Below are 66,597 nucleotides of genomic sequence, written 5' to 3'. Positions count from 1 at the left end.
TTTAAACCTCTATGTTATACAGTCAAACCTCTATGTTATGCAGTCAAACCTCTATGTTATGCAGTCAAACCTCTATGTTATGCAGTCAAACCTCTATGTTATGCAGTCAAACCTCTATGTTATGCAGTCAAACCTCTATGTTATACAGTCAAACCTCTATGTTATGCAGTCAAACCTCTATGTTATGCAGTCAAACCTCTATGTTATGCAGTCAAACCTCTATGTTATGCAGTCAAACCTCTATGTTATGCAGTCAAACCTCTATGTTATGCAGTCAAACCTCTATGTTAATTATGCAGTCAAACCTCTATGTTATGCAGTCAAACCTGCTAGTAAAACCTTGTTATGCTTATGTTTATGCAGTCCAAACCTCTATGTTATGCAGTCAAACCTCTATGTTATGCAGTCAAACCTCTATGTTATGCAGTCAAACCTCTATGTTATGCAGTCAAAAGTCTAAAGTCAAACTCTATGTTAATTATGCAGTCAAACCTCTATGTTATGCAGTCAAACCTCAGTCAAACCTCTATGTTATGCAGTCAAACCTCTATGTCAGACAGACAGCTTTGTGAGTTTGTATTTAGAGCTGCCTGTCCTACACAGGTAACCTGTCTGTCTTATCAAGTGCTAAAGTCAACAAAAGGAAAAACGACTTTTATTTAGATGTGACGTAATATTACAACACTTAAATGTTTTATTTATTACATAAACATGTACTAGATACATATACAGGATTACACTGATTAAAATACTCGTACAATCACGGATTTATATTACAATAATATAAATCCGTGGTACAATAAATACTAAATATCCATGCATGGATAGAATTAAAACCAGATAGATTTTAGTTAATATGGCACACCGTGCAATTCTTAATCAGTTTTATAGACTAGAGTTGGTCATTTAAATTTTCTTTTCCAAATATCTTTAAGTAAAGCTTTAAAATTATTGTTGTGATGAAACAAATTCTTACTATTATTGCAAACAATAAGTACTAACCTACATATTTGTCAGCTATTGACATCATATAACCTTTAATTGAGTGACAATTGCAATACTGGCACTCTTCTATAATTTTGTAATTTTTATTAGGATTTTTTTAACGTTTCTGATACACATTCAGACAAATACTTCTCATGTTGATGTTATAGCTAATAATCAGATTCAACCATAACTAAATTTTCATTATAGATTCAAGAATTATTGGGATGAAAATATACACAATTTTACACTGACCAATTCAAAAAGTAAGTTTTTTGTTAAGTGAGAATAGAATGTATTGGATTCAGGTAATAAGTGTCTTACATTTCTCTAAAACCATTATCTAAACATTATAAATTCATGTTTGCCCTTTCTAAAGAAGTATTTATTAATTTGTTTCTGAGACATAATGTGCCTTTAAACGACATATAAGATATACAATAATTAAATTGCATGAGAAAAGTTACTTAGAGCTTCTAAAATCATAAATTTATCTTTCAAATTATTATTTTCTATGACTATGACCTTCATGCTTACAAATGGTAGCATTTAGAGTTACGCGCGTCTAAAACTTTGATCCACTCTTGATACGTAACATTTATATCGGCGCAGCGGGGGGGGGGGGGGGGGGTGCTCATTCAACCCCGATCTGCTCTGTACCAGTGAAAACGTACAATATTACTAACCCGGTTACTGTCGGTCTTCAATCACGGCAAAATGTGACTAAAGCCGTGTATAAATACGTTAATGTTTTGAAGGAATAATATAGGTCTATTATTGTTATTTGTATTTTGAAAAAAAAAAAAAAAACACTTGTAATTATTTTCTTTGCAATGTATTTAAACACGTTAAATTAAGAATCTGAAAAAGGTCATCTCTCGGATGCATTTGTCATAAAAAATGAATGAAATTTACAGACTCAGCTTGATTAAAAAATGCAACTTCCCTCACGTTCCCCTTGCTCCGGCTTGAGCGGTACTCAATTTTCAACACTTAAAAGTGCTGGGATGTAAGTTAAGACATATCAGTTACACCGTAACAAATGAATGCACCCTCCATAACTGAGGGTAAATTCAAATTGTTTATATTCCGCAGTTTAATACAAGTTTATTGTATTACTTGTTGCTTCGTTTTCAATACGCTACACGTTGGAGATCAAAAGGACAAAGCAGGCCTGTTAATCGGAGAAGTATTTAAAGTGAAGACAAACTGTTTATATAGTTATGTTATAGAACATTTTATTTCACTTAAACAGAGTCTTAAAAATAATCTATCCTAAACACACTGACTTAAACAACAATGAAATATTTATTTATTTGGCATAAACATATATACATGTACAATGTGCATCCCGATGCATAACTGTATAGCAAATAAACAGAAAAGTATGTTATTACCAAGTATTTAACAACATTAACTTAATAGTAATTACCAAGTAACATCGAATATGATGATATACAATAAGTAACACCAGTCATTTACAAACTATTTCAATTAAGCACTACTTACACACCATATCTGGTAAGAAAAGGAATTCGTTAATAGTACTAAAATATAGGATAGTTTGATTAGGAGGCGTACTCTGTAAGGTAAATCTACAGCACCTTTTCAGCTTAATTTGTTTTGTTTAGATATCAAAATAAAGGGCAACATGATTATTACATATAATTATAAAGTGCGTTAATTACGTGCACTTGATATTCGATATACATACTATAATTAACTTTTAAAGATTGTTTCAATTTGTAAAATTATGAAAACTCGCAAATAAGCGTTAACATCTCTGTTATTTGACTTCGTACGTTTGCTGTACCATTTTCAGGCTCCTTGCACGTGTTATTGTTCCTATTTCAGGAGCCAAACGCTAAATGATTATAAAACGGCTGTTTATAGATTTTTTATTTTAAAGTAAATAAACCTGCTAATGCTGCTGACTGTTCCAATGCGGCATACCTCTGTGTTCCCTTGATGTATGTCTTGTTTGCTGCTTCATACTATTATGGCGACACCTTTGTGTCCCCTCTTGTTGTTGTCTCGTCTACTTTTGCCCCCCCCCCCCTCCCCATTGCCCGACCCTCAAGTCCCTACACCCCTTTACTTTTTTAGGCATATTAATTAATTGTCTTCTTAATTTCCTTGTCGGTTTCTATTATTTCCTATTAATTATGCATAATTAATGTAATCACCACGTCCGTGCTTTGCTTTGTGACATGTCCACTTTTTGTTCGTTGACCTGTTGGGCTTTTCATTGGATAATCCATTATCGTGACGTTTATATAGTTTTATATACGCAGCTGCTGTCTATATATGAAGAAATCTCCTTTTTTTCCTAAAAGAAGGAAGCTTGCTGTAGTGTAAGTTCTCTTGGTAGACACCCATAAGAAGATGTTTCATGCTTAGTATCTAAACTCTAGCTATTTGGTTTTTTTCAAAGAAGATTTTTTAAGTTTTTGCTATACACATATAAGGTAAATCAAAGACCCCCCGGGGCGGGGCCAATTTTGACCACAGGGCTCTTATTTGAACAAATTTGGTAGACACCCATTAGAAGATGTTTCATGCTAAATATCTTAGCTCTAGCTGTTTGGGTTCTTTAAAAGAAGATTTTGTAAGTTTTTACTATATGCATATAGAAAAAATCAATGACCCCCTGGGTCGGGGCCAATTTTGACTCCAGGGCTCTTATTTGAACAAACTTGGTAGACATCCATTAAAAGATGTTTCATGCTAAATATCTTAGCTCGAGCTATTAGGGTTCTTTAAAAGAAGATTTTTTAAGTTTTTGTTATACACATAAATAAAATCAATGACCCCCGGGGCGGGGCCAATTTTGACCCCAAGGTTTTTATTTGAACAAACTTTGTAGACACTCACAAGAAGATGTTTCATGCTAAGTATCTAAACTCTAGCTATTTGGGTTTTTTCAAAGAAGATTTTTAAGTTTTTGCTATATGTATATATAGAAAATCAATGACACCCTGGGTCGGGGCCAATTTTGACCCCAGGGCTCTTATTTGAACAAACTTGGTAGACACCTTTTAGAAGATGTTTCATGCTAAATATCTTAGCTCTAGCTCTTTGGGTTCTTTAAAAGAAGATTTTTTAAGTTTTTACTATATGCATATAGAAAAAATCAATGACACCCTAGGGCGGGGCCAATTTTGACACCAGGGCTTTAATTTGAACAAAATTGGTAGACATCCATTAGAAGATGTTTCATGCTGAATATCTTAGCTCTAGTTCTTTGGGTTCTTTAAAAGAAGTTTTTTAAGTTTTTGCTATACACATATAAGGAAAATCAATGACCCCCGGGGCGGGGTCAATTTTGACCCCAGGGCTTTTATTTGAACAAATTTGGTAGACACCCATTAGAAGATGTTGCATGCTAAATATCTTAGCTCTAGCTCTTTGGGTTCTCTAAAAGAAGATTTTTAAGTTTTTACTATATGCATATAGGAAAATCAATGATCCCCTGGGGCGGGGCCAATTTTGACCCCAGGGCTCTTATTTGAACAAACTTGGTAGACTTTCATTAGAAGATGTTTCATGCTAAATATTTTAGCTCTAGCTCTTTGGGTTCTTTAAGAGAATTTTTTTTAAAGTTTTTACTATATGCATATAGGGAAAATCAATGACACCCTGGGGCGGGGCCAATTTTGACCCCAGGGCTTTTATTTGAACAAACTTGATAGACACTCTCTAGAAGATGTTTCATGCCAAATATTTTAGCTCTACCTCTTTGGGTTTTTTTAAAGAAGATATTTTAAGTTTTTTCTATCGGTTGCCATGGCAACCAGAGTTCTGCGTGGAATTAAATTCCTTGAACAATTTTTAAAGGTGACCACCAAAGGAACATTCCTGTGAAGTTTGGATGAAATTGGCTTAGTGGTTTATGAGGACTCAGAGGAGATGTCATTTAAAATAAAAGTTTACGGACGGACGGACTCCGGACGGACTCCGGACGAAAAGCGATCCCAAAAGCTCACCCTGTCACTTTGTGACAGGTGAGCTAAAAACGTTCATTCAAGCTTACTTTATCCGGAGCAGTCAAAGATTACTCGACTGTTCAAAATAGGCGACATTAAGGTGCCCAAAAAAGACGCCTCTGATTGCATTTATTATCACAAAATAGAGGACCTTTTTCGTCAGTAACATCTGAATGGTGACATTGGTGATAGAGCGTTTAGCACAATGTCAAAATATTAGAGTTCTGACCGAGACACCGTATCTTTCTGGATAAAATAGTATTGCAGGTAATAGCTTATAAAAGACATTGCAAAATTATTCCAACTTTTTATCTATTCAATCGACTTTTTGAAACAATTCATCGTTGACCTAGCACAACACAATTCGCAAAACACCACATATTTCAAAGAAATAGTGTTTACAATAGGTCGTGCCGACCTCAACATGGCTCCTGCATGTCACAAAATCTTGTGCTATAACGACGATATGTTTTTGCTATGAACTGACGAACCTGTATATATAAAATGGCTAATGTAGTTAAAATATCTTCTTGTGAAAAACCACGAGTCCAATTTCAACCAAACTTGGCAGGATTGATCCTTGTGTGAAGGGCTTCGAAAGTTGTTCAAAGAAGTTCATTCCATGCAGAAATCTGGTTGCAATGGCAACCAAAAGGAATTATAAGAGTAAATATCTTCTTGTAAAGTCCCACAAAGCCTAGAGCATAGATATTTTGCATTAGGCGTTGTCTGGTAGACCTTTACCAAGATTGCTCAAATTATAGCCCTGGGGTCAAAATTGGCCCCATCCAGGGGGACATTGATCTTCACTATGTACATATAGTAAAAACTTAAAATATCTTCTTGTCTGAAGGTACAATGCTTAGAGCTTTGATATATGATATCATCTATAGGAACTCTACCAAAGTTGTTCTCTACCAAAGTTTGCCTCTAGTGTACCGGGGGTCATAGTTTTACCTTATATGTACATTGTATATAGTGAAAATATAAAAAAAAACCCATCTTTTCTATATTGACAAAGGCTAGAGCATGAAACATTGTGTAGTGAACCTCTACCAAAATTTTATAATAATCTTGCCATGACCCCGGAGCAAGGCCAATTTTGATACCGGGGCAAAATTTAAACAACTTTGATAGAGGACCCATATATGTATTATATACCAAATAGCAAAGCTCTAAGCCTCGTACCTTCAGACAGGAAGATATTTAAAGTTTTTACTACTGTTTATTTTCATAGTGAAAATCAACGAATCTGGGGGTGCAGCTAATTTTGACCCCAGGACTATAATTTGATTAATCTCGGTAGAGGTCTACCAGATAATGCCTTATAAAAATATCTATGCTCTAGGCCTTGTGGGTCTTTACAAGATTTTTTTTTTAAATTTATCTAATAATTCCTTTTGGTTGTCATAGCAACCAGATTTCTGCATGGATAACAACTTTGGAAGACCTTCACCCAAGGATCAATCCTGCCAAGTTTGGTGACATTGGACAAGTGGTTTTTCACAAGAAGATTAGGCTTGATGGTTTTTGTAGAGGTTTAAAAGGCAATGCTTGATTCCAAAAGAAATTAAGATAAAATATGACAAATGCGTATCTATATGTAAACTTAGTGACCAATTTTTACATTTGGTACTTCAACGGTATCTTATACCACAAATTATTTGCTCACATCATGTGTTTTCTTTCTCTTTTTCCATTCGGACCAGAACTACATGTCAAATACCTAATATTTTGAGCAATTTATGCTAAGACGAGGAGCTATAAAAAGGCATCGAAAATGTTTGAGCAACAAAAATTGAACAGGTTGGTGTTGCCATTTGTTATCAAAGAAACTGTACTTTTCATGTACATACGGTCGTATCAGAGACACATTTGGGGATAAACCTTAGAATGTAGGTATCAGAATAAACAAGAACCGGTTGAACATCCCAGGAAAGGTTTTGGACACTAGAAAGTATAAAAAAAAATCAACAAAGGGCAAAACCCCAAAAGAAGGCAAGGCAGAGTTATGGTTTTTGCATTGCGAGATCTATCTATCTATAAAATGTCGTGATGATATCTCTTATAGTTTCAGAGTTATGTCCCGGGTAAAATTCAAAGTGTAAAATGAACAAAGGGCAATAACTCTAAAATTAGACAAGGCTGTGTTTTGGCTCTTTAGTATTGCACTATCCAATGAGATTTATCTACCTACAAAGTTTCATGTTGATATCTCTAATAGTTTTAGAGTGATGTCCTGGACAAAAGTCAAAAAGCAAAAATAAACAAAGGGTAATAACTTCAAAATGAGGCAAGGCAGAGTTATGGTTTTTAAGCCCTGCACTTCTACCAAATGAGACCTATCTACCTACAAAGTTTAATGTTGATATCTCTTATACTTTCAGAGTTATGTCCCGGACAAAGTTCAAAGTGTAAAAATAAACAAAGGGCAATAATCAAGTATTAGGCAAGGCAGAGTACGGTTCTTGTGCACTGCACATCTACTCAATGAGATCTATCTACCTACAAAGTTTCATGTTGATACCTCTTTTAGTTTTAGAGTTATGTCCCGGACAAAGTTCAATGTAAAAATAAACAAGGACAATAATTCAAAAATTAGGCACGGCAGAGTTACGGTTCTTAAGCACTGCAAACCTACTCAATGAGATCTATGTATTTGAAAAGTTTCATGTTGATAACTCTTATAGTTTCAGAGTTATGTCCCGGAAAAAGTTCAAAGTGTAAAAATAAACAAAGGGCAATAATCAAGTATTAGGCAAGGCAGAGTACGGTTCTTGTGCACTGCACATCTACTCAATGAGATCTATCTACCTACAAAGTTTCATGTTGATACCTCTTTTAGTTTTAGAGTTATGTCCCGGACAAAGTTCAGTGTAAAAATAAACAAAGGGCAATAATTCAAAAATTAGGCAAGGCAGAGTTACGGTTCTTGTACACTTCATCTACTCAATGAGATCTATCTACCTACAAAATTTCATGTTGATACCTCTTGTTTCTAAGTAATGTCCCGGATAAGAAAATCGGACGGACATACGGACAAAGCGGCGACTATTTGCTCTTCCTTCGGGAAGCATAATAAAAAGCAAGTCATCGGAAGATAATAATAACTCGAGAAATTTATTTGTAATATTACAATCATGCAACATCTGACATATTTATCAAACTTTCAAATAATATTAAAAGAGACACAAAACTGATATACAAATTATATAAATATATAAAAAATGTAAAATATAGAGACATAACAATGATGTTAAAAAAGAATAGAACAATGGTGAGTGCTACAATATAAAAACGAGATTGTTGTTTTATATGTTTTCTTCAATAAATAAAATGTCAAATCTGTAAAATTTTATTAAAAATGTAACAGAATCATTGATTTTTGCTCCTTGTATTACAGAATATTTCAGGGGAATTGCAAAAGAAAGTTAGTAATCAACTGAGAAACTTCCTGATGTCAATACTTGTAATATCCTTACATACATGTATATCCTGCTATCCTACTACACTTTCAAGGTTGCTTGAGGACTGGTGACAGGCCCTGGACAATAATGAAAATGTGGGAGCAATTTTGATGAATTTATCGAAGGCATATGCCACATGAAATTATTTTAGAGTAGTTAACAGCATATGGCTTACCAGGTCCTGCCACCAACATTATGAAGTCTTATATGTCAAACAGAAAACCGCAAATAAAAAAAGGCAATATTGTAAGTTCATGGACTAATATATCCAAAGGTGTCCCTCAAGGATCAATCCTGGCCTCTTGTGTTCAATATTTTTATAAATGGCAAACTTTTTCTTTATAAATAAATGTATTTTATATAATTATGCAGATGACAATAACCTTTCTTTACATACTTAACATTTTGATGAACTAATATGTACTCAATAACATGAAAGAAGCTATCTTACAAACTGGTTTCACTTAAGATAAATTTCAAGCTATTTCTCTGAGGAAGAAAACATTCACAAAACCTCTAGCATTCAAAATTAACGCAAGTGAAATAACATGTGACGAAACTCCTTGGCATTGACCAACCATTAAATTTTAATATTCATATGAGCAATTTATGTAAACAAGAGGGCCATGATGGCCCTGAGTCGCTCACCAGAAACAACTGCTTTTCAGTGTTGGAATGTCAATATATTCTCATATTAAACTTGATCATAGAATATGTTTAAACAATATTTTGAAGAAATGCCATGACCTGGGGCATTTAAGCTTTAGCTTAAACAGGGCTAATCAAACTAATATGAGCAAACTTGATAAAAGACTACCTAAGAATGCTACAAAGTTTGGTGACCCTCTATCAATTATTTCAGTAGGAAATGATGTTCAAAGGTTTTTTCTTTTTCCTATTTTTTGCTTTAGTGGCCCCTAAAAGGGGCGAATCAAATTAATATAAGCAAACTTGATAAAAGAGTACCCAAGAATGCTACAGACAAAGTTTGGTGATCATCCATCAATTGGTTCTGAAGTAGGAGATGTTTAAAGGTTTTTCTATTTTTAGCTTTAGCGGCCCCTTAAAGGGGCCAATCAAATTAATGTGAGCAAACTTGATAAAAGATTACCCAAAATTGCTACAGACAAAGTTTGGTGATCATCCATCAATAAGTTCTGTAGAAATAGACATTTTACGGTATTTCTTTTTTTTAGCTTTAGTGGCCCCTAAAAGGGGCCAATCAAATTAATATGAGCAAACTTGATAAAAGACTACCCGAGAATGCTGTCAACAAAATTTGGTGATCATCCATCAATTAGTTCTGTAGGAGAAGATGTTAAAAGGTTTTTCTATTTTAGCCCTAGAGACCCCTTAAAGGGGCCAATCAAAATAATATGAGCAAACTTGATAAAAGACTACCAAACAATGCTACATACAAAGTTTGGTGATCATTCATCCATTAGTTCTCTAGAAAAAGACATTCAACGGTATTTCTATTTTTAGCCATAGAGACCCATAAAGGGGCCAATCAAATTAATATGAGCAAACTTGATAAAAGACTACCCAACAATGCTACAGACAAAGTTTGGTGGTCATCCAGCAATTAGTTCTGTAGGAGAAGATGTTTAAAGGTTTATCTATTTTTAGCCCTAGAGACCCCTTAAAGGGGCCAATCAAAATAATATTAGCAAACTTGATAAAAGACTACCTAAGAATGCTACAGACAAGGTTTGGTGATAATCCATCAATTAGTTCTGTAGAAATAGACGTTAAAAGGTTTTTCTATTTTTAGCTTTAGTGGCCCCTAAAAGGGGCCAATCAAATTCATATGAGCAAACTTGATAAAAGAGTACCCAAGAATGCTACAGACAAAGTTTTGTGATCATCCATCAATTAATTCTGTAGAAGAAGATGTTTAAAGGTTTTTCTATTTTTAGCTCTGCTGACCCCTAAAAGGGGCCAATTGGAATGACATGAGCAAATTCAAGTGTGACTGTCACTAGGATGCTACAGACCAAATTTGAACAAAATCTGCCAAGTAGTTTCAGAGAAGAAGACGATTGTTGACGCATGACGACAGATTACGGAGCATCCCCCTTTGATACTAATAGCTCACCCTGAGCCTTCGGCTCTGGTGAGCTAAAAAGCTGTAAATCAATTAAACACCCTGAAAAGAATGGGTCAAAACTTAAAATAAACAGTCTTTCATACTTTTATATTGTCTAACTTTAATTTTTGTTCTATGTCATGGCATTTTTCTTCAGATAATAATACTAAATAGATGGAAAAACTGCAGAAAAGAGCTCGTAGATTTGTTTATAACGATTTAATTCTAATTTGAAGATATGTTGAAAACACCAACTCTAAAAATAAGGATAAGGGCTATGGCATATCATGATATGTCTCCTGTTTTATCTGATCTTATTGCCAAGAAAACATCTGGTATAAATTTAAAATACTTAATGTATTGCAGATCCTTCAAGTTAGGACTACAACTGCCGGAAATCTTTCGTGTATCCTGCACTTTTTTTATGGAACTCTCGGCCTGATTATTTTAGAAAATGTTCAAATGTTGCTCAGTTCAAAAAATTAATCTCATCCTGGAATGGTAACTTGTGTATTGCTCGCAGCTAATTTCTATTTATCTAATGTTTATTTGTTTTTCTTTCTTTCTGTGTATGATCATTTTATTTTTGATCATTTTATTTTTGCTTACTTATTACTATCTTTTAATTATTATATAAACAATTTGTTTCTTATCACATCTATCCCCTGGACGTAATATCTGGCAATGGGGATATCAAATTGTGATTTAATTGATTAAGAATTCATATAAACATTTGACTAGTTTATGGACGGATGACGAAGTAAACTTAGTAAAACAATGAACAACAAAGTTTTGATCTTAAGGCAAACAAATCAATTTCAGGAACACGATAGGAAAAATTAATTGATCGTCTAGAGTATATTATTCAAGGGAATGTCAGTGGACGATGATGATCAAAAAAGAGCTTTGTTGTAACAATATGCCGGTGAAAAGGTTCCAACATTTATGACTTTGCAGAAAGATACTAAAGAAACGTATGATGCAACAAAGAAAGTGCTTTGGAGCTATTTCTCGCCACAGAAGATCATTCAAAATGGAAATACACAATTTCGGAACATACAAACAGTTGGAACAACAATCCCCTGATGAATACTTAACGGAATTACGGACACTAGCGAAAAACCTGACGTGAACCTGACATAAAATTGATGCTGTATTGACTTTGGGTAGGATGCATGAACAGAGTGACCAACAAGCCAAAGTTGTGGAGAAAAATGACCCAAACTTACTGAGCTTACTGAGAAAGGTATCAAATTACACTCGAAGAGGGCTAGGTGGACTATAACATGAGTGAATGGATAAACGACGTGGATTTTGCTCGCAGAACCATGGAAATTTTCGGAGATATAACAATCCCATCAGCGTGGGAAATATCGTGGTGTGTTGCCAGCTAGCTTATCAATACAGGAATTGTGGAAATAAATTTCCCCATTGAGGCACCCTTGCCCAGCGAAGGGAAAAACCTGTAATATGTGCTCATCAGTAGGCCACTTTTCGCAGTGTTGTCAAAATGAGGCAAATACATGAAGTTAGCCGTGAAGAGGACTCACAATTCAATTCAGAGGAAAAATTCCTCTATAACATAACAGTACAGAGTGTCGGAAAATAATATACAAACAAATATTATCGTGAATCAAAAGAACATAATTAAGCAATTGGCATAGATTCAAATGTAAACATTATAGATTAAAGCGTTTATAATTACGTTGGTAAACGTACAATTCAGAGAAAACAGCTACCGAAACTTTTGCCTTACAGGAAAGGCTATCCAATTCAAGTAAAATGATACATGTTCATGAATATATATATTGAAAAGATGGACAAATAACTATAAGGAAATCTTATCTTGTAAAAGGAAACTATGGAGTTTTGATTGGCTATGACACATCGTGTTAAATGGAATTCGTCAAGTTAACGCAAAATATCACTTAAAAAACAAGGATTGAAAAAAGACCATGGAATAAAGAAAGGAATTGGAAAGCTTAAAAGCAAAAGTGAGACAATTTCTTGAGCGAGAAATCATTTCTCGTCAGATGCCAGGAAAGGCAGATGCCATCAAAAATGAGAAGAAAGAACGCATCTAGAAGTTTGTTTTGAATGATTATTTGAGAAATATTTGTATCAAGTATAGAGATGAGTATCATAATGAGCGCATTCATGCCATCTATCCCCCCAAACTTTTGACAATATTGGTACACGACCTCTAGATGATAATTTATTACAAAATATCAAGCTCTAAGCCTTGTACCTTCAGCCAAGAGGAATTTTAAGTTTTTACTATTTGTACATAATAAAAATCAACAACCCCCCGGGGCGGGGCCAAATTTGATCCCAATGCTATTATTTGAACAATCTTAGAAGAGGTCTAATATCTAGGCATTGTGGGTCATTAGAAGAAGATTTATTCAATGTTGTCTTACAATTTCTTTTGGTTGCTATGGTAACAGCCTGCATGGAGTCAAATTCTTGGAACAACTTTGGAATCCCTTCACCAAAGGAACAATCCAGCTAGAAAAACAGTGATAAATAGGTCATTACAAACAACAAGTTCATCTACCAGTAATCTATCCCACCCTGCTGCAGCCGCACTTGAAGTTGTCGAGGAACAGGACGATACAAACTCATCGGATACAGGTATTGGCAACCCTGGGTATTATGATATGTCTATCACCCTTCATGCTTCAGTAGCATTAAAATTAAAAGAAAAAAATATGGACTGATTTCTTACTATAATAGTAGAATTCAATTAATTAATATATCTACAAATGTATCTTCTACATTGTATTAATTTGCATAATATTTATGTATGTACTATTTTTTGCACATGTATTAGTATTATTTGGTAAAATGATAAATAGAGGCCATACCTTATAGTATGTTATGGCCATTAAACACAATTTGACAGTTTGTTATTCCTCATGTGGCTTTTCATATTTAAATTTATCTGGTAACAGCTGCTTTAAATGAATTTTTTTATAAAAGGTTAATTGTACACTTGTACAGAAAAAAAAACTATTATAATTTTTTACCCCCAGAAAAATAAATCATATGAAAGATTATCATAAGAGCAGCATGAGAAGGACAAAGTTGGTCAATGTTGACAGTGTTACCAAGGGTAATGTTGGTCAATGAGGACAGTGTTACCAAGGATAATGTTGGTCAATGTGGACAGTGTTACCAAGGATAATGTTGGTCAATGTGGACAGTGTTATCAAGGATATGTCGACAGTGTTACCAAGGATAATGCTGGTCAATGTCGACAGTGTTACCAAGAATAATGCTGGTCAATGTGGAAAAAAAACTATTATAATTTTTTACCACCAGAAAAATAAATCATCTGAAAGATTATCATAAGAGCAGCATGAGAAGGACAAAGTTGGTCAATGTTGACAGTGTTACAAGGATAATGTTGGTCAATATGGACAGTGTTACCAAGGATAATGTTGGTCAATGTCGACAGTGTTACCAAGGACAATTTTTGGTCAATGTCGACAGTGTTATCAAGGATATGTGGACAGTGTTACCAAGAATAATGCTGGTCAATGTGGACAGTGTTACCAAGGATAATGCTGGTCAATGTGGACAGTGTTACCAAGAATAATGCTGGTCAATGTGGACAGTGTTACCAAGGATAATGCTGGTCAATGTCGACAGTGTCACCAAGAATAATGCTGGTCAATGTGGACAGTGTTACCAATAATGTTGGTCAATGTGGACAGTGTTACCAAGGATAATGTTGGTCAATATTGACAGTGTAAGCAAGGATAATGTTGGTCAATGCAAGGATAATGTTGGTCAATATGAACAGTGTTACCAAGGATAATGTTGGTAAATCACGACAGTGTAATGAATGATAATAATGGTGAAAAAGTACATGTAGACACTTATTTGAAAAACACATATCCATAGAAGTAGAAAATAGTCAGATGGAACATTAAACAATGTTTTATAAATGCTGACATCAGCAGAAGACAGCTGCAGTTGAAACTGACTGTAATCAATGATCGACAGACCCATGAAGCATTTGTAAGTGTTTTATAAATGTATAATTAAACAAGAGGGCCATGATGGCCCTGAGGTCGCTCACCTGTATATAGGGCCCCGGAGGGGGGGGCAGTTTAAACCCCAGGGCTTTTATTTAAACAAACTTGGAAGACACTGATTAGAAGATGTTTCACAATGTTAAGTTTTTATTTCACAATGTTAAGTTTTAACTACACACATATAATGAAAAACAATGATCTCTCCTCCCCCCCCCCCTCCCCTGGCAGGGCCAATTTTCACCCGAGGGCTTTTATTTGAACAAACTTGGTAGACATCCATAAGAAGATATTTCATTCTAATCATCTAAGCTCTAGCTCATTGGGTTTTTTAAAAGAAGATTTTTAAGTTTTTACTATACACATATAGTTAAAAACAATGACACCCCTGGGGTGGGGCCAATTTTGACCCCAAGGCTTTTATTTGAACAAACTTTGTAGACACTCACTAGAAGATGTTTCATGCCTCATATCTAAACTCTAGCTATTTGGGTTTTTTCAAAGAAGCTTTTTTAAGTTTTGCTATACACATATAAGGAAAATCAATGACCCCCGGGGCGGGGTTAATTTTGACCCCAGGGCTTTAATTTGAACAAACTTGGTAGACACCCATTAGAACATGTTTCATGCTAAATATCTTAGCTCTGGCTCTTTGAGTTCTTTACAAGAAGATTTTTTAAGTTTTTACTATATGCATATAGGGAAAATCAATGACCCCCTGGGGCGGGGCCAATTTTGACCCCAGGGCTTTTATTTGAACAAACTTGGTAGACACTCATTAGAACATGTTTCATGCTGAATATCTTAGCTCTAGCTCTTTGGGTTCTTTAAAAAAGATTTTTTAAGTTTTTACTATATGCATATAGGGAAAATCAATGACCCCCTGGGGCGGGGCCAATTTTGACCCTAGGGCTTTTATTTGAACAAATTTGGTAGACACCCATTAGAAAATGTTTCATGCTAAATATCTTAGCTCTAGCTCTTTGGGTTCTTTAAAAGAAGATTTTTATAGTTTTTAATATATACATATAGGGAAAAACAATGACCCCCCGGGGCGGGGCGAATTTTGACCCCAGGGACTTAATTTGAACAAACTTGGTAGACACTCACTAGAAGATGTTTCATGCCAAATATCTAAGCTCTAACTCTTGGGATTTTTTAAAAGAAAATATTTAAAGTTTTTTCTTTCGGTTGCCATGGCAACCAGAGTTCTGCATGGAATTAAATTCTTTGAACAATTTTTAAAGGTGACCACCAAAGGAACATTCCTGTGAAGTTTGGATGAAATTGGCTCAGTGGTTTATGAGGAGATGTCATTTAAAGTAAAAGTTTACGGACGGACGGACGCCGGACTTTGTGACAGGTGAGCTAAAAAGAAGCAATCTAAATAACCAGACACTACTTGGATATACAATACTTCCCAATAAGAACATCGGAGGACAGTAACGCTCCACTATTTGAAAAGTTATCACAAGGTTGTTTCATTGAGTATTATAATGCTTACCTATATGAATACATAAAATTTCCGAAAATGTTCAAAGGGGACTTGTGCCAATTATGTAAGATAAATCCAGAGAACAAGTGTGTGAAGTTCCAATCCATTCCTTTCAGTAGTTATGAAAATACCAGCTTACACACAAGTAGAAAAGAGGGCATAATTATGAAAAAAAATCAGAGTTGTGGGACTTGCGCCAATAATGTTACATAATTACAGAGAACAAGTTTGTGGATTGTCATCAATTCCCTTCAGAAGTTATGGAGAAACCAGCTTACACGCAAAAACTTAACCACAGAGAGCCTCAGACGCCGACAAATGGGTGACTGCATTCGCTCGATTTCTGCGAATAGTCAAGCTAAAAATGATCAGTAAACCCATGGAGCATATGCAAGTGTTTTATAAATATATGATTAAAAGAAGCAATCTAAATAACCAGATACTAAACAGTGATCGACTGACCCATGAAGCATTTGTAAGTGTTTTATAAATGTATGATTAAAAGAAGAAATCTAAATAACTAGATGCTACTTGGATATACAATACTTTCCATCAATGATCGACAGACCCTTGGAGCATTTGTAAGTGTTTTATAAATATATGATTAAAAGAAGCAATCTAAATAACCAGATACTAAACAGTGATCGACAGACCCTTGGAGCATTTGTAAGTGTTTTATAAATGTATGATTAAAAGAAGAAATCTAAATAACCAGGCACTACTTGGATATACAACACTTCTCAACAGTGATCAAAAAGACCCATGGAACATTTGCAAGTATTTTATAAATGTATGATTATAAGAAGCAATGTAAATAACCAGACACTACTTGGATAAACAATACTTCCAAACAATGATCGACAGACCCATGGAGCATGTGTAAGCGTTTTATAAATGTATGATTAAAAGAAGCAATGTAAATAATTAGACGCTTTTTGGATATACAATACTTTCCAACAATAATCGATAGACCCATGGAGCATTTGTAGGTTTTTTTATAAACGTATGATTAAACTAGAAATGTGTCCATAGGACACGGATGCCCCCACACGCCACTGTTCTGTCAATCTTATGACTCTAGGTCAAACATTTTTTGGACTACATGTGCCACAAGTTGAAAACTAAAAATCAACAAAGGGCCATAATTCTGTTAAATTTGGTCGCAGCAAAAATTCCTTCCTTTACTACCATCTACACATTAAGGTTGTTAATCCCTGGAAGTTTAAGCAAAATCTGCCATCCGGTTTAAGAGGAGTTGCGTTCACAAAATTTCCACATAGTATATAGTGAAAAAATCAACAAAGGGCCATAATTCTGTTAAATTTGGTCGCAGCAAAAATTCCTTCCTTTACTTCCATCTACACATTAAGGTTGTTCATCCCTGTAAGTTTAAGCAAAATCTGCCATCCGGTTTAAGAGGAGTTGCGTTCACAAAATTTCTACATAGTATATAGTAAAAAAATCAACAAAGGGCCATTATTCTCTTAAATTTGGTCGCAGCGAAAATTCCTTCCTTTACTACCATCTACACATTAAGGTTGTTCATCCCTGTAAGTTTAAGCAAAATCTGCCATCCGGTTTAAGAGGAGTTGCGTTCACAAGATTTCGGGACGTACGGACGGACAGACGGACGGACGGACAAGTGCAACGCTATATGCTCCCACATTGTGGGGGCATACAAAGTAATCTAAATAATCAGACGCTTCTTGGATATACTGTAGAATCCATACTTAAAAGCTCCCCGGAATTAATCGTAATTATACCTTGCTTACTTCAGAAATTATCTCCCTTAAAGGAACTCCACTGGGCTTTATAAGGCTACATACATCAATGGTTACATGATCCAGAATCAACTTTTAAGTCAACAGACCCATTGAGCATTTGTGTTTTATAAAATGTATGATTAAAAGAAGCAATCTAAATAACTAGACACTACTTGGTTATTATACTAAGGTTTGTTCATGTCCTTTTAAAATAGAAGGCATATGATCTACACTGATTGGTCTTGTTTTTTTTCTTTTCAGCAAGACGTTCAGCAATTGAAGAAGTTATGATGCGCGGGGAAAAGATGGGTTATGTCCCAGGGGATACCAGCCTGAGGGAATAAAGAACACATTCAAGGATTATCTTAAACAGCGGGCAAAAAAACTGCCAGAAGAAAAAGCTTGACAGAGAAGCAATTGAAGAGATCGGGAATAAATATGCAAAACAAATGAAAGGATGTAGTGCTCTGACGGATGACGTTAACAAGTTAATTGACATTTATAATTTCCTGGTTTTTTTTTTTTTTTTGGTTTTAGGGTTAGTAGGTAATTTGAAAGAACGCTTTTCTCTCAAATCGGACTGAGAATGGCACAAATATACGATTTTCAATGTATTTCATGTATATTTCTTAGTTATATTTGAATACTTCCCAACAATGATCGATAGACCCTTGGAGCATTTGTGTTTTATCAATAATACTATTAGAAGAAGCATTATCTTAATAACCCGGCACTTCTTTGCTATACAATTTTACCAACATTGAATAATCAATAGAGCATTAGTAAGTGTTTTAGAAATGTATAATTAAAAGAAACAATCTACATAACCAGGCACTTCTTGAATATACAATACTTCCCAAGAATGGTCGATAGACCCATGGAGCATTTGTAAGTGTTTTATAAATGTATGATTAAAAGAAGCAATCTTAATAACCAGGCACTACTTGGATATACAATACCTCCCAACAATGATCAATAGACCCGTGGGACATTTGCAAGTGTTATATAAATGTATGATGGCAATCCCCCGCCGAATGTGTTTGCTCATTGGAGGAGTGTATATGTAGTAGAGCAGAATAATTCAATTTTAAGAGGTCTTTTGGTAATGAAAACTGATAGCTGATGGGTAGAGTTATCATTCTTGTGCATTGCACAACTCTTGAGTGAGATCTATCCACTTATGAAGTTTGATATTTATATCTAAAAGGCTTTTTGAGTTATGCTCTGGACAAAAATTAAGTTTGAAAAATAACAAGAGCCATGTCAACATGGCCATCCCTCGCCGAATGTGTTTGCTCATTGGAAGAATGTATATGTAGTAGAGCGGAATAATTCCATTTTAAGAGGTCTTTTGGTAATGAAAACTGATGGCTATAGTGATTACAGATTTGAAACCTATGTGAATACTGATGGCTGAAAATAACAAAGGGCAATTACTGAAAAATAATGCAGGGTAGGTTATCATTCTTGTGTGCTGCATCCCTCCTCAGTAAAATCTATCCACCTATGAAGTTTCAAGTTGATACCTCAAATACTTTTTGAGAAAAAAATTGAATTGAAAAATTAAGTATGAAAAAGAACAAAGGGCAATAACACAACAATTATAAAAGGTAGAGTTATCATTCTTGTGCAGTGCACACCTCCTGAGTGAGATCTATGCACCTATGAAGTTTCATTTTGATATCTCAAAGGCTTTTTGAGTTATGCTCTGGACAAAAATTAATTTTGAAAAATAACAAAGGGCAATAACTCAAAAATAATGCAGGGTAGAGTTATCATTCTTAAGCACTGTTTTCCTCCTCAATGAGATCCATCCATCTTTTAAGTTTCAAGTTAATACCTCAAATACTTTTTCAGATAAGCTCTGGACAAAATAGCATGAAAAAAAAACAAAGGGCAATAACTCAAAAATTGTATAGGGAAGAGTTATCATTCTTGCGCACAACATTCCTCCTCAATAAGATCTATCCACCTATGACATTTCATGTTGATATCTCAAACACTTTTTGAGTTATGCTCAACTCAGGTGAAAAATTAGGTATGAAAAATAACAAAGGGCAATAACTCAAAAATTATGAAAGGTATAGTTATCATTCTTGTGCACTGCACTCCTCCTCAATGAGATCCATCCACCTATGAAGTTTCAAGTTGATACCTCAAATACTTTTTGAGATAAAGTCTGGACAAAATAGAATGAAAAATAACAAAGGGCAATAACTCAAAAATTATGCAGGGTAGAGTTATCATTCTTGTGCACTGCACTCCTCCTCAATGAGATCCATCCACCTATGAAGTTTCAAGTTGATACCTCAAATACTTTTTCAGATAAGCTCTGGACAAAATAGCATGAAAAAAAACAAAGGGCAATAACTCAAAAATTGTATAGGGAAGAGTTATCATTCTTGCGCACAACATTCCTCCTCAATAAGATCTATCCACCTATGACATTTCATGTTGATATCTCAAACACTTTTTGAGTTATGCTCCACTCAGGTGAAAAATTAGGAATGAAAAATAACAAAGGGCAATAACTCAAAAATTATGAAAGGTAGAGTTATCATTCTTGTGCACTGCACACCTCCTGAGTGAAATCTATGCAACTAAGAAGTTTCATGTTAATATCTCATAGGCTTTTGGAGTTATGCTCTGGACAAAAATCAATTTTGAAAAATAACAAAGGGCAATAACTCAAAAATCATGCAAGGTAGAGTTATCATTCTTGTGCACTGCACTCCTCCTCAATGAGGTCTATCCACCTATGAAGTTTCAAGTTGATAACTCAAATACTTTTAGAGATATGCTCCGGACAAAAATGTCGGACGGAAGGACGGACGGAAGGACGGACGGAAGGTCGGACGGACGGAGACTATTTCTATATCCTCCGCCGAAATTTTTCGGCGGGGGATAACAAAGGGCAATAACTGAAAAATTATGCAAGGTAGAGTTATCATTCTTGTGCTATGCACTCCTCTTCAATATGATCTACCCACCTTTTAAGTTCTTCAAGTAGATACCTCAAATACTTTTTGAGATATGCTCCAGACAAAAATGTCGGATAGAAGGACGGACGGATGAAAGGATGGACGGAGACTATTTCTATATACCCGCAGCCTTTCGGCGGGGGATTATAACCAGACACTACTTGGATATACAATACTTCCCAACAATGATCAATAGACCCATGGAGCATTTGTAAATGTTTTATAAATGTATAATTAAAAAAAGCAATCATTAATAACCAGACATAATTGGATTTACACTACTTAATCCCAACAGTGGACAATAGACCCTTGGAGTGTTAATAAAGTGTTTATAAATGTTGTTCAGTTGTGTTTTATAAATTATATAATTAGAAGAAGCATTATCTAAATAACCGGGCACTTCTTGAATATACACTACTTATACTGCACTCTTGAATATACACTACTTATACTGCACAAAAAATGAAGATAGACCCATGGAGTATTTGACAAGTATTTTATCAATATGATTTTATAAAAGAAGCAATCGAAATAACAAACCACTACTTGGAAGGACACTCATTTCCAACAATTAACAGTAGACTAAACACTTAAAAGTGTTTTATTTATGAATTTATAATGAAGCAATCTATATAACCATATACTGTTTGGAAAGTTGTGAACAGTATTTATTAATGTGTTTATAAAAGAAAAAATCTAAATAACCAAACATTACTTGGAAAGATGCAAGTTTCCAGCTATGGGCTGCAGAACCATGGGTTATCTGTAAAGTGTTTATAAATGTTGTTCAGCATGAGAAGATATCAGCAGCTGACACTGACTGCACTGGCATACTGCATGTGATAATTAAATATATAAGGTGGAACATTATTTATGAGCAAAACCCTAGTATTTGACCCGAGATGACCCATATTCGAACTTGACCTGTATTTAATTGAGACAAACATTCTGATAGAGTTTAATGATGATCCAATCAAAACTGTGACTGCTAGAGTGTTAACAACCAAATTGTTGACGACGCACAATGCTGGACATAGCCCTGTCACTCTATGAAGTGGTCAGGTGAGCTAAAAAGTTATGAAACATTTCCGGATACTTTTCTAAGCCTCGTATGCCAAACAAAAATTGTACCTCATGATAAACTTAAGCCATATACTAGCAGAAATGCTTGAGCTGAAGGTTTATGTAAAATAATTTACATGGGCACCTCTAGGCGAAGCATTATATGCCCGAAAGTGTTTTTTAGTAAGGATGAAGCATAAGTAAGACATGGGAATTATATAAAGTATCAATAGGGGTCTTTTACCCAATATTGACAATAATCCTATGAAGTTTGAACACTATGGGCCAAATGGGCGTTAAGTTATGTTCCTGAAACTGTTATCAATTTTAAGGTAATAGTGACTTTGACCTTGTGACCCCAAAACCAATAGGGATTTTCTACACAATATGGACTATCATCCTATGAAGTTTGAATATTGTGAGCAAAATAGAACTTAAGTTATGATCCGGAAACTGTTTTCAGTTAATAGTGACCTTGAAACGAGTGTACCTTCCTTTGATGACAGCAGCATTCAAGCTACTCTCTTCGTTACAACTTCAACTCCTCTTCGTTACAACTTCAACTCCTTCAACTTAGACGAGGAATCCGTAAGTTAAAGAAGACGAAATATTCATTATTTCATGTACACATTTGTTTAAATAAAAGTCTTAAACCCATGACAATGTTTTTATTACTTTATTTTTCTTTCATCATTTCTTTTGCCTGGGTGTTTATTATAACGGTAGCAATATTTCAGTCATATGGCAACTTTCGAGGTTTGACTACTGGAAGAAGGCATGGGATGGCATGTCATTAGAATTACCGATCCTCTCAAAGACAGCTCGATAGCTTCCTCACTTATAAGATTTCATGCTTCTAGTGAGATTCGAACCAACCATAGTTAGAATTGATTTTAAATAAGCAACTAGAGCATACTGACCACTTTCACTTAACAGAACAGCACAGTGGCATATCTTTTTAGTGCAACGGATGCAAAGATCTTTAGAAGAAACGATAATCCGCACAATTGTAAAGGAGAGTGGATTTTTTCATTCAGTCAAATGAATGGTGATGTAGGTGAAAAGGCAGAGAGAGAACTGAATTTATTTATTAAAAGGGAAGAAAGTAAATTTTGCATAGATTTGAACTAACAAGCATGCACATGACACCAAACAAGACCTATCAAACCACGGACTGTAATACAGAAATAAATAAATTTGTCTGAAAGCAAAAGTGATAATGATTCCAACAGTGATGACAACCTTTTAAATTTTCAAGAAGAAAATTTTATAAAAGATGTAGAAATGTACAAGATAGATGAGGTCGAGTAACTGTAACGAGTAAAGGGATAAAGGCACCAACAAAGATGTAAAGGTTTACAATTGAAAGGATAATTACGGCAAAGTTTGGCATGACCCGTTTCAAAAGACAAATCAAATAGAAAGAGAAGAAAACGACTGTTTAATTCACTAACTGCTGTTGTCAAGGTAACACATGCATATAAATAGCGGGAAAAATTCATATAAAATGTCATCATAAACACATAATTTATCTCGCTTTATAAGAAGAAAAAAAACTTTACTAAAGAGGACATGTGACCATTTAATGCTCTTTCAACAACTGGTTATTAAATCATTATCAAAACAACCTGCCTATTTTAATTCTTTGAACTCGTTACAAGAAATAAGAATGTGAAAAAGTTGAAAGGTTTTGCTTGGTTTTTATTTGCTTGGTTTTATGACACACAAACACAATTTAGGTCATATGGCATTGAAACTGGAAAGATGATTTTGGTTAACCTCGGATATTACAAATCTAAAGCAACACAAGGGGTCAAACCACATCATCTGCTTCAGCTAAGAGATGCATATACTACAATAATTCAAATCCATTTAGTTGCCTCTCTGATCATGCAGGGATAAATGGTGGCTGCGATTCTGATGTCACAAACCCTCGGACACAAGATAGGAGGGTGCAGGACTTAAAATCATACAACTTCTTTATTGTTTAATGAGAAAATGCTCATAATCATTCAAATGAAGGATATGTGATATATTTTTATACAACAGGTATCTCTATTTATTTACTTTATAGTTAAGTGGACCAATAATATTGCTTGGCTTATTGGGCAAACATTGCTCACCTGGAAATCTTTAAAATTTAAAATGTTCTTGGCTACTTCTAGCACTAGGTTATGATATGTCTTCTTTTGACAATGCAGAATAAAATTAACAAGTAAGCCTTACGCTTTGTAGTTTCAGGGATTTTTTTGGAAACTAACAAAACCAATGGCAAATATTTTATTTGCAAAGTATACATGTATGTCCTATAAAGCTTTTTGTAAAGGTCCAATCAACAATTCTTTATTCCAAAAATCCAAAATGGAGATATTCTAGAATGTCAAATCCAACAAAATTTACAATGGTGCAGACTTAGTTTGACCGAAATTATTTGTGAGTGACAAAGCGCACTACACAATGCTCCATTCCTGTGACCCACTTTACTAGAAACTCTTTTCAGAACCATTCCAACAAGACAACAATGTATGATATAGAAATAACAAACATCCACAGATGCTTTCACATGGTGGTGATCATAAAACTCTTCTTATGTTTAAGAACAATCAATCTTTAAAGACAGCTGCTTGTAAAGTATTGTTTGCTTCTTAAGTATTAATGATGCCTTCTGGTCAATTAACTTTCTGGGGATAAAATATTGAAGAACACTTAAGCCTTTGGTTAAAAAAAGTACATTATACAATGACCACTGCATGTTTGTTTAAAACTTTATTCTGGTACCTAATGTGAGGGTATCTACATGATGTAGGAGCAGGAATAACAATGTCGTAATCAAATATCAGTCATAGATACATTAACGGGATACTTCACCAGGTCACATAACACTGGCAGGACTGACCAGTAAAATAATAATCTCAGTGACATATTACACTTATACCGTAATGACAAGTAACAAAACTATCTACACACCAAACAATGTGCCATTTTTAAAATGGTCTTTGATATAACATAGATCAAATTAAATACTGAACACAGATAAAAAATACTGAACACATAGTAAATATACTGAACATGCATCAAATATGAAAATACTGAACACATTTCAAAAACGTGTCAACAAATCTGCAGTCATTTAGACAATGTAACTACCAAACTTACACTTCACCCAAAGAATGCCGCAAAAAAATGGAATATCCATTATAATAGTAGAAAATTTCTTTAGTCAAAACGAGATTAAATGGTAACGATTAAAATGCATTAGGTTGAAGACCCATTTAGTATGAATCATGGAAGTTTTTGATCAACTGAAACAGCTATTATTTACAACAACAATATTTCAAAGAAAAAAATTCTATATACATTTCTACAAGAGTATATATAATAATGAAATTTGACACAATTTTGAACAAACTTGATCCTTGTCATGGATTTTCTGAACAAAAGGATAAAAGGAAATTCTAGTTGTAAACCATCATTTGATGATTGCCTACAATCATTAGACACTCCTTATTGTTTATGTTAGTCAATATGTACAAGGGAAAGTTGGCACAACAATGTATATGAAATATCACTTGTAGACACTTTAAGACACTGAATACCTGACTGACAAGTAATAAAAATATTTAAAAAAAACTATAAAAAAATCCCTAACAGTGCCATTTTAAAATTGTCTTTAGTATGAACAAGATCAATGAATTTGTATCACATCAATTTATACTGATACCAGACTGACCAGTAATTAAACTATTTAAAAATCCATAACAGTGCCATTTTTAAAATGGTCTTTAGTATGAAGGAGATCAATGAATTCATATCACATCAATTTATACTGATACTAACTGGACTATCCAGTAAACAAATAATTTCGTTGACATAATACAGACACCAGTATGACCAGTAATAAAATTATTAAAAAAATCCATAACAGTGCCATTTTTTAAATGGTCTTTAGTACAAAGGAGATCAACAATACGGGACTGACTAGTAACAAACTTTACTTCAAACAAGAACGTGTTTGTTAAACACAAATGCCCCCGGCTCAGATTCTTGATTTCAAAAAATGTTTACCCATTCACTCAGTTATGGACAGAAAAATTGCCAAAAAATTGTAAACACAAGTTTATATAATATAGCTTGACAAAGTCAAAGCATTTTGTAATTGTGAAAAATATAAGTTGACAAGTCATTGCTCTGACTTGTGAAGATGAAAAATATTCAACTTCATGCAAGTTATCTTTCTACCAAATATGAAATACATCTGTCATTAAATAAAGGCTGTATGGGCAAAAGTGTAAAAATCTATTTTTAGCACTGGTGACCATAACCAAACTGAACCCTAACTCTATCCAAAAGAAAAATACCATGTAAGTTATTTTCCTACCAAATATGAAATACATCTGTCAATAAATAAAAGCTGTATGAGCAAAAAGTGTAAAAATCTATTTTTAGCACAAGTGACCTTGACCCACTGATCCCTACCCCAATCAAAATGATGACCATGCAAGTTATCTTCCTACGAAATATAAAATATATCTGTCACTTAATAAAGGCTGTATGAGCAAATGTGTAAAAATCTATTTTTAGCACTGGTGACCTTGACCCAACTGACCACTAACTCCATCAAAGTTTATGTTTCTATCAATTATAAATAACATCTGTCTATAGAATAAGGTAAATACACCTGTAAAAATCTATTTTCAACATTGGTGACCTTGACATTGGTAACATTGACCTTGACCCAAATGACCCCTTACTACACACAAAGAAGGAGGACCTCCCTTGGCATGTTTGTATTAAACTAAAACATCAACTAAAATATAAAGGCTGTATGAGCAAAAATGTTTATATTTATTTTTTAAACCAGTGACCTTGACCCTAGAGACCGCTTACTCCACAAAAAATTAGAGGACCATCAAAGGTATCCACCTACTAAATATGAAAGATATCATTAAAGAAATTAAGCAATTAGGAGAAATTTAAGATAAATCCAACTTGCCGAAATAGGTTAACCAGACAAGGCCCTACTTTCAAAGTGAAAAAAGGGAAATAACTGGGAAATATGGATGACACAGTTATATAACTTGGCAATATCATGTACTTTGTATTGATAAGTAAGTGTGGAAATTATAAAGCCATTAGTATAGATAGAACTTAAGACATTTCCAACTTGCCGTTTTAGGTTAACCATTATTCATTTTGTAAGTGCTGAAAAGGGCAATAACTTGGTAAATATGAAAGCCACAGTTATGTAACTTGCCCAGATCATGTACTTTGTATTGATTAGTAAATGTGTAAACTTAGAAGCCATTGGTACAGGTAGAACTTAAGAAAAATCCAACTTCCGTTCTAGGTTAACCTCGTACAGACAGACGGACGGACGGACTGACGGTTCAATCACTATATGCCCGGGGGCATAAAAAAAACTCTTAAAAAAAACTTAACAGTGCCATTTTTCAAATTGGTCTTTAGTATAACAGAGATCAAATACTGAACACATAAATGAAATACATGAACACATTTAAAATACTTTGGACGGCTGACAGTTTTCAATCATGCTAAGATAATTGCATCAACATCAACTAAAGACATCCTTCAAATCATATTATCCTTAAGTTTCAATATTTACAACCTTAAAAAATATCCAAAACAAATTGAACCCAAGTCAGTCAAAAAGATGTTCCCTTGATTTTTACCAAACATTTGTTATTGTGTATTTTAAAGGAACTCCACAGAGGTTCTATACATGACCGTTCTTGAAATATTTTCCCCAATATTTGTGTACAATCTAATGTATATCTAGACCAATAACTTTTGTGCAAAGTTTCAGCTCACCACATCTCCACGCTTTTCCAGAATCACCATTTTAATTGCGCAATATAACCCAAAAATGAAACAACTTAAATTGAGAAATCTATTTTCAATTTAATTTTCAGCAAATTTATAATTATCCTTTACAGATTTTTCCATTTAAGTGCTTCACATTTTTGTAGGACTTTGAAATTTTACGGGTTTTTTTTTTTTTTTTTTTTTTTTTCTCAGTAGAGGTACTTTAATTCACTTATTTACACACAATCAATACAAATCAAAATAATCTAACAGTAAATACTGTAAAAGCTTCAATCTTGCTTTGGCAAATTCATTTTAAAAGAAAAGAAAATATCAAACAGAAATTGCATACCTAAGTAAGAACTTGCTCCAATTCACAATTTGTCACAGTTAATAATCAAAGTGTCAACCTAGCTCATAAATTATTCCTTTGAGTTTATCTTCATCAATCGTTAACTCTGAGGCTCGTACTTTACGGATGGCTGTGACCAAAACATCCAGAGTCGCTTTTTCATGTTTTTTACCCTGCCATTTCTTCAACATTCTTAAAATCTTTTGTGATTTCTTAGGAAAGTCGTCATTTATATGTTCCACTTCAACTACTGAGATGCCCAGCTTATATGCTAGAAGCTCCCACCCACGTCCAATGACTTCAGTTGACAATGTTACGCACTCTTGGTCAGTAAGTTCCTTTTTTGGAACACTTTTTATATCAATAATATCAGTGTTGTACCACATATTAAGACCATCTTGAGCATTGAAGGTGTGGCTACTAAAGTCTGGACAAGGAATACTGGGCTTGGCATTTTCTACTTCCGTTAATTTGTACATTTTGTCACTGCCGTAAAGCCCATGGATTTCATCATAGCACCTTATTGAACTTGTAAACAATTTTCTTTCACCAGGACTTCCTGATTCACCAATGCATGATAGCTTCCGAAATTCCGAAAATACTACTGCTTCAAAGAAACATCGGAACAAGTCACAAACCTCACTGGAAACTTGCTTGGACGGACACAGGTTGACAACTAAAAGCTCCAGCATACCATCTCTAAATTTTGTCATTCCTGCATGATCAAGTTGAATCTCAAATACACTCAGATTTTCATAAAGCAAACTTTGCTTTTTATAAGAAACAGGCGGCCACCTTCCAAGTGCAGCAGCTGTGAATCGTTGAAAGACTGTCCCTACAATGCAGTCATTCTCAAACTCGTATACAAGTGCCACCTTTGTCAGAGCCTTGTATTTGATAAACTTAGACACCAGTCGAGCTGAAGATTTATTCTTGAGAAGGCTCGGTACAATGTAACAATCTACGGGTCCAGGGTGGCTGGAAATATCTTTGGTTTCATTATACTTGAGCACCGGGGCAATAATTCTATGGCATTGAAGGAAGCCTAGTAAAACCTCTTTGTGCTGCAGGAAGTTTGTGTTTGTTTCCCACAATTCTTCAATAAGAGCTTTCTGAAGAATAGCATCCTCACACAGCTGTCTCCAAGCATCTCTCAATTTTGGCTGAGTAAGACAAAACTTTCTTGAAGTTACAATACATTTAAATGCATCAATGAGATATTGTGGATCTAAGACAACATAGTTGGACAATTCTTTGTCATTGAAATGGAAAAGACTCCCTCTTGCATGATGAAATTGCAAGAACAACTTGACCTCATCTTTTTCTGCCAAAGGATATTGGATCTCTTTGTTAATGGCCAGAACATGATCAAATGATGTAATTCTTTCATATCGTTTTTCTTTCAACATCTTTTCGAGAAGGATCCATCGTGCTGGTAAATGTGCCCTTTCTTCTGACAAATGTTTTCCTAATCTTGTTATTGCTCCTCTTAGCTCTTGAAAATCGTGTGTATCCTGTCCGATGTTTGAAACTGCAAAATGTTGTGGGTATATATGCCTGATCAGCTTGGTGTTATCAAAGATACTTCGCACTTCTTCAAAGTATTCATCAACATCTTGATCAGCACTTATTTTGTCTTTATGTGTACCTACCAGAATGATATGGGGTTCTTCTCCGTCATTAGACCCAACAAAACAGTGGACAGAATTAACCCAAAATCTTAAATAATCTTCTAAAGTTTTCACATTTTTCTTGTTAGGAAAGTCCTCATCTTCGACAATAGTGTCAAGTCCCAAAGACAGATCAAAGACCAGTAAATAAATTGCTTGTCTCGAGTGGAAAAGTTGATGGGTGGAGTAAAAAATAAACTGACCACCAAAGTCCCAGACTGACCCTGACAAATATGCATCGTTTGTATCATGCAGGGATGAATCGCTCAATACTGATGAATAACTCTTAAATATGTCACTATCGTAACTGGAGGACGTTCGACTAATTTCTCCTTGGCTTTGAGACTCGCTTACAACTTCTGAGTCATTATTTGTGTAACTACAACTTGCCTCTACCTTTATTTTCTTCGCATTGACTTTTGTTTCAGCCTCTGTACTGGAACGATCTTCATGTCTTTTTCTCCTCGTTGCATACTGATTATTCTTGTCTTGTCCATCCTTTGGATAAACTACTGCTGCCAGCCTTCTTGCTGCATCTGAATAAAAGAGAATTAACAAGATTAGAAATGTGTCCGCAATAAAAAAAAATGCTCAAGTCACATGACATTTTTACCTCAAAAGATTACCTTGAGCTATGTATTATCCGTGACACACCTTCTGGCTGTCTAAGGCATATGCCAAATGTTTTTATAATACATTAATGAATAAGAGAGTTATAAGTCAAAGGTGATAGTCGCAATCCACGATTTGACCTTTGGCCTCAAGGTGTAACCTTGACCTTGAAAGTGAAGACGTTCTTGCATGTGATAAAATGTCTGACTTGGGTGAATGTATATGCTAAATACTTAATAAATCCATCTAAAAATAACAAAGAGATAAACTGTAAACAAATACACACAAAGTAAACACTATGCGTCTTCATCCACTGACCCAGGTGAAGACATTTGCTATTATAAAATCTTTTGACATTACATTAAAATTTAGAGTTATAAGCCAATGAGGATAGTAGGCAAACAGGATTTGACCTTTGACCTCCAAGTACGAAATTGGATTTGTGTCTGAAACTAAACACATCATCTACCTATGGCTTTTATGTGTACTTGTTATATTGAAATCCCACTAACATCATACATACAGAAGTTACGGACCGGACACAAACTCCAGGTGCAATTAAGTTATTACTACAATTTGCTACTTTCAATTCCTGGCAGTAACCTTGAACTTTAAGCTAGGACGCTGGGCCTTGCCCATAACACATCCTCTTTTTATGGCTATTTATCTCAAAAAATGAGATTGTAATGCCTCCCTGGTCCAAGTACACAATGAAAACATTATACGATTAACTAAAAATGGTATAAACATGAAACAAGAGTCAATGCCGAGTGGGAGCAAAGCTTCACTTTTTTTTTTTTTAACTTTTTTCTAAAAGCAAATAAATAAAATGTTTAAGCAAGGTCAAAGTCAATTGTGAATGAAGGTCAAGGTCAGTCTGGTGTACTTTATGGTCTTGCTCCAAGGGTTGTTTAGGCCACGTACGAAGACAATACACCAAGAAATAAAAAAGTTATGATCAATGTTATGTTTAAGTTTGCAGACAGCCACGGCAATGTGTGAGGCAACAGGTAGGCAGGCATGACGATATCAATTTTTCTTCGAAAAGAAGTCGAGCTAAAATGGTTTTCAGCATACATGTTCAGATTAGAAATCTTGCTTAATTTTTTGTTTAATATTTCTATATCAATACCTGTATCTACATCAGTATCAATAATTCTTCTTTCCCAAGTGTAATCTGATTTTACATCAAAGTGAATGACATCTATTCCATTTGTGCTGTCCACATTTCTTTTTACTTTCTCTTTGAACAATTTCTTCACCAATGACGTCTTCCCTTGTCCATAGCACCCAATCACCATAATCCTCAATGATTTATCACGCTCTTCCCCTTCAGATATAGCTTTCTCGAATTGTTCCCTTGTAAATGGATTGTCCTTCAGTTCCTCAGGAATATTATCTGGATAGATACAGAAATAATATACAAGAGGGCCATGATGGCCCTGAGGTCGCTCACCTGTATAAAGCCCCCCCACCCCCACCCCCCCCAAACATTGCAGGGCCAATTTAACCCAAGGGCTTAAATTTGCACAAACTTGGTAGACACCCTTAAGAAGATGTTTCATGCTAAACATCTAAGCTCTAGCTCATTGGGCTTTTTAAAAGAAGATTTTTTTAAAGTTTTTACTATACACATATAGTTAAAAACAATGACTAACCCTGGGGCGGGGCCAGTTTTGACAGACCCCAGGGCTTTTATTTGAACAAACTTTGTAGACACTTACTAGAAGATGTTTCATGCTTAATATCTAACCTCACGCTATTTGGGTTTTTCCAAATATGATTTTAAGTTTTTGCTATACAAATACAAAGAAAATCAATGACCCCCGGGGCGGGGCCAATTTTGACCCCATGGCTTTTATTTGAACAAACTTGGTAGACACTTATTAGAACATGTTTTATGCTAAATATCTTAGCTCTAACTCTTTTGGTTCTTTAAAAGAAGATTTTTTAAGGTTTTACTATATGCACATAGGGAAAATCAATGACCCCTGGGGCGGGGCCAATTTTGACCCCATGGCTTTTAGTTGAACAAATTTGGTAGACACCTATTAGAACATGTTTGATGCTCAATATCTTAGCCATAGCTCTTTGAGTTCTTTAAAACAAGATTTATTAAGTTTTTACTATATGCATATAGGGAAAATCAATGACCCCCTGGGGCGGGGCCAATTTTGACCCCAGGGCTTTTATTTGAACAAACTTGGTAGACACTCACTAGAAGATGTTTCATGCCAAATATCTAAGCTCTGGCTCTTACGGTTTTTTAAAAGAAGATATTTAAAAAAAAATTCTTTCGGTTCCCATGGCAACCAGAGTTCTGCATGGAATTAAATTCTTTGAACAATTTTTAAAGGTGACCACCACAGGAACATTCCTGTGAAGTTTGGATGAAATTGGCTCAGTGGTTTATGAGGAGATGTCATTTAAAGTAAAAGTTTACGGAGGGACGACGGACAGACGGACGCCGGACGAAAAGCGATCACAAAGGCTCACCCTGTCACTTTGTGACAGGTGAGCTAAAAAGGGGAATAACTTTTTTAAAATGCAATACAGAGTAATGAAACTTGACCTGCATATCTTATTTGCGGCACTTCTATTATATTTTTATATATCTTAAGTTTCAAGTAAATACCTTTTCTAGATTCAGAAATTCAAATAAATGTTAAAATTTAAGAATATTTTCTAAGTCAATTTTTGACCTTAAAGTGTAACCTTGATCTTAAGCCGGCAAAAGGGTGACATGGGTTCTGCACATATCCTTGTTGAGGTTAACATTTTAGCCAAGATTGAAGAAAATCTTTCAATTAGTATAGGACTTACAGAGCGGACACGACATACTGTGTAATATTTGATTGTTTAATATTTGACCTTCAATTGTGACCTTGACCTTGCGCTGACACATGGGCAACATGGGTTCTGCACATTCCCTTATTGAAGTGAACATTTGAGCCAAGTTTGATGAAAATCCTTCAATTAGTGTAGGACTTACAGAGCGGACACAACATATTGTGTAATATTTGTTTGATATTTGACCTTTAACTGTGACCTTGACCTTGAGCTGACACATGGGCAATATGGGTTCTGCACATCCCCTTGTTGAGGTGAACATTTGAGTCAAGTTTGAAGAAAATCTTTCAATTAGTGTAGGACTTACAGACCGGACACAACATCCTGTCTTATATTTGATATTGTTTGATATTTGACCTTCAATTGTGACCTTGATCTTGAGCTGACACATGGGCAACATAGGTTCTGCATATCCCCTTGTTGAGTTGAACATTTGAGCCAAGTTTGAAGAAAATCTTTCAATTAGTGTATGACTTACAGAGCAGACACGACATACTGTCTAATATTTGATTGTGTTTGATATTTGACCTTCAATTGTGACCTTGACCTTGAGCTGACACATGGGCAACATGGGTTCTGCACATCCCCTTGTTGAGGTGAACATTTGAGTCAAGTTTGAAGAAAATACTTCAATTGGTATAGGAGTTAGAGCGGACATGAAAATGGAGACGGACCGACCGACCAATGCGACAAAGTGAATCCATTATAGCCCCCCCCCCCCCTCCCCACATTTTGTGGTGGGGGTATAAATATGAAGACTGTTGACCAAATCATTCTTAAGCAATTGAGAGGACAAGTTTTGTTAGCCAAGGCCCCTGTGACCTTGACCTTTGACCCAGGGACTTCAAAATCAATAAGGGTCACCTAATGGTCATGATCAACCTCCATGCCAAATATGAAGACTGTGGGTCAAAGGTTTCTTAAAATCGTTATTTCAGTCACAAGCAAACACCAGAGTAGATAATAATATATAAGATAAGATGAGATAAGATGAGACCAAAAGAATATCCATAAGCTAAATAGTTTAATCACATGAAATATTTCATACCATTTAAGAATATTTTTCCATATAACAACATACCTTGTTTCTGCGGATCTTCATCCTCAGTTTTGATTGACCATTCCTTATATACCTATAAATGAAATAACTTGTCTAAGTACAAAGTGTATTAAAAACTGTGCATACAATAAAATTTAAAATTATTAACCATAGGTTGAATTTTCACAATGTACACCTTATATACATATACATCATCTATTACACAAATTTAAAATTAGATATCATCAAAAATTAACTTGAGAAAAATGGGTCAAAGACAGAAATGGCCGGGTGGCATTTATATAAATATCATGAGGCTGTGATGTTATGAAAATTTTCTACCATTGATCATTAATGTCAAAAATTTAACTTTTAAGTTTTAAGTCGGTAAACAGGAAGTGGATGAGCGGCAGACCTGAAATTGAATCCCATAGTCTAGGAATACGTGTTAATGCCGTGTACCAAATATGAAGAAGTAGTTGCTGAGAAAACCGTCACAAAAATTTCTTCCCCACTCACCTGCCGCCCTACATCCACCATACTATAACCCGGGTTTGCACCTGTGCAACCCGCTCAAAAATGTATTAAGATTTTATGAAAAGTAAAAATATTCACTGTTCAAGTAATGATTTACATGTTTGTTATATGACAGATTTTGCAGTATTTTTCACCTCCTTACTACTGCATGACGAATGAAGTAATGGCTTTTTTTACATTTGTTAATTCATGTGGATTGTTAGTACCATTTGCAATTTATAAATAACTTTTTTGTTCACTTCACAATATCTCATTTTTCAACACATTTTCAAAATGTTCATGAAAATAGGCATGCTGCTTTAAATTCAAACTATCAAATGAAAATATTTCATGGCAATGCTGAGCAATTCACTGTAATTTATGTCCACCCCTTGAGCCCAACAGACAGAGCATCTGCTTAGTAATCCAGGGAGTACCTGGCTCAATCCTTGAGCAAGCTGAAATATTTCCACAATGTCTGATCTCTGACATTGAGTCTACTGGTCATTTATCTCACACAACAGATTCAGAATTCATGTGAGATTTATAGTTGGTCACTAGCAGAGAAATTACTGGTTTACTTTCCAGGAAATTTGGATAGGTGGACTGACCTCCGACCTGGGACAAGACATTTGTTAAACTCTGTGTAAAAACCAGACAAACAAACCATAATCAAAACAGAGGGTACCTACCCATTTTTTGCCTTCCTTCATGAACTGTTCCATCTTTGGTTTATAGAAGTCCCAACAGGAATCTTGAAGAACTGAAAACAGAACTGTAGTAATAATTTATGGTTACAACCATCTATGATCTTCAGCATGTATACTATAGCTCAGTAAAACAAGGCGGACAGAAAAATAACTTTTGTCAAGGACAATAAGGTAAAGCTACATCATAACATGCAAAATAACTATGCTATGGGCACTGTATTTTAGAGGAGAAGATTTTTAAGTTAAAAAAAAACTTTACCATTAATAATCATCATTATATACATGATGTGAATCATAATGTCCTTATAATGTTTTTTTTGTTTATCTATTTTTTTTTTAATTTAATGTCTGAAGCATTCTTAACATTATCAAGTGAAATAAAATATTTTAACCACCTTGTCCACCTATATACAATAGTGCAGACAATCTATACAGCCCCTGACAAGCTAAAAAAACATTCATGATGATATCCAAAAATTTGGTAAAACTAGAACTGCCACTGTCATGGCATTAATACCACTGCTTACCACTTTGTAAGAATCAGCAGTGGCCATTTAGAGCTCAAGGACAACCTCCCTGCAAAATCTGAAGTTACTAAGCTAGTGCATTGCTAAGTTATGTATTATAATGCTTCAAATGTAACTAGAACTGCCACTGTCATGGCATGAATACCCCGCATACCACTTTGTCAGAATCAACAGTGGCCATTTAGAACTCAAGGACAACCTCTCTAACATCTGAGGTTACTAAGCCAGTGCATTGCTTAGTTATGTATTCTTCATGCTTCAAATGTGAAAATGTCAAAATCAAAACACTATGGACAGGCATTCTATAGCAATTGAGGGGAAAAGCTTTTTGACAAGGTCCCTCTGACCTTGACCTTTGACCCGGTTAACTCAAAATCAATAGGGGTCATCTACTTATCATGACTAACCTCCATGCCAAATATGAAGAATGTGGATCAAAGGAATCTTAAGTTATTGGGCAGACAAGCTTTTTGAAGTCAAGGCCCCTGTGACCTTCACCTTTGACCTGGTGACCTCAAAATCGATTGGGGTCATCTACTAATCATGACTAACCTCCATGCCAAATATGAAGACTGTCAGTCAAAGGAATCTTAAGTTATTGGGCGGACAAGCTTTTTGAAGTCAAGGCCCCTGTGACCTTGGCCTTTGACCTGGTGACCTCAAAATTGATAGGGGTCATCTACTAATCATGACTAACCTCCATGCCAAATATGAAGACTGTGGGTCATAGGAATCTTAAGTTATTGGGTGGACAAGCTTTTTTGAAGTCCAGGCCGCTGTGACCTTGACCTTTGACCTGATGACCTCAAAATCAATAGGGGTCATCTACTTATCATGACTTACCTCCATGCAAAATATGAAGACTGTGGGTCAAAGGAATCTTAAGTAACTGGGCAGACAAACTTTTTGAAGTCACGGCCCCTGTGACCTTGACCTTTGGCCTGGTGACCTCAAAATCAATAGGGGTCATCTACTAATCATGACTAACCTCCATGCCAAATATGAAGAAGACTGTTGGTCAAAGGAATCTTAAGTTATTTGGCGGACAAGCTTTTTGAAGTCAAGGCCCCTGTGACCTTGACCTTTGACCTTGTGACCTCAAAATCAATAGGGGTCATCTACTAATCATGAACAATCTCAATACCAAATATGAAGACTGTGCGCCAAAAGATTATTACGTTATTGGGCGTACAAGCTTTTTTTAAGTCAAGGCCCCTGTGACCTTGACCTTTGACCTGGTGACCTCAAAATCAATAGGGGTCATCTACTAATCATGACTAACCTCCATGCCAAATATGAAGACTGTGGGTCAAAGGAATCTTAAGTTATTTGGCGGACAAGCTTTTTGAAGTCAAGGCCCCTGTGACCTTGACCTTTGACCTGGTGACTTCAAAATCAATAGGGGTCATCTACTAATCATGACTAACCTCCATGCCAAATATGAAGACTATGGGTCAAAGGAATCTTAAGTTATTGGGCGGACAAGCTTTTTGAAGTCAAGGCCCCTGTGACCTTGACCTTTGACCTCAAAATCAATAGGGGTCATCTACTAATCATGACTAACCTCCATGCCAAATATGAAGACTGTGGGTCAAAGGAATCTTGAGTTATTAGGCGGACAAGCTTTTTAATGTCAAGGCCCCTGTGACCTTGACCTGGTGACCTCAAAATCAATAGGGGTCATCTACTAATCATGACTAACCTCCATGCCAAATATAAAGACTGTGGGTCAAAGGAATCTTAAGTTATTGGGCGGACAAGAAAAAACCGACGGATGGCCAGACGGACAAGCTGATTCCAGTATACCCCCCTTACATCTTTGTTGTGCGGGGGTATAAAAATGTCAAAATCAATACACTGCAGACATGCATTTTTATGCATTTGAGCAAACATGCTAAATATAGTAAAAATCCCTGTGACCTTTGACACAGTCACCTCAAAATCAATAGGTGTTATCTACTAGTCATAAACAACCTCAATACCAAATATGAAGACTGTGGGTCATAGGAATCTTAAGTTATTGGGCGGACAAGCTTTTTGAAGTCAAGGCCCCTGTGACCTTGGCCTTTGACCTGGTGACCTCAAAATCAATAGGGGGTCACCTAATGGTCATGATCAACCTCCAAGCCAAATATGAAGACTGTGGGTCAAAGGAATCTGAAGTTATTTGGCAGACAAGCTTTTTTTAGTGAAGGCCCGAGACCTTAACCCAGGGATGTGATTGTCTTATAAAAGTTTGCTCTGAAAATTGGCCTGTGGTTAAGGGGGTGGCCTGAGCCCCCTTACAGGGTCCAGGGACAGAGTCCCTGGTGGGGGACCAGGGGGCGTAGCCCCCGGAAGTTCTCAGATTTAAGGTATTTTCAAAAGTCATAAAAATACAAAATATCAAGTAAATTTTTATAAATTCAACTTTATTGTAATAACAAAAAAAAAAAAAAATTAAAAATAGAACATGTGACTACAAAGGTATGAACAAAACAATATCAAACATACTGTATAATGTTTCTTCTAATTATAAGTGACTAGACACATTGATAGTTTTCAGCTTAGAGAAGAGACTAGAATTAAATTTCTATAAATATAATGTAAAAAATTCTTTCAGTAAAAATACCTATGAAAATACAATGAAAATCCTGACTTTTTTCATTTAAAGTAATCTCAAAATAACCTCATAATAATCACATAAAAACTTTTGAATTCTGTACATTCTATTTCTGGATGAAAACATTTCTGGATAAAAACATAACATATACTTAATTGCTAAGAATTGTCACTTATTTTTGTTGTGCATAAGAAATTATGTAAATTGGCTACTATCTAATAAAGTAATATTTAAGATGAAAAGGACCAAGTGCATAAATTAGTTTAAATATGGTTAAATTATTACAGTTTATGTTATCACAAAGAACTTATTTACAGGACATGTATATATAACATTTTGGCGCAGATTTTGGATTTCTGTATAATATTCATAACACATAACATAACATCACTACTACTAATACTGTCTTTTGTCAACAAAATTATCACTATTTAACTAACTATACACCTACAATATATTTAACAAGAACTGTCGGAGGACAGTAACGCTCGACTATTCGAAAATTTGTCACAAGGGTGTTTCATTGAGTATAATAATGCTTACCTATATGAATACATAAAATTGTCCGAAAAGGTACAAACTCTTCAAGTTTCAATACATTCCCTTCAGTAGTTATGGAGAGACAAGCTTACATGCAAAAACTTTACCAAGAGTTCATGAGTCGAAAAAGGGGCATAATTATGCAAAAAAAGCAAATCAGAGTTATGGGACTTGTACCAATCATCTTAGATAATCACAGAGACCAAGTGTGTGAAGTTTCAATCCATTCCCTTCAGTAGTTATGGAGATACCAGCTTACATGCAAAAACTTAACCAAGAATTTCTAAGTCGAAAAAGGGGCATAATTATGTTAAAAAGCAAATCAGAGTTATGGGACTTGTGCCAATCATCTTAGATAATCACAGAGAACAAGTGTTGTGAAGTTTCAATCCATTCCCTTCAGTAGTTATGGAGATACCAGCTTACACGCAAAAACTTAACCAAGAATTTCTAAGTCGAAAAAGGGGCATAATTATGTAAAAAAGCAAATCAGAGTTATGGGACTTGTGCCAATCATCTTAGATAATCACAGAGAACAAGTGTGTGAAGTTTCAATCAATTCCCTTCAGTAGTTATGGAGATAACAGCTTACATACAAAAACTTAACCAAGAATTTCTTAAGTCGAAAAAGGGGCATAATTATGAAAAAAGCAAATCAGAGTTATGGGGACTTGTGCCAATCATCTTAGATAATCACAGAGAACAAGTGTGTGAAGTTTCAATCCATTCCCTTCAGTAGATATGGAGATACCAGCTTACATGCAAAAACTTAACCAAGAATTTCTAAGTCGAAAAAGGGGCATAATTATGTAAAAAAAGCAAATCAGAGTTATGGGACTTTGTGGCAATTATCTTAGATAATCACAGAGAACAAGTGTGTGAAGTTTCAATCCATTCCCTTCAGTAGTTATGGAGATACCAGCTTACACGCAAAAACTTAACCAAGAATTTCTAAGTCGAAAAAGGGGCATAATTATGTAAAAAAGCAAAATCAGAGTTATGGGACTTGTGCCAATCATCTTAGATAATCACAGAGAACAAGTGTGTGAAGTTTCAATCAATTCCCTTCAGTAGTTATGGAGATAACAGCTTACATACAAAAACTTAACCAAGAATTTCTAAGTCGAAAAAGGGGCATAATTATGAAAAAAGCAAATCAGAGTTATGGGACTTGTGCCAATCATCTTAGATAATCACAGAGAACAAGTGTGTGAAGTTTCAATCCATTCCCTTCAGTAGTTATGGAGATACCAGCTTACATACAAAAACTTAACCAAAAATTTCTAAGTCGAAAAAGGGGCATAATTATAAAAAAAAGCAAATCAGAGTTATGGGACTTGTGCCAATCATCTTAGATAATCACAGAGAACAAGTGTGTGAAGTTTCAATCCATTCCCTTCAGTAGTTATGGAGATACCAGCTTACATACAAAAACTTAACCAAGAATTTCTAAGTCGAAAAAGGGGCATAATATTATGAAAAAAAGCAAATCAGAGTTATGGGACTTGTGCCAATCATCTTAGATAATCACAGAGAACAAGTGTGTGAAGTTTCAATCCATTCCCTTCAGTAGTTATGGAGATACCAGCTTACATACAAAAACTTAACCACAGGGACGCCGACGCCGACGCCGACAAATGGGTGACTGCATTAGCTCGATTATTCTGCGAATAGTCGAGCTAAAAAGGCATGACAAGTACAAAACAATAATCTCAGTTCATAACTGTTTAAGATAGATGTATAGATCAGTCAATGCATTTTTAGGACAATGAATGATACAATAACTTTAGTTCACAAGATACATTTAAGTTCCACTACATGTATATATATATATTATATTGATGATCACACAAATTTCATCATGTATTCAATCATAGTCTACAACTTCCTTTTTTTAACAGAACACAATACCTCGGAGACCCTTTTCCTTGCTTTTTTCAACTGCATATTGGTATGACTTGCTTTAGCAGCTAATTGCATTTTCATTTTGCACAATTTTCATTTTTTGTTTTGACAATGGTTTATCATGTGTAAGTTGATAACTTTCTTTTTATCTTTGCCTCATCTGCGTTTTTTTCCAACAACAAACCCTCTGTATGTTGCACTTGCTTTGCTAAGATTTTTTACATAAACAAACCATTTACTTTGTCATGAAGGGACATCTTCCCTTGAAAACATTTCAACAGCTGACTTTTCCATTAGCTCTTAAATTATATTTTACAGTTTGTACAGCTGAATACAATTCCGTGCTAGTGTTGGCAGATTTAATACCTATGACATCCCCCATGATATTGAAAGAACTTTCAACCATAGGACCATGAAAAATAGTACAAATCATAAGCGCCAGTCTGCTTAGAACTGGGTATTTCCCTTGTCTCTGAATAGAACTTCCACCACTCATCTATCTTCAGGTTTGTACTTTGGGGGACAACGACTCATCCACCTGAAATCTAATTAAAATAAATACTGGATTATAAACCTGAACTTTTCATCGTTAGAAAAATATTAACATATCAGAAACAAACTCATATATATTCCTAAACTAAATAAGATCAACTGAAATAAACAATTTTATTTTGCAACAAAGAAAACAAGCAATTATCATAGTATTGCAAGCAATCCATAAGTCCCCTACCGGTTAGAACCCCATCAACATTCTGAAGGGCCATTGGCCATTCACTTATGTTTCAATTTTTCTCTATTTTAAGTAAACTTGTTGGAAAAGTTCTTTAAAAGTGATCACAGGAAACAGTTTTTATGAAACAGACAGACAGACGGACTGAAGGACACCTCTAAAGTTAATATTTGAAACATCCCTGTTACCAAATGTAACATTTTAAAAGCAGAATTCTTAAAGAGGAGATAACTCTTTGAATTAAAGATGCAATTTCATAAAAATTTTCAGCTCTTTTTGACTAATCACAAATATTGTTATATTTGCCATGTTTGAAGCCTATTTTGTTGCCCAGGCAACTGATATTTTTTCAAAATAGGAAGAACAGATAAGACATGCATAATCTCAACACTGCTATCTACCCATATGTCAAGTTCCATAAAAATATTTCCAGTACTTTTTGAGTTATCACTGGATTCAGTTTATGTGTGTAAATTTTGCCATATTTTCAGTCTATGTGTTGCCATAGCAACCAGAATTTTCAACATAGGAAGAAAAGAAAAAGACGTGCATAATCTTCAAGACTGCCATCTACCCATATGTCAAGTTTCATAAAAATATTTTTCCAGTACTTTTTGCTTTATCACTGGATCCAGTTTATGTGTAAAATTTGCCATAGTTTTTCAGCCTATTTGTTGTCATAGCAACCAGAATTTTCAACATAGGAAGAAAAGAAAAAGACGTGCATAATTCCAAGACTGCCTATCTACCCATATGTCAAAGTTTCATAAAAATATTTCCAGTACTTTTTGCTTTATCACTGGATCCAGTTTATGTGTAAAATTTGCCATATTTTCAGCCTATTTGTTTGCCATAGCAACCAGAATTTTCAACATAGGAAGAAAAGAAAAAGACATGCATAAAATTCAAGACTGCATCTACCCATATGTCAAGTTTCATAAAAAAGATATTTCCAGTACTTTTTGCGTTATCACTGGATCCAGTTAATGTGTAAAATTGCCATATTTTTAGCCTATTTGTTGCCAATAGCAACCAGAATTTTCAACATAGGAAGAAAAGAAAAAGACGTGCATAATCTCCATACTGCCATCTATCCATATATCCAAGTTTCATAAAAATATTTTCAGTACTTTTAAGTTATCGCGGGGATCCAGTTTTGTGGACGGCACGGACCCTGACGGCCCGGACAGACAGACGGGGACGGACGGACAGGCGGACGAGGGTAAACCTAAAGTCCCCTCCGGTAAACGGTAAAGGTGGACTAATTAAGTTGTCATCTTAATTTATTCTCAATTCATTTGCTCTTTCATAAAAAAAAATTATGTTCTTGCAATATACACTCAAATATTAAATTAATATTTTACAATGTCATTTATAACAGAATTAAAAAATTTCTTCACCTGTGGGACTTTCTAAAATCAAAGGTTCACTTTCATTTTCTCCTCATATTGTCAAAATTGAACATGCTGTTTTACTCTCTTCAAGGACTTTGTTTGTTTGGGCTATTGTCCATGGGCTTCAAGGATCTAGTCCAGAGCGTATCGGAGAACTGGATTTGACAAACGGAAGTTTCATTTGTAGGTATTTCCTGCTCAAATGTTGCTGTAGATGCGCATTTTCAGAAAACTCCAACTAAAACATGTTTTGATTTTCTTTCATTTTTAATTATGCTTTTACCTTTACCTACAAACATGTCACACTCATCTAGAAATTGTCCATTATCACTGTCTAAAAGTCATTTCTTTCAAATGCTTGTACATTCTTCCCAACACAGCTTTCTGGCTTTTTACGATAACAATGAGAGGAAGCTTTAAACAATTGCTTTTGGGCTTTTTTGTCATGTATGATATGAAACAAGTGGTTTCTTTGGATTGAAAAAGCTTCAAATAACCCTTTTTTTCAAGTATGCTAAGTAAACCAACATAGAAATGTAAAATCAGTAAAGTTTTTTTGTTCTTGATACAGGACTCATTCAACAATCAATTTTTTTCTTTTATTCCATCTTCTAGTCTCTTTTTTTTATCCCATGGTGGCAGGATTGTGATAATTCTTTTTCTAGGCATTCTCATTTACATTAATTTTTTCTTCTCTTAAAGATTTTCTTCTAGAACAGGTTTATAGTCTTCATTGTCTTTCACAAAGCATAATAAAACACAACATAAGCATCCCACATCTGAAGAGTTGAAAGTGATAAATCATAACATGACAGCCATCTCATGGCTTATGAACTTCTCAGGCACAGAGAAACGCATTCCCAGCAACTGACATATCTCTTCAAGGTATTGACGTAAAGTCAACCGACCATTTGTGGTCTGTATGTATTTGTCCAAATAAACCTTCAACCAGTACATGAAAGGTGAAACAAAATTTTTTTGTTGCATTGTGTAGATGGTGACAGACATCACCGTCGATGTCCAACATGTGAGGAGCCTTTTCTTCTCGTATCCTTTTTTCCAGACCATTTTTGGAACCTTTCATGACTGCACAAGAATCCATCAATATGGAACAAGATTTTTCCAGGGTATATCATTTTCTTCAAAAATATTGTTCTAATGCTAGATAAATTGAGTTTGTGTCAACTTTTACAACCTCAACTGCTGCTAAATGTTCACAAAACAACTTTTGCTTAGACGGGGAGAAATAATTGACCAACACTGCCAAAATATGTTTGTTGTTGTTGCTGGTTGATTCATCTATATTGAGAGAGAATGGTGAATGTCTTATTTCATTTATCGTTGTCTCATGAATTGTTTTCTTTAAGCCATATGTTAACTTGTAAGAGGCAGAAGTACGATCCATAGACAATCCATCTACAGCTTTTTTGTCTTTAGAAAGTTCCTTGGTGAGTTTAATTATCTCTGGAACCATTGTCAATGATAATGAATGCTCTGCAACAAATCCCAATACCATGGCCTGAAAAAAAATTTTTTCAGCTAGTAATTCATTACATATAGGTCTTGACCATTTCGAATACCTAGCTAAACACCTTTTTCCAGTACATTACAGATTTAGCTCTGGGGAATTACAGCAGATGAAGTTCATAACAAAATCAAATGATATTTCTATTTTTCTATTATCATTTTAACATTTCAGGTGAAAATAATTAATGTGTTTGAAAATTATCAAAATTCCTTTAATATCTATTGATGTTTCAAAAACTGAATTATTAATAATGCAAATCAATAAAATTAAAACAGTGTCAGCGGCATTGTCCATAATGTTTTCTCTGTAAAGTTGTGCAGCAGTGAAGCATGTTTAGAAAGTATATGCTAAATGTTTGCGGGGTGTACAAATCCCAGCATAAGACTTTATAATCCTTTATGTAAAAAAAAAACATGCATGACTGCCGAGATGAAGTTTTCACAAGCAAAAATTTTAACAACCTTTAAGTTAATTAAGTATTTTTCATTAAAAAAAAACCAACCTCTGCATTGTGAATTCTATCATCTAGTGGTTCAAGAGGCTTTAGCCCAACCTGCTGCTTTGGCAACTCGCCAGTCTTTTTATTTCTAAACATGGGATGGATGCCATAGGCCTTGGTTGTTGCCTTCTCCCCATGACAGCCAGCAGGAAGAGTTGGTTGCTTTGATAAAGATTTCACACGTTCAGTATGATTCTTGCTTTTACAATGTCCTGTTAGCGCAATTTTTCCCCTTTTCCCTTAACCCAGGGGACATTTGCAAATTAAGCATTTAGCAAGTATCTGGAAACTGGAGATGGTGCAGCGCCGAGCAGCAAGAATGGTCTTCTCAGACTACAGAAGAACCAGCAGTGTGACATCGATGCTGCAACACCTACAGTGGCCTACCCTCCGAGAACGCAGAGCCCATGCCAAGGTGACCATGATGTACCGTATAGTAAATGGCCTAGTAGAAGTCCCTACATCCAACCTCACCCCAGTCATCTCTGTTCGAGGACATGGACTTCACTACCTGGTACCATTTGCAAGGACCCAGTGCTACCAGCGATCCTTCTTCCCAGACACCATCCGCCTCTGGAACAGTCTTCCCCAGACAGTTGTAAGCTGTACAACCATAGACAGCTTCAAGAGGGAAGTACTCCTACTCACTCTCCGATAGACAGTCCGGTGTTTTTACCCTTTTTACCAGCACTATACATAGTACTTTTTTAAATCACTCTTGTACATAGACACTTCTCACACCGCGCTGCGCTAGTACGAGTATACGCCGGAAGGTGTCTGTACTATATTGGAAGAAGAAAAAGAAGAAGAAGAAGTCCTCGTTCGTCAATTTTACGGATCCATTCCGAGAGATAGAATGACTTCAAACTGCTTCCGATATAGATTTCTATCTTCTCCTCCATCCATTGCCATCTCCAAACGTTATCTAACCCTGCGTCTAACTTCTTTATAAATTCTGAATCTTTCGCACGATCTAAAATTCTTTCCATTTGTAAACATTTGACAATTGTTTGTTATCTTCTTTTTTTTTCTTCTTTTTTTTTTTTTAGCAATATCAATTTTGCGTGCGCCACTCTGATTGGAGTACTCTGACTTATACAACCAATCACATTTCAACTTTCAAAACTGAACCGGTGATCATATAAAAAACACCTCGGAATTGATTTCCCCGTGTATTGTTTATAATGCGACGCAGAAAAATTTTTAAGTACCGATTTTTGGTGACTTTTTCTGTAATCTCCGCGGATTTTTTCTTTGGAAATTTTCGGCGCGGAAATCCGCGTAAGCGCGGAAAAATCACATCCCTGTTAACCTTTGACCCAGTGACTTCAAAATCAATAGGGGTCATCTACTAATTGTGTCTAACCTTCATGCCAAATATGAAAACTGTGAATCAAAGGAATTCTAAGTTATTCGGAGGAAAAGCTTTTTTAAGTGAAGGCCCCTGGTCAAAGAATGTGAGTCAAAGGAATCTTATACGGCGGACAAGCTTTTTTCAGTGAAGGCCTTGTGACCTTGACCTTTGAACTAGGGATCTCAAAATCAATTGGGGTCATCTACTTATCATGACTAACCTGCATGCCAAATAAGAAGACTGTGGGTCAAAGGAATCTTAAGTTATTGGACAGACAAGAAAAAACCGGCGGATAGCCGGATGTCCAGCCGAAATCGAATAAGGGGCCATTTCTTTTGTTATTTTCTTTTGTTTAAAAGAGGGGCAATGGCCTCTTACATTGCCCCTTACTCTATTGTTACAGAATGTCTATTGTTCTCTTTTGTTCTGATTACAGTTAGATGGCCCCTCTATCCCTATTCGGTAGTGTGGACAGCCGAACGGACAAGCTGATTCCAGTATACCCCCCTTAAAACTTTGTTGTGCGGGGGTATAAATAGTAGTAGTATTGTACATCTGATATTTTAGGTAATGAGTACATACTTCAAATGCCAAGAAATGGTCTACAGACTGTAGCACAATACAGATGCTATTGTTCAGTGTTGGATATCTAAATTAATAAAACTCACTTTTATAGAGATTATCAAGTGCATTGTGTACATCTGGACTATCTGTTGCATCTATAAAAAATCTGCAAATGATCTCTTCCCCATTTCGTTTTACAGGCTCCTCACTTACAACTTTGGCCATCATTTGTACATAATCTGCTCTTAAAATCACCTTGAAACACCAAGAATACTCTGAAAAATTAAAATAAATTTATCTGAGCCTGGAATTATTATTTATGACATGGCAAACCTGATATAGTTACTATAGAAGAATGTTTTAAAAGTAATATAAGAGAACTCTTGTCTTGGCATGAAATACTGGACAAGAATATAAACAAGAGGACCATGATGGCCCTGAAATCTCTCACCTGTATATAGGCCCCTAGGCCAATGCCAATTTTAAACCAAGGGCTTTTATTTGAACAAACTTGGTAGACAGCCATTAGAAGATGCTTCATGATAAATATCTAAGCTTTAACTCTTTGGGGTTTTTATAAGATTTTTATTTGAAAAAAACTTGGTAGACACTCACTAGAAGATATTTCATGCTTAGTACCTAAATTGAAAATTCTAGCTCTTTGGGTTTTTTATAAGGAGATATTTTTCACATATAAGGAAAATCAATAACCCCTGAGGTGGAGCCAATTTCAACCCAAGGGCCCTTATTTGAACAAACTTGATAGACACCCATTCGAAGTTGTTTCTAGCTCTTTTGGGGTTTTAAAAGAAGATTTTGAAGTTTCACTATATACATATAGGGAAAAACAATGACCCCCTGGGGCGGGCCAATTTTTACCCCAGGGCTTTTATTTGTACAAATTTCGTAGACACCCACTAGAAGATGTTTCATGCTTTATATTTAAGCTCTGGCTATTTTGGTTTTTTAAAAGAAGATTTTTAAGTTTTTACTATATATACAAATAAGGAAAATTAATGACCCCCTGGGGCGGGGCCAATTTTGACCCCAGGGCTTTTCTTTGAACAAACTTGGTAGACACCCATTAGAAGATGTTCCATGCTTAATATCTAAGCTCTAGCTATTTTGGGTTTTTAAAAGAAGATTTTTTAAGTTTTTACTATCTACAAATAAGGAAAATAAATGACCCTCCCCCCCCCAGGGGCGGGGCCAATTTTGACCCCAGTGCATTTATTTGAACAAACTTGGTAGACACTGACTAGGTGCTGTTTCATGCCAAATATTTAAGCTCTAGCTCTTATGGTTTTCTTAAAGAAGATATTTTAAGTTCTTTCTTTCGGTTGCCATGGCAACCAGAGTTCTGCTTGGAATTAAATCCTTTGAACAATTTTTAAAGTTGACTACCAAAGGAACATACCTGTGTGAAGTTTGGATGAAATTGGCTAAGTAATTTATGAGGAGATGTTATTTAAAGTAAAAGTTTACGGACGGATGCCAGATAAAAAAGCGATCACAAAAGCTCACCATGTCACTTTGTGACACGTGAGCTAAAAAGAAAAAAAATAATGTTATGTGAGGAATCATAGAAGTAAAATATTGATATGCACCTTTTGGTATCTGCCCTATCTTTAAACCACTTGTTTCTCTAATAGCTGCTACAGGAAATGTTGCTGTGCCAAGATACCTCTCCTTATCAATTTCCAGCTTCAACTTTTCCCCTTTTTTTAATCCTTCACACTGACTCTTCTTGTACTGATGGTAGCCCCTCAAAGGCAATCCAGATATCCTCACACTCAACATTTTTGAATGACTACTTGTTTACCCTGAATAAAGGAAAAATAACCATATTTAGAATGCAAAAAAAAAATAATCAGTAATTTTTTTCATCTGTTTTCAGATTTCCAAGACTACAATATCTAAAAATTGTCTACCAACCCTGTACTACAGTCTATTGTTATTTTACATTTATCTATCTATTTTCCATTAATGTCAAACCCCTTGCAGGGACGTAGACATTTAAAATTGTTATTTTAAGAAACAACATGCTTTGGAAACTCATTTGAAATTAAACTAATTGAACATATCTTGGAACTTAAGGTACTGCATTAAATTTGCCTGGATAACTAACCAGTAATAACCAATTTCTCTGCATGTTAAACACAATAAAATCTCACATGTCTTAGTGGTCAAAGACAAATGACAATGGCATTAGACTCAACATTTGACGTCAATTGAGAAATTTAACCTCCCCAGGATCAAACCAGCATCCCCTATAAAGATTTATTCTTGATTGTATAATGTTTGCTAAGCTGGCAATTTCAAATGAAGCACCTCAATTTTTTATATTTTGATAAATTGTAATCCCTTTAACTTTGAATGAAATGTTCTAAATTTAAAGCAAGGCACTCTAAAATATTAATTGAGTAGAGTACTCAGTAAGGGTTATATGATTGTACCTTAGTTGTGAAGGCAGAGATAGGCCGAGAATTTGAAAGTACTGGGCCCTGGGCCAACTTGGTCTGAAAATGATGGGCCATTTTGACCAAAGTATGGGCCTTGGGAAAATAAGTAAACATTGACCTAAATGACGTTTAAAAGTTTGTAGATAATTGAATTTTCTTTGTTAACAGAGACCATAACCAATAATTAACAAAAATGCCTAGACAGTAACTTTCTAACTAATATTAATTGCAGGCAAAACGTTTTTTCAAATGGCTGCTCAAAAATCTGATTTACATAATTTATCCACATAATTTCTAAGTATAGGTAAGAGTGCATATTGGGTGTTCTTCGTAAATAAGAAAGCTAAAAAAGAGCGGAGCTTGCGAAGCGACTGTAGCTTTCTTATTTACGAAGAACATCCAATATGCACTTTAACCAGCTTAGTGCTCCGCCCAATTTTTTCCCGCCCAACACACTGCGTGACGTCATGCGATAGCCTAAATGTGTATAACCATATTTGGAGGACGGTAGCGGTACACATTTTCGGATCATTGAGTGAAATACATAGATTCTGAACGAGATTTATACTCAGATTGTAGCGTTATCTGATGAGTGAATCTAAATTATACTGGCAATATATCATTACTTTGATACAGCGACTTTAAAACATGCCGACAGATTATTATAACTTATAATTTTTGTTTAATTGCTTACTTACGAACACTTTCGTATTTAGTGTTTAAAATCATTTTTTTATATAAACAATTTAATTCTCTGATAAATAGAAAAAGATTTACCAAAGCAAATGTGTTACGATTCATTTGGCTTACTGCAATCTTATTGAACAAAATTAATTTCAAACACTAACCAACTTTTCAAGAAAAACATTTTTTTATACTTTATAATTTAAATTGCACATATGGTGAAGTATATGTGAAATATATCCATAAAACTTTTTATTTGGAATTATAAATTGATACTGGTTTCGTAAGTAATAATTAAAACATTTTTACTGTTATTTTGCCTGTTTTCATTTCAATGAACCTCTTCCTTTTAATTCTATGCCGTAGTGACGATATACATGTGCGTGTACGGAAAAAACATGATGCATAAATATTGATTAGTACGAGGAGTAAACACATGCATATATTGCACTTTAGTGCTCTTCGAAACTCAGCTCCGCCCACTTGCGTTTTATAAAATAAAATGTCCAGTTTATATAAAATCTGTTCTATTAAGATTTGAAACCTGAAAATTTGAAAAATCCTCGTCGGTGATTGGCTTAAAAAAATTGGCGAGCACTAATGTCTAATACTGTGCATTATCCATTTAATTGTTCCTACTTTGCACCAAATGTCCCTGTCACAATGTATATTGACAGATTTTATTACTCCTTGTATGCCTCTGTGTAGAAAGCATACATCAAAGTCACTTGCCAACAGACTTTTTGATCATGAAAAAAGTCATGCACAATGTTTCCCTGATTGGTTAATCACCCTGTCAAATATTCTGATGACGAAATAGACATATTTTTTTACACTTCATCAGCCAAAGGTTGCATGAATTTGAGTGACCTTGGGGGAAATCAAGTTATACACAGTCCTGTCAGATTATACTGTAACTTACAGCTTTTCTAAAAATAGCAACACTTTTTTTTTCAGTTACCGATAATCATTTTAAACATTAAGTAGTTGTATAATTTTTTTGTTTGTTTTTTATTGGATTAAATTTACGGTTAAGTAGAAAGTGGGAAAGGGATTATGAGAAGAAATGAAGTAAGTAGATAAAGTGAACAAAAGCTTATAATAGGGGAATGGATAAACTGAAGAATATGCGTAATTACAGGGGAATCATGGGTAACGTATTGCTGTTGGTACCAGTTTTGACTGGATGACTAAATTACCCAGCGGACAGTTTTGTTTTCATATAAGTCTGGCACAGATTTTAGATGCGCCCTTGGCCCTTTGCTGCCGATTTTCCTGCGCCATTCTAATTTTTTTAGCGCCAATGGCGCAAAATCTCACAGGGCCAAAACACCATTTTTGGGGAAGGGGCCTCAGCCTTTTTCTTGGGGAAAATATGCGTGATTTTGGCATACTTTGGGAAAAGGGGTCTCAAATTTAACACAAACTTTTAACAAGTTCTTTAAAATAGAAAAGCAAAAAGCATTGGGAAATACAAATAAGGCAGTCAAAATCCTTAATTCAACACCATCATTTAATTTTGTTCTAAATTCTATGGGAAATTTCAGAAGACTGGGGAATTTTGAGGACCAAACTGGGGAAAAAAAAAGGCTAGTTTGGTTGGGGTAGTACTTAGTAGCCTATATTCGGCCTCTACAAAGAAGGGTTATTTTGGCCCTGGATTTGCTTATTTTTTATGCAGATCGCGTATTTTATTGAAGTCAGTGCATGCCAAGTCGCGCATCCGACGATCTTTTCAACTTAATTCAGTTTATCTTCATCGCATCTTGAACGCTTCAGCCATGTTTCACTTTGTTTTCACTTGTGGTTATGACTAAAATACGTTCTAAATCGTGTGTAGTCATCTCACGTGTGTTTTGTAGTATTTGTCAATATTTTATTTTTTTCTACTTCCGTTTTTTAGCGGACGAGGGGCCTGTCTAAAACGCGGACGCCTTAAGCGGACAATATAAACATATAGGGAAAACGCTGACAATATAGACAAAGAGGAAAAAAGCGGACGATATAGATATATAGTGTAGACTAATTGGTGATGATTTTGGGCATTGATGAAGTTTAGTAAAATGACGTGTAATTGGATTTATACTTTAATATATAAAAAAATATAATAAATTAGCAAATTGGGAGAAATATTAAAGTAATTTATGATTGAATGTCAATGAATTTTATTTTATAATTATATGACACATTTTCGGAATTTCTTAATATTGAAAACTAATATATGAAACAAATGGATCAAATGAATGTCCTTAGAATTACAATGAAGGTACTAAATTGGCAACAGCTGATATGTAATTAAGGATATGTATTTCATTTTGGCATTTTTTGTATGCCTTTATGTGCAGTAGGCGGACAAAATTTTTGTTCGCAAAATAAAAAAAGCCTTGATTTTTCAAAATCAAAAGTTTGTAAGAGTAATTTTTAATCATAAATTATTGATATAAATAAGTAATGACGGGCTGTTGTTTTTTATTGATACAATATGAGCAGAAGCGTGCCGCAGATTAACGGTAATTATATAAGTGTGAACAACACGCTACTGATTAATCGTGTCGGCACTTAGCTAGAGATAACATGATACGCATTTTGCGGACAATATAGATATATAGGGAAAACGCTGACGATATAGATATAGAGGAAAAAAGCGGACGGTATAGAAATTTAGAGTAGACGTATACTCTTGTGACGGACACGTGTTGCAAATTAACGACAATTAAGTGTCAACAACATGCTACCTGATTGAACATGTCCGCTCTTTGCCCTATTTTTGCGGACAATATAAACAAGTAGAGATTTTGATGCTAAAGCATCAAGTCGCCGGATAGAAATATGATTGTATTATCATAAATAAAAGAAAATATCAGTTTAATGGTTCGAGTATAAAGAAAATAGGAACAATAAGTTGAGTAATGTTTATTCATAAACACGTTTTCATGTACTTGCCACAATTATATCTTTCTTGCTATTAACTTTGTAAAAGAGTTTTATGCAATAAATTTATGTTATGTTATAATAAAACATCATATTTGAAGCAAACTTGCTTAGCAATTTTGTCAAGAAACTGTTATCATTATTAGATAAGCAAGTATTGTTTGGCAATATTTACCCGAGACTTTCGGGAGCTGTTTCGTTAGCTTACATAACTTATTATGATTAATGTTAACGATTTTATTGTAAGTATAATTACATGTATAATTATATCAATTAATACTTCTCGATGGCCTTGTGGTAAGTATGACGAAGTTGTTACATACGATATAGTTAACGTTTAATTGCCTTTCAGTGCGATAGACTATCAACACAAAGATAGTTTATTAGTTTTCTCTGCGTATCCAATACGATTCCGGCCCCTATTGTCATACCGAGATTTTTCATACAAAATTACTTTGATCAGCTGCCAACCATTCACAAGTTACCTGTATTTCAGTCTTATCAGCCATTTGTTACTATTAATAGATTTTATAACAGTAACATATAACGTGTAGTCACGTGATTCTGGGAGAAGCTGTTTATAATAAATAAGATAAAAAAATAGAATAGGTCTCATAACATACAAACAACCAGATAATTTAAAAGTGTCATTTCAAATATCATGCGTGATTTATTTATCATAAAATAGCAACGCTTGACACTTTGAAAAAAGGAAAAACATCCCTAAATTCAATGACTGATCCATAGGGATACGTCATTAATTCATTTTATGAAAATTATAATGTTGCTATTTACGATGTCAATATTTGAATATTTCATTTCATTGAGCAACATTATTGTATGTTTGAATTTTTGAGATTACTGAAAACAATTGTAGTCTTTAATTGTTCAGTAATTGTTATGCTTTTATTTTCAGATTTTAATGCCTTCTCCTACCATAGGTATAATATTAAACAGTTACAAATATAGTCGCCGGTTTCTACCGGCGACTAATAAATAGAGAAAAAGCGGACGATATAGATATAGAGGAAAAAAGCGGGCGCTATAGATAGAGTGTAGAATGATGTGTGAGATAAAATTATAATAAAATAGATAATGATAATGTATAGTAATATTGTGAAGTAATAAAAACGAAGATAAAGAATGAACATTATTGCAATTTTATTTAAGCAATATAACACATTCGGTACATGAATTTATTTTACACATACAAATAATAATATCAATGTAACAACTCAATATATGTATATAGCTATAAAGAATATAACAATCACATATTTTAACAAAATCCCTTACTTAAGACAACAATATTAAATAGACAATGTATTAAACGTTTATAGGAAAAACGATGGCAATATATACAAAGCGGAAAAAATGCTGTCCAAAAATATATAACATTTAATTTATAATAAGTATTGTTTTAAAATTATAACTTTAATTAAATTAATAATTTTTTTAATTAAAAATTATATAATAAAAAATTGTATGTTTTCAGACTGCAAATAACATTGATCTTAAAGTGAATTTTATTAAATGTAAAGTATATTATTATAAAAAAGTTCGTTTTTCCTTTAAGAACATAAACCACAATCAAAGTCATTATCAATGGACGACACATCAATGGGGGCATTAATACAATTTTTATGGAACCATTTATTACATTTATCACATAAAACCATATCATCAAGGCATTCAGGTAAATTACATAGACAATAATTATAAATATTAATAATTGTATCACTATAGTGTTTCCTTTTACTTAAAGTTTTCTTAGTTAATGGAAATTCCGTCAATTTCTTTTCGTTCAAAACAATTTAACAAATGTTCACGGATTTTATTGGAATCGTATATAAGATCTGTACAAAGACGTTTACGTAAACAAAAAGAAGTAATAAAAGCAATTGCATATAATCCACAATCTACACTATTATTTTGTTTGATAACATTTGGTACATTAACTGCTATTGATGATTTATTTGATCCATAAAGCTGGGATAATTGAATTTTCAAAGCCGTTTTGGTATGATTCTGTCATTTGGTCTATCATTGCCTAAACTGTCCATTAAATGAATTTGATTATCTATATTAAACGATGCTACCCAGTGGTCATGGTGATTGTGGTGTATTTTGCAGGCCGGTGACTGTGCAGGTTTCGAGTGGAAATTTACAACACCATCTTTTTTTAGTAGTTCATTAAAAGCGGGCACTTTCTCGGTTAGCTGCAACCCACCTATTTCGCCCATAGTTTGTTGTCGCAACATTATATTTACAGCCTCCATATGGTTTTTGAATTAAGTTTCTTATTATTTTTTAAGTCAATTATGTCATTTTCCGTGAGGCCCAAATCTCTGTCCCAGTATTCAATATGCTGTTCTATTGATTCGGTGCTATTGTCTCTTATTTCATAATTGTTTATTTCACTTTCTTCTTTGATTACAGATAAATCGTTTTCCAACTTTGGTAATTTATAGCTCAGTTCATCGGTACACTCTATTTTACGTTTATTTAATTTTTTGCCTGTTGGTGTGTTGTCTAATTTTGGAGTAGAAATTTCAAAATTTTAAGTTTTTTTCGTATTGCACTGTTTTTGGGTGTCATAATTTTGCTTTTTGGAGTCGCATTTACTTTTTCACAAGTGTTTTTTAGAACAGAGTCTGGCGCGGGATTAATTTCAATGTCGGCATCATTGTCTCCAAATCTTCCTTTTTTTGTACCACACTTTTTGGAATGTTTTGGTCTACAGTTTTTGCGTAATTGTGTTAAGTTAAACACTTTTTTATCGTCCGGAATAGGCATTCCGATTGCTATCATTGCAGCAAGAATATGATAACATCTTGAAGTTGATGGACATGAACACGACTCCTTAGGAAAAAGTGTCACTGAATATTTATTATCTTTGTTGCCTCGAACCATAAACGCTCCCATTTCAGGAACAAGAACTATCCCTTGTTCAGCTATAGTTTTGACCGCTAAAGATTTTTGAGAATTCACACCTTTTTTGGGAATTTTTTCCACAGTTGGATCATTGTCATGTGAGTCGGAGTTATAGTTCATTTGGTTAGTTGTTTGTGTTACAGCACTTATTTCACCTTTTACCATTTCAATCATTTTATCGGGATGACAAACATTTTTCGGTAAAACAATGGTATCTGGATCTCGTTTATTTCGTCAGCGTTTTCCTTCTATATCTATATCGTCCGCTTTTTCACTATATGTCTATATTGTCCGCATTTTCAGTAGCCACTTTATTAATTGTACAAGGGTGAGATGTATGATTAATTGAAATATACAAGTGTCGGTGCGTGATTAAGTCAAATACACAGGTGACACGTGGATACTTTAATTAGTTGATTGGTATTTATATCAGACATTTTCTTTTATTAACTTAATGGATAAAATATAAATAAAACATAAAAATATTATGAATTAAAGAAAGTTAATTGATATAAATTAATTATATACATTGTAGGAGTCAGATATTTTTTTATTAATAACAGTTTTCTATTCTCCCGTTCTATACATTTATTTCGTCAGCGTTTTCCTTCTATATCTATATCGTCCGCTTTTTCACTATATGTCTATATTGTCCGCATTTTCAGTAGCCACTTTATTAATTGTACAAGGGTGAGATGTATGATTAATTGAAATATACAAGTGTCGGTGCGTGATTAAGTCAAATACACAGGTGACACGTGGATACTTTAATTAGTTGATTGGTATTTATATCAGATATTTTCTTTTATTAACTTAATGGATAAAATATAAATAAAACATAAAAATATTATGAATTAAAGAAAGTTAATTGATATAAATTAATTATATACATTGTAGGAGTCAGATATTTTTTTATTAATAACAGTTTTCTATTCTCCCGTTCTATACATTTATTTCGTCAGCGTTTTCCTTCTATATCTATATCGTCCGCTTTTTCACTATATGTCTATATTGTCCGCATTTTCTGTAGCCACTTTATTAATTGTACAAGGGTGAGATGTATGATTAATTGAAATATACAAGTGTCGGTGCGTGATTAAGTCAAATACACAGGTGACACGTGGATACTTTAATTAGTTGATTGGTATTTATATCAGACATTTTCTTTTATTAACTTAATGGATAAAATATAAATAAACATAAAAATATTATGAATTAAAGAAAGTTAATTGATATAAATTAATTATATACATTGTAGGAAGTCAGATATTTTTTTTATTAATAACAGTTTTCTATTCTCCCGTTCTATACATTTATTTCGTCAGCGTTTTCCTTCTATATCTATATCGTCCGCTTTTTCACTATATGTCTATATTGTCCGCATTTTCTGTAGCCACTTTATTAATTGTACAAGGGTGAGATGTATGATTAATTGAAATATACAAGTGTCGGTGCGTGATTAAGTCAAATACACAGGTGACACGTGGATACTTTAATTAGTTGATTGGTATTTATATCAGACATTTTCTTTTATTAACTTAATGGATAAAATATAAATAAAACATAAAAATATTATGAATTAAAGAAAGTTAATTGATATAAATTAATTTTATACATTGTAGGAGTCAGATATTTTTTTATTAATAACAGTTTTCTATTCTCCCGTTCTATACATTTATTTCGTCAGCGTTTTCCTTCTATATCTATATCGTCCGCTTTTTCACTATATGTCTATATTGTCCGCATTTTCTGTAGCCACTTTATTAATTGTACAAGGGTGAGATGTATGATTAATTGAAATATACAAGTGTCGGTGCGTGATTAAGTCAAATACACAGGTGACACGTGGATACTTTAATTAGTTGATTGGTATTTATATCAGAAAGTTTCTTTTATTTACTTAATGGATAAAATATAAATAGAACTAAAAATATTATGAATTAAAGAAAGTTAATTGAAAAAAATTAATTATATACATGGTAGAAGCCAGATGTTTTTTTTTATTCATAACAGTTTTCTATTCTCCCGTTCTATACATTTATTTCGTCAGCGTTTTCCTTCTATATCTATATCGTCCGCTTTTTCACTATATGTCTATATTGTCCGCATTTTCTGTAGCCACTTTATTAATTGTACAAGGGTGAGATGTATGATTAATTGAAATATACAAGTGTCGGTGCGTGATTAAGTCAAATACACAGGTGACACGTGGATACTTTAATTAGTTGATTGGTATTTATATCAGACATTTTCTTTTATTAACTTAATGGATAAAATATAAATAAAACATAAAAATATTATGAATTAAAGAAAGTTAATTGATATAAATTAATTATATACATTGTAGGAGTCAGATATTTTTTTATTAATAACAGTTTTCTATTCTCCCGTTCTATACATTTATTTCGTCAGCGTTTTCCTTCTATATCTATATCGTCCGCTTTTTCACTATATGTCTATATTGTCCGCATTTTCTGTAGCCACTTTATTAATTGTACAAGGGTGAGATGTATGATTAATTGAAATATACAAGTGTCGGTGCGTGATTAAGTCAAATACACAGGTGACACGTGGATACTTTAATTAGTTGATTGGTATTTATATCAGAAAGTTTCTTTTATTTACTTAATGGATAAAATATAAATAGAACTAAAAATATTATGAATTAAAGAAAGTTAATTGAAAAAAATTAATTATATACATGGTAGAAGCCAGATGTTTTTTTTTATTCATAACAGTTTTCTATTCTCCCGTTCTATACATTTATTTCGTCAGCGTTTTCCCTCATTATCTATATCGTCCGCTTTTTCACTATATGTCTATATTGTCCGCGTTTTCTATTTCGACTTTGATGAAATATGGTATAAAGAATCATGTGTATGATTAAATTAAACACGTGCAGGATTATACAAGTGACACGTGGACACTTTATTTAAATAAAAAAAATGGAATCAGTATATACATAAATATATAATTTATACATTTCTTACTGTTTTATTGTCTGGTAGAACATAACATGATTGTTCATATATTATTCAGGTTGATAAAGATTACAAAGGGGGATATCATTGATATGAACTTACCGAAAAATATGGAGCAACTTCAAAAATGTCCTCTTCGAAACAAAACTGGCGTGTTTTATATCCAGGATAGGGAAAACACACTGTACGAATGTTGACACAAATAATCACTCATATATTTTACTTGACTGTGTCCTACAACGAATGCCATTTTAACAATGCCTTAGTGAAAACACTTTATACAATATTTTACACAATTACACTTTAAAAGTTAAAGAACACAATAATTTAATAATCCAATTCAAATTAACACTTTGTAAGCAATGGAATGAATTCAAAGCATGTAACTTTTTTTTTTGGAAATGAGGGATGTGCACAAAAATTGACTGTATATATACCTTACCATTAACAGTTTTACCATTAAATAAGTTGCAATTGCAAAGTTGTGAAAAAAAATACAAAAGATCAAAAACATAACGACTGAAATTAATTTCATGATTGGTCCCAATGTTGTTTTTTTCTATATTGTTCTTTGAAATTTATGTCTTAATTGCTCAATATCTAAAGAGCCGACAATTTTAATAATGTGACAAAGTCATTCACACTTAATTGTAATGCTTTAAGTTAATTTGCAACACGTGTATTTTCACCGGTAAACGATAATTTTCAAAAAAATTACTCATTCGCCCACTATTTCATAATTATATATGTACACAAAAGAAGATTCGGCGAATATGTCAATTAATGTGCAATATAGAAACAAAAGTAAATTACAAATCATAGTAAATTGTATATTTTAAAAGAATGTCAATCTACACTATATATCTATATCGTCCGCTTTTTTCCTCTATGTCTATATTGTCAGCGTTTTCCCTATATGTTTATCATGTCCGCGAATTGCGTATGCAAACTGTTCAAATATATTCAAACTAATTCTTGTGCCCTTATTCAGTTTTCCGCACGTGACTGTTGCATGTTTTGTACTGTTTAATTAAAAGTTATTAAGTCAATTAACATGAACAAATAAAAAACATAAATTTAAGAACTTGAACAAATAAATAAACTAAAGTCTTTTTAATTATTATAAGAATTTGAACAAATAAATAAAATAAAGTCTTTTTTAATTATTATAATTAATACATCTTTCAGATATTACTTTATAAAAGCCAATTATTAGCCTTTAATATGAATTTAACTATGCTCAGTCATTTTACACTATATATCTATATTGTCCGCTTTTTTCCTCTTTGTCTATATTGTCAGCGTTTTCCCTATATGTTTATATTGTCCGCTTAAGGCGTCCGCGTTTTAGACTGCGCCGCGGACGAGAGCTGTCAAAAATACCTGAACGTAAAATAAATGAATTCTTTTAGGTATGTTATATTGTAAGGTAAATGTTTGTCCCCACATTTTTTTCAAATCCCCCACATTTTTCAATTGAGTGCGGGACAATCCCACATTTTTCAATTGAGTGCGGGACAATCCCCCATAATTTTGAAATTCTAGATCAATGCAACACTGATCATGTAAGTTGTAACAAAAACATCAATATATAGGACTAGCCTGTAACAGTGTAAGTGTAACGTCTGATATATTTGACTACGAAAACCTGGTACAATGACCATACAAATATTTTTTGTTCAATAAATTGTAACAGAGACCTCATTTTAAAGAAATTAGAAAGTACTTCTTTTGAATTGGGTCGAATCGATTAACGCGCGAATCGTCGCGACGCGGAGGACCACTTTCGTTTTCAACCCGTATAGATTCTACATAGTTTTTATAAAGTAAAAATTTAATTTAACATACCATAAAGAAAGACCGTTGTTAGATAGGATAGATCTCTCGAAGTTTTAGATTTGATTTTTCAAAACTTGTTGCACCGGGTTTGGGTAACTGCTGTAACGTTGCTCCTGTACCGTTCCGTAATTGTATTGTGGTTCCGAGATACTAAATTTTATTGAAAAACGATAAAGTTTATCATGTACCAACATCTGCATAAACTTTTGTTAAGCTTATTTTACCAAAACTAAATATTATCCTAGAAAGTTCCAGTCACTTAAGGGTACCTTAGGGATTTGGCATCAGTCCTCCAGCCCCGCATTTGCAATGAATAATTGTAAATAGCTGCCCCTTACTTTACTTCAGTGTTGTTATATTTTTTCTGGGCCTTCTGGATCATTGATAACAGCACTTTTAACTGCTGGAAATGCAGTACTGCTCAATCCAGTGCTATGGAGGGGGGGGGGGGTTGTGGGGCGTGTTGCACTTTTTCACGTCCCTCATGAATACTCAATTAACCCAAAAAATATAGTGAAACACAGAATCCCTAAAGAAAGTCCATCACTGCATAATAGAAAATGTTGCAGGCTCTGTGTTTTAACCTGTTCATGGATGGTAGTGGTAATTGCAAGCTGCAAGTTTGCAATTTTCATGTAAATTTGATGTGATTAATCCTTCCGAGGGATCATCCTTCTTTCAACTTTTTAGTTTCCTTGCTTTGTGAAACATACACTGATCATTTCAGGCTAAAATAATATGTTTCATATATGAATATAAAAACTAGCTGATTTGAGATAAAAAAAACTTTTTTGGTTTAAAATGTATGCATAACTCTACAATTAAAATGATTCGGACAAAAGAAACAAGATGGCCCTATATCAACCACCTGAGTGGCTCTAAATAACAGAGGACTGATGCTATTTAATAACTATTTTAATAACTATGGATGAAAGACAGGCATTATGTTGAAATCCAGGTCAACTGATATCAAAGTTTAAATCTGCATCTGGTACAGAGCATGTAGTAGAAATATCTGAAATTTCATACACGAAGCTCCAGTAAAATTCAAATCTGCATTTGGAACTTTGCATGAATGACACATATGCCCCCCCTTCTAGTTCTTAACTCACATTATTGGTTAATTTGTTACAGAAACTTGCCATAAATGGGTACATGGAAGTGTTCAGTTACGGAAAAAAGAAAAATATGAAGACTTTGTGATAAATGGTTTTCAAGATAATGAGAAGAAACAATTCTGACATTTAAGGCCCCTGTAACCTTGACCTTTGATCTAGTGACCCCAAAATCTACAGGTTATGATCAATCAGTATGTGAAATATGAAGACTTTGTGATGCATAGTTTTCAAGATAATAAGAGGAAACCATTCTGACATTTAAGGCCCATGTGACCTTGACTTTTGAACTAGTACCCCCAAAAGCAATACGGGTCATCTACTAGTTATGAACAATTACTATGTGAAATATGAAGACTTTGTGATAGTTAGCTTTCAAGATAATGAGATGAAATCATAGGACCCTGTGACCTTCACCTTTGACCCCCAATATTAACAGGGGTTATCTTCTAGTTATGACCAATCAATATGTGAAATATGAAGACTTTGTGATAAATAGTAACCAAGATAATAAGTTAAAAACATATTACCATTAATGGCCCCGGTGACCTTGTTACCCCAAAATCAATAGGGGTCATCTACTAGTTTCAACCAATCAATATGTGAAATATGAAGACTTTGTGATAAATAGTAATCAAGATAATGAGCAGAAACCATTCTGTAATTTAAGGTCCATGACCTTGACCTAGTGACCCCAAAATCAATAGGAGTCATCTACTTGTTATGACTAATCACTATGTGAAATATGAAAACTTTGTGATAAATAGTTTTTAAGATAATAAGCGGAAACCATGTGGTCTACCGACGGACATTCTGTCATTAGCAAAACAATATACCCCCTCTTCTTCAAAGGGGGGGCATAAAAAGTAGGTTGCTGGGTCAAATTTTAGGACAACTGATATCAAAGTTCAACTCTCCACCTGAATCTGTGGCAGTAGTTCAATTTCCAAGGCTGTTGCTCTCAATACAAAAAGTTTAGTTACTAAGTCAAAATCTAGGTCAAATTTCAATTTTGCATCTGAAACTGTGCACATAGTACAAAAAAATCAAGCAAAGACTACACAATTTCTTAAGTTTTATTTTCATTCGTAACATAGCATATGGTAAATGTACAATTATCATATTTGTTATTGCCAAATAACTTTTACTAACAGGAAAGTCTACATTATTTTATTATATTAGGTGAAGGCACTGTGCTGTCAGCAGCTTCACAATTGTGAATATCTTAAATGCAAGTTTAATGGATGAGGAAAACGTAGATTCTGATTTTTACATATCAAGTGAGGTTTCACAGAAGAGAAAGAAGGAAAAATGTGTTAAGAAAAATGGAACTTGTGAAGACAGGTGCTTTAAGAAATGAGATTGAGAAAACATTGGAGTAGGAAGTGATTTGAAAAGTTAACATTGAATATGGTAGGTATAATAAAAGCTATCAGCTTGACAGCAGCCTCAACTATTCTCAGTGCTTGATAGTCAAACAAGAGCTGGGGTAATATAGCATTTTGTGGGATTATATAGAATTTTGTTTGTTCAAAAAAAGGGGCCAATACTCTTTTTAAAATCTGTGTTAAAGTCATTGGCAATGGATGGAGACCTATTATGCTCTCAAATAAGTGTGAAAAGTTTCAACTCGGGAATTAAGAATACAAATGTATTTGGGTTTTTCCCAACTAATAATGTAGGTACAAACAAACTTTTACAGTTACAGCTTCGAAAATCAGCAAAACAGGTTGACTAATCTATTGTGACGGGTAGTGCACCATGAAGCTATAACAGTAAAATCTAGTTTGTATCTACAGATTAGCTGGGGAAATCCACATTGCCGAGTTCCGGATAACGTCTAATATCTTTAATAGTTCTGGAGGTATCAACTTGAACATAAAAACTTAAAACATAGTGCGACAGCGACATGCAATAGCTCTCTACTCTGCCAATATTTGAGTCAAAATTAGTACAAGTAGGTAAAAATAGAAACAGGAGTGGCCACTACAGGCAAACTGAATACAAATATCCTCCTTATAAAACTGATTATAATAACCTTAGCATATAAATATTCAAGCACTGTCCTAAAAGCTATTCCAGGGCCAAATAAATTTGCCCATTGTTTTTGTTGATAACACATTACAGACAATATTATACATACAAATATCACATAATAAGAACACATTTTCAATGAACACATTTTGAATCTTGAGCAAAATTTGCCAAAAAAAAAAAACCCAAAAAAACCTTAAAGACCCATTAAGCCTTGAAAATTTTATATATTTCTCAAAAACCTTTTATTTTTAATGGAGCATAACAGTTCAAAAAATAGTCACTCATTAACCATTGAGCCATTTTTAAATTTTTTTTTTGCTCCATGTTGATTTTCCGCAATTAGTACAGTTAAAGTGATTTAGTATTTTGTGGAAGTCAAAATACCACACCTTTTTGTTAACTTTATGACAAAGTAATTTACATTCAGCGCCATTTTCTTCTGGTGATAAACATATCTCGTGTTTTTAATACCTTAGTACAACATTATAAAACATGACTTTAACAATTGAATTAACACTTTCTAAACAATATTCATTTATGAGGCTTACTGTGGCTTTACTGTGTAAAAACTGTCATTTAAGTACACTTTAGTGAAACAACTTTTAACAATATTATATCATATCCCTCGCTAAATTCAATTAAATGGATAAATAAACATTTGAATATTTCTTTAATGTGATTCCCTCAATTTCCAAGGAAAACTTTTTATCAATCTAAAGTTGTTTATACATGAATGTGTCAACCTGTACAAGGTTACAGAGGATTTTCTGAAAAGTTCACAATTTGTGAATTAGAATTTTACAATCTACTACAAAATATTAATTCCTAAGCAGATTTAAAAATATACTCAATTTATTATACACTTACTAAATAAAATATTGAGAAATTTTCATTTTACGTATTTTCACTCTAAAAAATTTATTTTCACTGTAGTGAAACATACTTTTCCGTAATTTTCACAGGTGTCTTGCTAGACTACCTTCTTCTAAATTCTGCCAATACACAAAATTTAACGTTATTGCCACTCATAAATTATTTATTTTTAAACCACTCGATGAAAATAAATCTGTATCTATAGAAAAAAACTTTAATATCCTCAATATATGGGACAAGTTACTACCGACAATACAAGAAATTTTATGCTGGCGTCCAATTGACAACCAATCAATAACTGTAGCGTTTAAATGCAGTTACTATAAAAAATGACAGTGAAAATATATTTTATAACATCATATGTAAGCAATCAAAAATATGAATGCACTGATAAAATCTTACACAAGTTGGCTTACATTTAATATTCTTATTTTCACTTTAAAGTAGGAACATAATCATCACAACAAAATGGCAGTAAATGCACCTAAATGGTAGGATACTACGTCATCACGCACCTGCAAAATGCTCCCAATCTGACTGTTATTTCATCGACTTGATGATAAAATATGTTTTAATTCTAAGAAATCGTTAGAATATCACAAAGTAATGTAACAAATCAAATATTGGCTTTATCTCGATACAATTTTAAACAAGGAACATCGCAATGCGATGCAACCAGGTTTTCAGCAAAATATTTCACAGAAGCTTTGTCATGAAGGGGCATTTGTTTTTAATTGAACTTTTAGGAGGAATTATGGCTTTTTTAATATTCCTCAAACAAAAATGATTGAGAAATTTTATGTTGTCTATTCGCCTTTTTTTCCCAAATGTTTTAGAAAGGTAAACAGTACTTTATTTTTGCTTAATTTTTGCATTTTTGCATCTCTTGTCATTTTCTTTTGTCAACAATATTGGCGTGTGGTGTTTTGTGCGATATCAAGAAAAGTATGTTCACAATTTAAAAAAAAATACTTGAATGATGTCTTGGAAGAAACATGGGAATTTAGTGAGCGCCAGGGCACTTGATGACAAAGCTTCTGTGAAAGTTTGGTCAAAATCCATTGAGAAATGTAGGAGAAGTTGCGCACTGTAGAAATTGTTCATTATATATTCTGTATAAGGAAAAAATATACAAAGGGCCATAATTCGGTCAAATATTATCCAATCACAAAACCCCGACAATATGTGCCAGGCACTTGATAACAAAGCTTCTAAGAAAGTTTGGTCAAAATCCGTTGAGAAATGTAGGAGGAGTTGAGCACAGAAGAAATTGTTCTCTATATATTCTGTATAAGGAAAAAATATACAAAGGGCCATAATTCGGTCAAATATTATCCAATCACAAAACCCCGACAATATGTGCCAGGCACTTGATAACAAAGCTTCTAAGAAAGTTTGGTCAAAATCCGTTGAGAAATGTAGGAGGAGTTGCGCACAGAAGAAATTGTTCACTATATATTCTATATAAGGAAAAAAAAACAAAGGGCCATAATTAGGTCAAATATATACCAATTGCAAAACCCTGGCAATATGTGTCAGGGCACTTGATGACAAAGCTTCTGAGGAAAGTTTGGTCAAAATCCGTTGAGAAATGTAGGAGGAGTTGCGCACAGAAGAAATTGTTCACTATATATTTAATATAAGGAAAAAAAAAAAAAG

General features: G+C 34.0%; 1 protein-coding gene across 1 annotated transcript; it reads right to left on the bottom strand.

Annotated features, from left to right (window-relative positions):
* Nucleotides 1–21,270: 21,270 nt before the first annotated feature.
* Nucleotides 21,271–61,048, bottom strand: LOC132744399 (uncharacterized). The gene is made up of 7 exons (XM_060733113.1): nucleotides 60,923–61,048; nucleotides 48,690–48,905; nucleotides 47,187–47,357; nucleotides 35,422–35,492; nucleotides 34,256–34,307; nucleotides 31,457–31,723; nucleotides 21,271–30,248 (listed from the first exon to the last, which is right to left on the bottom strand). Exons 2-7 carry the CDS (start codon nucleotides 48,880–48,882, stop codon nucleotides 28,096–28,098), a joined length of 2,907 nt encoding a protein of 968 aa, XP_060589096.1. The 5' UTR covers nucleotides 48,883–48,905; nucleotides 60,923–61,048; the 3' UTR covers nucleotides 21,271–28,095.
* Nucleotides 61,049–66,597: the final 5,549 nt, after the last annotated feature.

This window comes from Ruditapes philippinarum, unplaced genomic scaffold, assembly GCF_026571515.1.
Source record: "Ruditapes philippinarum isolate M1 unplaced genomic scaffold, ASM2657151v2 ctg5731_1_1_1_1, whole genome shotgun sequence".
NCBI lineage: Eukaryota > Metazoa > Mollusca > Bivalvia > Venerida > Veneridae > Ruditapes > Ruditapes philippinarum.
The sequence above is the reverse complement of the archived record's forward strand: the minus strand, read 5'-3'. Positions and strand labels throughout refer to the sequence as shown.

Excerpts from the sequence above, each read along its gene's own strand:
- LOC132744399 (XM_060733113.1), bottom strand. The coding sequence starts at position 48,882 with ATGTTGAGTGTGAGGATATCTGGATTGCCTTTGAGGGGCTACCATCAG. Across the intron at positions 47,358-48,689 it reads GATAGGGCAGATACCAAAAG|AGTATTCTTGGTGTTTCAAG; the intron begins GTGCATATCAAT and ends TTAATTTTTCAG. Across the intron at positions 31,724-34,255 it reads TGAAGATCCGCAGAAACAAG|ATAATATTCCTGAGGAACTG; the intron begins GTATGTTGTTAT and ends GTATCTATCCAG.